At 29.3% G+C, this 72089-nt stretch overlaps 2 protein-coding genes across 2 annotated transcripts; one reads left to right on the plus strand and one right to left on the minus strand.

Moving 5' to 3' along the window:
- Positions 1-5109: 5109 nt before the first annotated feature.
- On the minus strand, positions 5110-11813 carry LOC102809919 (uncharacterized). Its single transcript, XM_006819861.3, has 5 exons — positions 10379-11813; positions 9474-9611; positions 7497-7595; positions 6549-6640; positions 5110-5169 (listed from the first exon to the last, which is right to left on the minus strand). Exons 1-5 carry the CDS (start codon positions 11811-11813, stop codon positions 5110-5112), a joined length of 1824 nt encoding a protein of 607 aa, XP_006819924.2.
- A 43866-nt stretch (positions 11814-55679) lies between these two features.
- Positions 55680-62908, plus strand: LOC100375330 (uncharacterized). Its single transcript, XM_002737492.2, has 5 exons — positions 55680-57120; positions 57794-57931; positions 60478-60576; positions 61787-61878; positions 62803-62908. Exons 1-5 carry the CDS (start codon positions 55680-55682, stop codon positions 62884-62886), a joined length of 1854 nt encoding a protein of 617 aa, XP_002737538.1. The 3' UTR covers positions 62887-62908.
- The last annotated feature ends 9181 nt before the right edge of the window (positions 62909-72089 follow it).

Consider the following 72089-nt stretch of genomic DNA (forward strand, 5'->3'; position numbering starts at 1 on the left):
TTTAAAAACAGCATCTCATTGCCGATTTTTCGGTAATTTTTTTATTTTTAATTAACCAAGCATTTTATGTTTGTGTATTTTGACACTGAAAAGTTAGCGATGACAGAAACAGCAGTGTTGTTTGTCAATTTCATCACAATTCTATCAGCACGATAATCCCTACAGCGAAACGAAAAATGTTTACTTCAGTGTAAAAATGCCGTTGGAGGAAAAATGTGTGGAAACAATTTGCGAAAAAGCTTGAAATCTATGCACCAAGAAAACAAAAGAAATTGTGGCCTTGTTTTGCGCGAAAATTAAATCGCCCTATCGACGCTACCTCGTACATGAAAATAAATGAAAAATCAATTTATTTAAGGGTGAAAAAAAAATACTTATCAGTTACTAGTGTATGTTTTGTTTCATTCCGCTTGCATGCTGGAAGCGTCTACGTCTTGTCTGTTTTTGTAGTTTGCTAGTTGATCGCGCTTGAGGTAAATAAACAGAGAGCCAAGACAGGAAGTCGCACACCGGCTGCTCCGTAACTGAGGCCAGCAACATTTACATATAACATCAACAGTGACTTGTCAATCAAAGAGCATCGCAAACAAACTTTCAGGACTTGTAATCACATACGCGTGCCTGGGTTCCCTATATTTTAAAATTGATTTTTGAGTATGTTCCAACAATGACAACACTCCGAAATTTTAACACTATCTAGCCAAGACGGTCTGGGTAAGAAAAAGCAAAAAAAAAAAAAAAAAAAAAAATCACTCTGAGTGCCCACGAACCTGCATCTCTACCTTAAGACTTCCAAAACTAAATTTGGAATCGGAATGGCAAATGTGCAAGTCACAGTAGGTTACCGTGTCGTGTGTTATTAAACGTGTATTTCGTCACAGTTACACAAATATAAAGGCAATATTCGAATCACATGTGTACATGTGAAATGATTTCATTTTATAAATACCCATTTGTTTATTTTTCAATGGGGCCTTGAATACATGTCAAACAATTGATCAAGGGCTATTAGCAATAAACACGTACGATGTTTTGCAATCTGCTCCCTACAACATAATATCGAATATATATGTGAAACCATAGACCTTAAAAGTCTTTTAAGGTCTATGGTGAAACTCTATCCGTTTAATCTTTGAATATTTGAAATAAAATAACAGTTTAGGAGGTTGCAGAAAATACGCGTCAGGATACACACATAGTCCTATTTTTATGCGTCCCGATTTAGTGTGCGTAACATGTGGTGGTGGGATTATAGATATTTGCATATTGTCAAACTACATCCGGTATACGTCAATACAGTCTGTTGTTATCTGTACCACGGCGCTTTTCTGGGCGTTACGTGATGGCTAATACCGGACAGAATGGATGGACATTACTACTGAGATATCAGGCCAATAATGTCAGTGTGTTTTTATTTGAATTGATGTACCATGTGACTGGCTGACTGATGTGTGATGAAGTTCAGGGTCAAAAGAATGCCATTTTTGCGATCGTTATTTTATGCCATTATTGCCTACATGGTATTGTGTATCGTTTACCTGCACTATGCGACACAGGAAAACACCCAACGACTCCGCCGAGTCCGATTAGAGGCCGGTACATTCGATAACCACGAATCTGGAGGACGTGATGTGGCTGCTTATAATGACAGGGGTAATAATTTTGTGACTAAACATTTAAGAAATGCTGTTAAATTTCATGAAGAGTCGCCCAATTATGAAGCTCGATTGAATATTAGGAAATTAGATAACATTGCCCATGGCGGTATTGCTACAGTATCGTCACCGAGAACACGTGAAAAAGGTTACCAATCGAACAACAGTAACACACAAACTGTCACAGATGGTAAAGCATCTTCAGCAATACTTTCCGATGAAGAGTTGAATAATAAACTAGTTACGACGAAACCTGAAGAAGCCGCTGTCGGCACGACGAAATCAGAAGATGTCGATATCGGTAAGACCACCTCCGATGATGCCACTCAGACTGTCGATGCAGTCTTCTCCAAAGACGCAACATTGCCCACAAATCAGGATTTGTCCATGGTACCAAAAGGAATATCTCCCGTATGTATGGATGTTTTTCGGGGGGAAATATCAAACGCGACTTTTCAAACAGAAAAAGAAAATCGATTAAAAACAGCTATTCGCGATTTTGAATTTCATAATCTGACAACGAATTGCACGGCCTTTAAATCATCTCGGGGCTACTACACTGATCCCTCTCCAGCAGATGAATCGGATTTCCCATTAGCGTACGCCATTTTGATGTACAAATCTGCCAATCAGGTGGAACAGCTGTTACGCGCCATTTACAGACCGCAGAATTTCTATTGCATTCATGTTGACCAGAAGTCGCCATGGGAACTGCACCAGGCGATGAACGACATCGCTCGCTGCTTCAACAATGTGTTTATTTCATCCGAAAACGTGCGTGTAACCTATCAATCCATTGACCAGGTAACTGCTGAGCTAATTTGCATGCGCGACCTGTTGAAGACAGGTAGAGAATGGAAGTATTATTTGAACTTGGCCGGGCAAGAGTTCCCCCTTAAAACAAACCGGGAAATTGTGCAAATATTGAAGCTTTACAACGGTAGTAATGACGTCACAAGCATACCCAATATGCAGTACTATAGGCTGGACTTAGTACACCTTATACGTAACGACAAATTGCTGAGAACGGCCTACCGGAAAGACCCCCCGCCAAGAGATATAACCTTTTACAAGGGTGAATTTCACTCGGTTTTGAGCCGACAATTTGTCGAATACATATTCACTGACGGGATGGATCTGTATGAGTGGCTAAAGGATACGCAAAGTCCAAGTGAATATTTTTACCCAACTTTGAATAGACTCGCGGACGCCCCCGGAGGATTCCCCAAGAGCTCTCTATATTTAGCACGTGCCAAATTCTGGGACCATATGCACAAAGGCAATTTTTTTTGTCGCGGTAGACACGTCCATGGAGTGTGTATCATGACGCACAGAGACCTACCTGTTATGTTACAGCAGCCGCATCTGTTTGCGAATAAATTCTACTATGATGAAGACCCATTGACCGTTGACTGCCTAGGTGAACTCGTACGCATGCGTACCCAATACCCAATCAAATTGAATATGGCGTATTACACCAATTTTATTGAAAACAGAACTTTCCCGGAATGCCGACGCGACATGGCTACTAAGTTATGGCACAGAATGTTCATGTGTATGATGCGTTTATCTTTGGAATCAGACCAACACAAATGGTATACGAACGAATAAGGTGTATTTGTTGAATACATGGATGTTCAAATTGTTAAAGGGCGGTTGTCATCGCGCCACGCATGCGCGAGATATATGGGTCTCATATAAACAGAGATGGCGACTTTGACCGTTGCGCAGATGAACGAGTACAAACTGGGACGTTACCAAGCTTTAATTAGGTATTTTTTAGATGATTGGAAGGTATCGAAGGAGTCACCGGCGTTAATTAGTGCAAGTCGCGCTCGGGTCAAACCTCGTACTTGTGATTTCCATTGAAAGAGCGCATTGGATTGTGGGAAAATCAAATGTTATCAACACAAATGACGCACATACGCAGCGCGACGACCATCGCCCTTTAATAAACATATAGGTAACCTAGCCTTCTACTTCTGGAAATTCAAAATGTGCGACAACTTGTAGTCGTGATGAATACACCTAAAGCAAGTTGCGTTGTTAAAAATGATGGTCTCTTCGTCTAGGTGCCTCCATTATCATTGCATAAATTACAATACTCTTCGAAGAAAAACTTATATACAAGACTTTAATTCACACTGATTGCTTATACTGGCTAACAGTTATACGTACAATCTTACACAAAGTACGAGTCGGATAAGTCAATCAAGTAGTACATAGTACGTAGTACAATATAGAAATCTATCTACAAATTCCAATAAACTTATTTATAGGTGTATATATTTATGATATGGTAATGTTTGATAATATGACCAATAATTTGTTAATTCGATTTTCTGAATGATACAATGAACAAGGTATTTACATATTTAAATATCGTCGGCGCGTGACGACTACACGTGCACACAGTGGCAATATACTGTATGTGTTAATATGATTTGCGTTGTTTTAGTCGTCATTATCATTGAGTTAATAATGATACATGGTATATTAATTACAATATATATTAATTATAATTTATGTAAATAAACCACAATATTTGAGTAACAAATCATGTCGTATACATTTGTATTCAAATATTTCTAAATGTCAAGTTTAATTTGCTTCATTAAATTATTTTGTGTGTGCACGTAATATGAATAGTTCTTGCAATTGACTTGAGGTGCAAATGGTCGCCAAGATCTCGTTGAGAGAGCGAGATGATCGCGAGATTTTGGCGGCCCTTTTCAGTCTATGGTATATTCATCAATATATTTGCCATCAAACATGTCACATGACAATCCAAAAACACAATACACCTTTAAAACTTGCACTGCTAAACAGTGGATAATAGAGAGCTTTGACTCAATTTGATGATATTTTTCATCAATATAGTATGAAAAAAAAACCCTGAACTTTCACTGTTATAAGTATGGCCGACAAATTTTCATTGTTAGTTTTGTGAGAGTCATGAAGTGATTACAACAACACATTACATTAACATTTTGTACTCGTTCATAGATTTGTTAACTGAACATAGCTGTGATATATTTTTTTTCAAATAAGACATTCTTATTCTCGGTATTTTGGTTTCAAAAACCGTATTCAGCGACTGTGCTGAAACCCCATCTATCAGAAATTGATTAATATACGACCTTTTAACATACTCATCTACGAATTTCTTATACTATAGGCACACCAAGACGGAAGTTGGCACAACTGAATGCTCTTTTCACTATAGTACGCATGTATGCCATGCCACGCTTTGATGGGTCTTATAGTATCATAAACACCAGATCCAAAAAATAAGTTCACGTGACAGTTATTACAGAATTGAATCATGAAATCGATCATTGTCATTGCACAACCACAATTACTAATCAGTTTTTCAAACTATTAAACAGCAGGAACTGTTTTTCAATGTTAAACAACGTCTCTAGATAAGGGTACAATTTATAACATTATTAAATTAATAATGCGTCGAGTTCTTCTTCCCCAATAACCAATATGTCATCATTGTTCCTTTCCCCTGTAACAAAGCGAAATATGTGTTATGAAATGGACAAGACATGTGAACGCGAAATCAAGTGAAGTCATATAAACCACGGTTACTAAAAAAGACGGTTAGGAAACGATTTTGTTAAAAGGTGTGAATCTGCCTAATCCCTCAAGGATGCGTGTCGCGCTGTGTACGCCCTCTATTGCTTGAGATTTCAAGGTCCACCATTTTGTTTCATTTTTGTGTCGATAACATGATGCCCCGCGAATTTGAAATTTTCAGTTCGTTTTCGATAGAATATCCACGTTTATTACGAAGAACTAAATTTACATTTCGGATGAGTACTCTTTGTGACTGTGATAACATTCAGAATAGAGAATCGTCATTTATCGTTTTCACTGTTATCCTGAAAGTAAGCTTGAGTCCCGGAAGAAAAAGTGACGAAAATTCTAACCCGTAAGTCATTATTTCAAAATACATTATATTATAAAAAATACTACCAAATGAATTTTTAGTATACTACTGTGCGTACTTATGACGGTTTTATGTGATTTGGGGGCTTATTAGAGTACATTTTATCGTTTTGCTTTCGCGTCACTGCCATTTTGTTTAAAGTCTTACCATTTTTTTTGTAGACGCCGTAGAAATCGTTGAAAATGTATTCAACATTTTCCGCCAGTTTCATAAAATGCCTGTTTAATTGTTCTTGTCTGTCCTTTTTTAGTAACCGTGTATAAACAAAGATGGCGACTTTGTTGCGCAGATCAACGAGTATAAACTGAGACGTTACTAAGCTAGGTTAGGTATTTTATAAGATGTTTAGAAATTATTGAAGGAGTCATGAGCGGTAATTAGTGCAAGTCGCGCCCAGGTCGAACCTCATACTTGTGATTCCATTAGAAGAGCGCATTGGATTGTGGGAAAATCAATGTTTATGAACACAGATGTCGCACATGCGCAGCGCGACTACCGCCCTTTAAATACAGGGCAGTACACTTTGACATAACCGGGACCACAGCGTCATGCCGTATAGCGGGCTACAGTTGGACACCACAGAACATAATGTAATATAGTGGTCCACTACAACAGGTCACATAGTATAGTCACATATGTATAGTACGTTTCTCCACCGTACTAAATTGTGTGTTGAAGGCGGTCCTATTCCCAGACCGAAGACTGAATGAGTCAACCTCTTAGGAGTTAGGAGAGAAAAAAAGGTATGACATCTTCTTCTACAACATCGACGTGGTCGAATAGAATCACTTAGACGAACTCGCTAGGTTGCGCTTGAATTGGATCCGTCGGCGAGGGCGCAAGAACTCATAACTCTCATATATCGTGGAACAAAGTAATATGGTTAATGCGCGGATCAGTGTAATTACACACATAACAAGGTAAATCATTCTTACCTTTATTTCCATTTGACCACGTGGGCTTAAATTAAACTTCCCCAATATATTCAGTATTCTACACGTGCTCTGACTGACTTGAATTCGCCCCGCTGAAATATGAGAGGTTACCCGAATGCGTATCAGGGAAAAAATAACTAAAAGAAGTAAGTAGCGTGGTGCATAGTTTCATGATTCGATTCAGACAGTGCATTTATTTTTTATGTTTTTTGAATAATTATATTAATCGCCATCTTCGTATTACTAACTTGACGTATTGAACTCGTACGGTGCTTCCCTTTAGTGGAGCTAGAGCGAGTGACATGGCAGCCATTGTATTTGCAAATGGCTGCCAAAATCTCGTTGATAACGAGAAAGCCACGAGACTTTGTTTTTCTCGCTCCTTCTAGTGTCTTATGTCCACCGCTTTACATAGGTCAGGCGAACAGTGAACACTGCGATAAAGACTTCCCGTTTTCGACATCGTGAAATTTTTTCGTTTTTATGCAGAAAAATACAGTATTTTTACCAAGTAAAATCATATTTATTCAAGTTATTGTTCATACATGAGTTGTTGAACACACTACATAGTTTGTAATTTCATTCATAATTCAAGACAAAAAAAGCCAAAAATATAGAGAATATAGCGAATTATATTTTTGTGTAATATTCTTGTGTAGTCGGTAATTATTAAAATTGTTTATAGGTTCATACCATGTCGTTATGAATTATTCTTAATATTTTTCTGAATTTTCTTGTCAAAATCATTTTTTTTTTCAGTTTTTTTTTCACCAAAAAACGAAAGAAATTCACAATGTCGACGTTAGTGGACGTGAACGCGGTAGAAACACTATTTGTAAGGAGCGGGCATAACATTTTGCGTGGCCACGTGATTTAACGTGATCTCAACTGTCATATGCAAATAAGGTGTATTCATAGCATATGAGATGAGAGTTGGTGATTACTTACGCAAAGAGCTGGATTCCATTCGCGATGCTGTATTCACAGTGTCGCCAAATAAACAATATCTTGGTGTTGCTATGCCAACCACTCCAGCAACACATGAGCCTGGAAACCGAATGGATGATGCAGCAATATTAACCAAACATGTATACTTTTTTTGCTCTCAACGAAATCTCGACGGCGGTTAATATATCTTCGACGCAAATGACCGCTCACATCTCGTCGAAAGCGAGACTTATTGTTCCAAATACCACACTTCATGGGCAGTGATAGATAAAACATATGTATCCTTTACGTTTGAGTTCAATTTTCATATCACGTGAACAGGCAGATGGAGCAATGTGTCCTATTAAGTAGCCTAAACTGATTTATAACACATCACTCGTTAATACTGTACTGTAATTGGTCAAAACAGGATCACGTGTTATCGGCTAAATTACCATAGTAACGCCAGGCAAATTACTAGTTCCTTAGGAAGACTAGTACATCAACAAGTGCCCGAGGATGACGTCACTCGTCACCTGATCGTGTGATTTCCAATATGTCGTCTGCTAGTTCGGTCGCTGATATCGATGGTCCGCCTCGAAAGACTGGACGATTTAGCGTCAGTTCAGAAGAAGAACTTGACACACTAGTAGAAAATAAAGATGCACCGAAGACGAAGAACGCAGTTAGGTTTTCTAGATGCGTCTTTACATCATTTTGTGAGGAAATCGGGGGACCGCTAGCAGACGTCGAGAAGAAGACATGCAGTGTGTTTACTAATAATGGTACACTATGAACGTGTAATGTGTTATGTTATATGTGCTTAAAGGCGTTCCAGGACATCGCAAAAATGAAATGAAAGTGTTAACAATGAAAGTGTGAACGAAAAATATAATAACGAAGTGGGCATAGATTTTGTTGTCAACTGTCCTCTGTATATTATGTAAATTATAATATTTCCAGGAATACTAGGTCCGTCGACGTCACTGGATAGAAACCTAATCTGTTCCGCCGAGGGAGCATGGAAGATACAACAATTGGGCAGATAACGAAATCAAGCAAGCCAATGACAGTGACCATGACCAGTTACTCCCTGTTAATTTTCCTATCTATATTAGAGATCGAAGGTCTGGCCAACTTTTTATGCATTTCTGACTGCTAACAATTTTGATCAATCTTTTTAACCAGATTGAAAAAACAGGACTTCTAAACTGCACATGCGCACGATGGGTGAGCTTTGATCTGATTTCACGTTACAAAACCAATCGAATGCATTACCGAGAACTTGGAAGGGAATTCCGTGTCATCGTTTATCTTGACCGATCAACAACTGAATCGACGATGATTATAGCAGCCACTAGAGCGTTTGAAATGCAGTCTTCTTGCACGGCACTACCTTGACAACCTATCGTCTCGCTAGTATCATGCCTTTCTTTTTTCCAGTGTGTTGACAAGTGTGCCCTCTTTGGCAAGTTGATATCCTGCCTTTTGTTTGATTTCCATTGCCATTAAAGGAAACATCAAGCCAAACAACATAATGACCCTCAAGGAAAAGCTCCACAAATGTAAGAGAATGCAATTTACAGTTTTTTTATATCACTTTTCATTCTCTAGATATTCAACTTTTCATCAGTATTATGTAGTCAGCCTTCTTGATTCTCAAGCAAAGGATCATGAGTAAAGTATGACATCATAGAATCTGTTGTCAGAAATTGAGAAAATGATTTCATCGAGTTTGCGAGTCCGTGTGATTCTTACGATGGTTACCCATAAAAACGGATCAATTTTTAGTGTAACATTCCTATATGAAAGTACCCCATGCAATGTAACCGACCTCGGAAATCATCTAATTAACTTAAATCTGTGGATTGTCTCCTTCAACGACAATGCCACAATCAGTTGCCAATTAAGATCACATTTCTGGCTGATTAGGTGACATATATGCTCCCGTAACTGAATTCCACTTATTTGACGACTGAATGACGTCAAACGCCTTACCGGAATTAAGTCCGCATCTTAGTTCTAGCTTCAGATTGTCATATCCGGGTACCTTTATTTCTCCCATACTGCGTTGCATATGCAGTGCCATCATAGCGACCTCACCGGCGTGTCGATTTCCATTCCGGTTAGGCAAACCTACAAAGGATGAGTATTATTATTCGCATATACGTCAGACCACGTTCATTGCCTCGATTTTTTTTATAGAAAATGTTGGACAAAATTCCTCAAATTTCTCATTTAGAATAAACTACAATTACTTGTAATTGTAAATAAGTTTTCTAAAACTATTCGTAAAATAAATATAAAGCGATATAGATCAAACTCATAGAGTTCGCAGAAGCTATATGCTAAACCCCGCACCTTCACTTTCACGTAAATTTAGCTCCTAACATGATTTTTTATAAAACAAATAATTTATCATTTTAAGACGTACACTTGAGTGGCTATTAAAACAATTCCAAACAAATGGATATATTTTGAAAATTTTATTGTTTTTAATCGTCCGTTCACCATACAGAGAAGCCATTTTACAGACATACATTGGAGCCTTAATTATGGGGGCATATAAGGGTGCAATCAAATCATCACGCGGAAATCCGCAACTCTGTGCGTTTAAGTTTGGGTTAGTTACCGTGCTCGAAGACAAGGGCAGTACAAGAATTATCGTTCACATCCGATCTGACACTATGTTATTCTAACAAACCCAGTACCGCGTGTTTGACAGTTTACTCGCAATGTACTCTGGTGAGTACAGTCAGCTGGGGGGGGGGGTCTAACCATGAACTTCTCTGTGCGGGTGATCACACAGCCAATGCATATATACATATACTGTATGTACAAGAATATGACAAATCACAACTATTGTATGAATAATTAAAAAAAATATTTTCAGCTGCTTTTACCTGATACACACATGTAGACTTCGCCGATTGTCTCCACTTTGTAAACATCATATAGCTTAATTCGAGCATCAAAACATGAATATAGACTATTCAACATACGTATAACATTCACTGGGTTCATCATGGTTACATATTTCATGAAGTCTACTACATCAGAAAAGAACACGGTTACCTCCTCGAATGTTTCCGCCTTGTTGTGCTTATTGTTCTTGAGGTCTTCGGCCACTTTCGCCGGTAACATCTGAGTTAACAGCCCGTCTGCTTTTCTTTTCTCGGTGTTTAACATGGAGGTTTGTCCTGCAATTTTTTCAACTGATTCCCGTAGTTGCTTAGTGATATTAAGGATGATTCCTAGTGTAACGGGGGCTACAATAGCGCTTACTAACAAAGCAAGCACGTCCAAGAACAGGTTCATTTTCGTCGATGTGCTCATGCTGTCCAAGTCGGCGATGCTCAAATTCTCGATTCGATGTACTGAATCAGTTACCGCAAGAGATAGTGTATACAAGTTATCCACATACTCCCTCCATTGCCCTACTGTTGTCTCGTTGTCGCCGTCTAGGTAGTCCATTCTCAGGTTTCTACGTGTGGTTTCTATGGAATACTGGGAATCCGAGCTCAGAACAGCAACATTCTCCGTGAACGTGTCCTTAACATCAGGCGAATACGCCATAGCGGCGTTAATGGTCATGCTCCCAACACTAACGGCTCGGCAATACATCAGGAAATACTCGTATGTTGGGAATGTGAAATTAAAAAAATAAAGCTGCCCAACCATTCTCTCAACCTCTATATTTTCTTGAGTTTTTATCAACATTAAATAAGACATCAAGTTCTGCCAGATATCGCCTTCATCGATGGTTTGTATGGCTAATAAGATTTGCGTAGTCAGGTAAGCGATGTCGTCTTGGTACTTAACCACTGTCTCAAACAGGCCAGTGTAGTCGGTTATTATTGTATTTTCATAAAAGCGAACCACATCTTCCCCTGATTCAAATGTATTGTTATTTATTATCAATGACCTGCTTGACCAAGGGAATTTAGCCAATGACTTATTGCAGCACGTATATGGTGGAGGGACACGCGAGTTCGATACAGTTCTGTTAACGATAAACGAGTTAACCAAGCTGCAGCGCTCTGCCTCAATATACGTTATCACATCGTACAAATGTGTGCTTGAAATCAGGACGTCTTCATCGGTGGCAATTGACTTGCTCTTATGCGCGTGATCATGTATTCCTACACTTATCACAGAGAACAAAATAACAACTGGCGTCACAAACAACACTATGAGCTTCAACATAGGCCCCTTTTTCAGCCTGGATGAAAGCTCTGACTTATTTACAAACCACGCTCGTTTTCTCAGCGTCGTCTGCGACGCCTTTAAGTCCACCGTCCGAACATCGTCCACTTTGTTGCGCTTTTTCGAAGGCATTGCTAGCATTGGGAGAAACAACGCAGGTTTCTCTCTTCGCTGGGTTCAATTCAATTCAAGGATTCCGTGATACCTACAGAAAAAATAGACAAGGTACTAGTATGCTATTGTATCTCGAAATTAAACAAGCGAAATGACATGATATCTGTTCGTTGCAATCATTTTTCAGTGGATAGACGATTTATGTATGAAATGCTACCCTTACACGTAACGTGGAAATAGAGAACACTCATGTCATTATATTTTGATTATATCTAGTTTTGTTGAATGACCTTCGTTTTAGCGAATTGAATGGAAGGTGAAACATCTACGATCTTATACCGATATACATTAGCGTTTAACACCAAACCACAGTGTTACGCCAAATCGTGTTGTACTAGTATATGGATGATTGCAACTGTACCTTAAGAGTAGACGCCCTGTCTCACGTTCCAAACCCGTGATCGAGGCTGTCGCGCCGACGATGTGCTTCTGGTCCACGCGTTTAGCATGTGATCGAAACGACGAGCTCTTGTCTCGAACTTCATGCCCGTACTCGATGCTGTCGCCGCCAATGGGTTGTGGTCATTCGACGTAGGAGAAGCTCAATGACGAGCGATTACATGTGATTGGATAGCCGTCGTGTATAATAATTTGCGTAGTCTCGGGGAAATTAGGATACCGTGATTTTACAAGGTCGGTGTCATTTGACGATCCATACACGCCGGTATATGCGACAACAAGACAGGCTACCAGAGATGTACCCAAGTGACATGCAATAGACAAGTATATGATTTTCCGGTAAGTTTATGTTTAATGTTCGAAGTGACACTGCGCTTATAGAACTAGGCTAAGCTTAGATTCAGGTTTCATTTGGATGTATTTGCTGTGTTTAGTTTCCATGGCAGCCAGGTGATCAAAACGGAAACAGTTCGATCATATAATTTCAACGTAAAATTTAGACGCAGCAAAGAAGCACTTATAGGATTCCAAACCATAGATACGGTTTCCAGTCATAAATCAAGGTCAGAATACCGGCCGCCCAGTAAGTTCACATCGTGCAAATCTATTTCCGTAAATTGAACAAGAACTACAAAAGTTATAAGAATTTAATGAGTGCCAGGCAGGTTATTTATTTATTTATTTATTTATTTATTTATTTATTTATTTATTTATTTATTTATTTATTTATTTATTTATTTATTTATTTATTTATTTATTTATTTATTTATTTATTTATTTATTTATTACAATGGCAATGGTGTAAAATGTATTTAGGTGAAAATGTATAAGAAGCGAAGCTCTCTCTCAATTTAAACATCTACTTTTTTGCCTCGCATTCTAGGAGATTTGCTGAACAACTGTTTATATGTGTTTTCCTTGACATATTGGAAGCATTTCAACTCCAATGTAAGATATATGTTCGGTTTCATAACTATATCTCTACTGAACGTCCTTATTTCCTTGAGTATATCTTTAAAAACGTACACTAGCTGTCCGGGGATTATATGGTCTGGCAAATCGTTTATATAAAACAGAAATATAAGCTACCCCATAATAGAACACAAGATAAGGTGCGCCAGTTATAGAGCGGTGCATTCAGTAGTCGCTGGGTGTTTGTTACTGGGATAAGAAGCTTCCCATTTGTGTAAGGTTACCATGCAAACATTACGTTTGCAATTTATTCGAGTGAAGAGTGTGGGGAACGAAATCAAACGCGTAGAGAAGGCGAGTTCATTTCAACCTAGGAAAAACCTGAGCAAAATGAGTTGTACCTTCAAACAATATCCTGATGGTCTTGACAGTTTGAAATGGTCTTCACAGACGACATTATTTGCCCTGAAATCCGTACCAATATTTGCCTCCCATATAACATAAAGCGATCTTCTTTTTTTAGGACATGGGAAAGTAAAAAAAAAAAGAAGATTTTTCTTTGCCGTGTCGGTCCTTGTCGTTTGCGCACCCATAATATTTGCAGGTCGGCATCATTCTAGAACACAGCTTTCCGCGGGATCCGCAAATACAACCAATGGTTTCAACACAGTTTGCTAGCAACGAGCATAAATTTTGACTCCCCAAAAAGTTTTTGAACGAATGCCCCCTATGTTGCTATTAATTAATCAGACGATATTACGTCACAGTTACAATTTAATAGACAGTCATAACTGCATGAAGGCGTTTTTATTTAGAACAATGGCGGTGTATGTAACCTTTGGGAGACATGTATTAAAACCCCCAGAATGTGACACACATTCAATTTCAAACAACAACAAATGCATTTGAATTAACAAAATATAGACACGTGATGAGCCAACTATAAAATTCGCAACTTTGACTTCCCCTTTAATATTGGAACAAATAGAATCATTCATTTGGTATTTTATCAGCACATAACAAATGTGCAAAGGTATGGTGGTCAGTTGGTATGTGCAGGCTACATAGTCTGTTCCGCGCACTTTGTTTATATTTGAATGACTTAGAACGTTGATGACCTCTTTACCACTTATATGTACATTTCCAGAATTTTGGTAAGTTGCATACTATCTAGGTCAACAAACTATAGCCAATCAAATTAGAGCATTACAGGTAAACATATTCCGTTGCCGTCTTTATCATTTTATTGGGCTACATATTGGACGAGCTGTCGTCACGAGGTGTAAAGCATTTTGATGATGTCTTGCCAAGTTGTCAAGCCAGACAACATAGCAAAACTGACCATGTCAAAATTATCGCACGTTTTCCAAATTATTGCCAACATGAAGTGCACAAATATATTACCCACCAGATGCAAAGAAACGGAATGAAAATCTGCATGCTAAAGTATGCAGCCTGTTAATTTGACATTTTGTGTTCATGTTTGTCGAGATAGGACATGACAAATAAAATAATAGCCACAATTTTCTGAGAATATAAATATTATTTTTGTTTTCCTTGCGCCTCGGTGAATAATTATCACCATCTCTGGAAGGTAAATTTGTATGTTCCTTCACTCAAATTGACAAACCAGATCTCAAAGGGCATCAATGTTATTAGATTGGTGTACTAGAGCCCCATATTGATTAGACGCCTAGAGCAGGATTTGCCCACTCTTTCCGAAACACCTGGCTGGCAGCACCCTACTGGCTATACACCTAGGGTCCGTTCATTAATCTTTCATGTTTTTTTAAGCTTTGAATACGTTATTTGGTTGTAGTTGATTTACGCTCATGAACCTGTATTTATCTATGTTTGATTGCGCGTAATGACATGGTTGCGCCATTTTCATCACCGATGATTTTCATGTTTTTTTTGAACTGAGCACTCCCGCCATATCCTGGTACGCTAATTCTTCAAATATTTCTTTCATCTCGTCAGAATTTCATTCGTCTCACCCGGAAATAAGGTATTGTTAAAATAAAACATTAGTCTCTCTAATAACCCAGTACTGCCTACATCTTTTTATCAAAACTATGATGCTCCTAACTACTCTTTTCTTTCGAATGTTCGAATTACACTCATGGATCGGCAACTTGTTTATTAGACGGATTCATCTAGGTTGTTAAGCAGTATACATTTTTGGATTGTTCGTACACTCTCACAATAATCACTCTAACCATATATTTGCAGACCAACATTTCATTCATTCACATGACGAAAAAACAAACAAACATGAGTTGCCATGACCTTGTTCACGTGGTTTAGGTGAATAGCGGAAGAAGTGGATTAACAAGCATACTAACTTAATGCATACCGCTGCAGTGTTATGGCACACTGTGGATATCATTAGCGACACGGATTCTATTCAATTCGTCCCATGATACGATTACGGCACTCATCTTCCTTTAATTTCCCGCAGAGCCAGTTTTATTGTAATAGCTTCATTTTTTTCCATAGCTCCCTCGTTTGAGATATAAGTTGATTGATGGATTTTTTAAAGTCGAGAGCAATTCACACAAATTGACAAATTTGAACAAACGCTGAAAACGTCTCTTTGTCAGATTCTTAATTCCGCCGTAATTTAGTGAATAATCTGAGCAAATTAAAAAATCTTCTTTCCAACTCAAAATCTTTCTTTTCAAATCCCGTTAATTGTGATTGCGTCTACAAACAGCGTACAAGAAATTAAAATGGCATACTCATGTAATAGAATGAAATACTAGGAAGAATAATATTACGCTTTATCACTAAATTTACGTAAAAACCCGAACCGTCACGTTATATCACTTAATATGACACTTAGTGGTAAACTGAAGAAATGTCAGAACCACTGACAATACAAAACGATCCCGGAGCCATTCGTAAAAAAATACTATGTAACATGTATAATCACTTTGATTTGGCTATAATAAATGTTATTCATCTAATAGGTAAATATTGTGCAAAGAGAATACAATGTTGTTAATTGAATTGGCTCTCGAATTTTTAATATTCAAAAAAGTAATGTTACTTTGGCATATGATGATAAGTCTGTACTTTGAATTCAGGCGGGAATTTTAGAACATAAATGATGTAATCGTAGGGAGATAATAATAACGCGATGCATTGAATTTATGAGGTGATTTAAACCGTAAAATATATAATCATATGAAGATAATGAAACGAGTCATTCAATTAGTTTAAATATTGCATATACAAAATGTGTAATCATATGAAGATAATAATGAAACGAGTTATTCAATTAGTTTAAATATTGCAAAAACAAAATGTGTAATCATATGAAGATAATAATGAAACGAGTCATTCAATTAGTTTAAATATTGTAAATACAAAATGTGTAATCATATGAAGATAATAATGAAACGAGTCATTCAATTAGTTTAAATATTGCAAATACAAAATGTGTAATCATATAAAGATAATAATGAAACGAGTTATTCAATTAGTTTAAATATTGCAAATACAAAATGTGTAATCATATGAAGATAATAATGAAACGAGTTATTCAATTAGTCTAGATAATTGCAAATACAAAATATGTAATTATATGAAGATAATAATGAAACGAGTCATTCAATTAGTTTAGATATTGCAAATTCAAAATGTGTAATCATATGAAGATAGTAATGAAATGAGTCATTCAATTAGTTTAAATATTGCAAATTCAAAATGTGTAATCATATGAAGATAATAATGAAACGAGTCATTCAATTAGTTTAGATATTGCAAATTCAAAATGTGTAATCATATGAAGATAATAATGAAACGAGTCATTCAATTAGTTTAAATATTGCAAATACAAAATATGTAATCATATGAAGATAATAATGAAACGAGTCATTCAATTAGTTTAAATATTGCATATACAAAATGTGTAATCATATGAAGATAATAATGAAACGAGTTATTCAATTAGTTTAGATAATTACAAATACAAAATATGTAATCATATAAAGATAATAATAAAACGAGTCATTCAATTAGTTTAAATATTGCATATACAAAATGTATAATCATATGAAGATAATAATGAAACGAGTTATTCAATTAGTCTAGATAATTGCAACTACAAAATATGTAATTATATGAAGATAATAATGAAACGAGTCATTCAATTAGTTTAGATATTGCAAATTCAAAATGTGTAATCATATGAAGATAGTAATGAAATGAGTCATTCAATTAGTTTAAATATTGCAAATTCAAAATGTGTAATCATATGAAGATAATAATGAAACGAGTCATTCAATTAGTTTAGATATTGCAAATTCAAAATGTGTAATCATATGAAGATAATAATGAAACGAGTTATTCAATTAGTTTAAATATTGCAAATTCAAAATGTGTAATCATATGAAGATAATAATGATACGAGTTGTTCAATTAGTTTAAATATTGCAAAAACAAAATGTGCAATCATATGAAGATAATAATGAAACGAGTCATTCAATTAGTTTAAATATTGCAAATACAAAATATGTAATCATATGAAGATAATAATGAAACGAGTCATTCAATTAGTTTAAATATTGCATATACAAAATGTGTAATCATATGAAGATAATAATGAAACGAGTTATTCAATTAGTTTAGATAATTACAAATACAAAATATGTAATCATATGAAGATAATAATAAAACGAGTCATTCAATTAGTTTAAATATTGCAAATTCAAAATGTGTAATCATATGAAGATGATAATAAAACGAGTCATTCAATTAGTTTAGATATTGCAAATTCAAAATGTGTAATCATATGAAGATAATAATAAAACGAGTCATTCAATTAGATTAGATATTGCAAATTCAAAATGTGTAATCATATGAAGATAATAATGAAATGAGTCATTCAATTAGTTTAAATATTGCAAATTCAAAACGTGTAATTATATGAAGATAATAATGAAACGAGTTATTCAATTAGTTTAGATAATTGCAAATACAAAATGTGTAATCATATGAAGATAATAATAAAACGAGTCATTCAATTAGTTTAAATATTGCAAATTCAAAATGTATAATTATATGAAGATAATAATGAAACGAGTTATTCAATTAGTTTAGATAATTGCAAATACAAAATGTGTAATCATATGAAGATAATAATGAAACGAGTTATTCAATTAGTTTAAATATTGTAAATACAAAATGTGTAATCATATGAAGATAATAATGAAACGAGTCATTCAATTAGTTTAAATATTGCAAATACAAAATGTGTAATCATATAAAGATAATAATGAAACGAGTTATTCAATTAGTTTAAATATTGCAAATACAAAATGTGTAATCATATGAAGATAATTATGAAACGAGTCATTCAATTAGTTTAAATATTGCATATACAAAATGTGTAATCATATGAAGATAATAATGAAACGAGTTATTCAATTAGTCTAGATAATTGCAAATACAAAATATGTAATTATATGAAGATAATAATGAAACGAGCCATTCAATTAGTTTAGATATTGCAAATTCAAAATGTGTAATCATATGAAGATAATAATGATACGAGTTGTTCAATTAGTTTAAATATTGCAAAAACAAAATGTGCAATCATATGAAGATAATAATGAAACGAGTCATTCAATTAGTTTAAATATTGCAAATACAAAATATGTAATCATATGAAGATAATAATGAAACGAGTCATTCAATTAGTTTAAATATTGCATATACAAAATGTGTAATCATATGAAGATAATAATGAAACGAGTCATTCAATTAGTTTAAATATTGCAAATACAAAATATGTAATCATATGAAGATAATAATGAAACGAGTCATTCAATTAGTTTAAATATTGCATATACAAAATGTGTAATCATATGAAGATAATAATGAAACGAGTTATTCAATTCGTTTAGATAATTACAAATACAAAATATGTAATCATATGAAGATAATAATAAAACGAGTCATTCAATTAGTTTAAATATTGCAAATTCAAAATGTGTAATCATATGAAGATGATAATAAAACGAGTCATTCAATTAGTTTAGATATTGCAAATTCAAAATGTGTAATCATATGAAGATAATAATAAAACGAGTCATTCAATTAGATTAGATATTGCAAATTCAAAATGTGTAATCATATGAAGATAATAATGAAATGAGTCATTCAATTAGTTTAAATATTGCAAATTCAAAACGTGTAATTATATGAAGATAATAATGAAACGAGTTATTCAATTAGTTTAGATAATTGCAAATACAAAATGTGTAATCATATGAAGATAATAATAAAACGAGTCATTCAATTAGTTTAAATATTGCAAATTCAAAATGTATAATTATATGAAGATAATAATGAAACGAGTTATTCAATTAGTTTAGATAATTGCAAATACAAAATGTGTAATCATATGAAGATAATAATGAAACGAGTTATTCAATTAGTTTAAATATTGTAAATACAAAATGTGTAATCATATGAAGATAATAATGAAACGAGTCATTCAATTAGTTTAAATATTGCAAATACAAAATGTGTAATCATATAAAGATAATAATGAAACGAGTTATTCAATTAGTTTAAATATTGCAAATACAAAATGTGTAATCATATGAAGATAATTATGAAACGAGTCATTCAATTAGTTTAAATATTGCATATACAAAATGTGTAATCATATGAAGATAATAATGAAACGAGTTATTCAATTAGTCTAGATAATTGCAAATACAAAATATGTAATTATATGAAGATAATAATGAAACGAGCCATTCAATTAGTTTAGATATTGCAAATTCAAAATGTGTAATCATATGAAGATAATAATAAAACGAGTCATTCAATTAGTTTAGATATTGCAAATTCAAAATGTGTAATCAAATGAAGATAATAATGAAATGAGTCATTCAATTAGTTTAAATATTGCAAATTCAAAACGTGTAATTATATGAAGATAATAATGAAACGAGTTATTCAATTAGTTTAGATAATTGCAAATACAAAATGTGTAATCATATGAAGATAATAATAAAACGAGTCATTCAATTAGTTTAAATATTGCAAATTCAAAATGTGTAATTATATGAAGATAATAATGAAACGAGTCATTCAATTAGTTTAAATATTGCAAATACAAAATGTGTAATCATATGAAGATAATAATGAAACGAGTCATTCTATTAGTTTAAATATTGTAAATACAAAATGTGTAATCATATGAAGATAATAATGAAACGAGTCATTCAATTAGTTTAAATATTGCAAATACAAAGTGTGTAATCATATGAAGATAATAATGAAACGAGTCATTCAATTAGTTTAAATATTGCATATACAAAATGTGTAATCATATGAAGATAATAATGAAACGAGTTATTCAATTAGTTTAGATAATTGCAAATACAAAATATGTAATCATATGAAGATAATAATAAAACGAGTCATTCAATTAGTTTAGATATTGCAAATTCAAAATGTGTAATCATATGAAGATAATAATAAAACGAGTCATTCAATTAGTTTAGATATTGCAAATTCAAAATGTGTAATCATATGAAGATAATAATGAAACGAGTTATTCAATTAGTTTAGATAATTGCAAATACAAAATATGTAATTATATGAAGATAATAATGAAACGAGCCATTCAATTAGTTTAGATATTGCAAATTCAAAATGTGTAATCATATGAAGATAATAATGAAACGAGCCATTCAATTAGTTTAGATATTGCAAATTCAAAATGTGTAATCATATGAAGATTATAATAAAACGAGTCATTCTATTAGTCTAGATAATTGCAAATACAAAATATGTAATTATATGAAGATAATAATGAAACGAGTCATTCAATTAGTTTAGATATTGCAAATTCAATTTGTGTAATCATATGAAGATAGTAATGAAATGAGTCATTCAATTAGTTTAAATATTGCAAATTCAAAATGTGTAATCATATGAAGATAATAATGAAACGAGTCATTCAATTAGTTTAGATATTGCAAATTCAAAATGTGTAATCATATGAAGATAATAATGAAACGAGTCATTCAATTAGTTTAAATATTGCAAATACAAAATATGTAATCATATGAAGATAATAATGAAACGAGTCATTCAATTAGTTTAAATATTGCATATACGAAATGTGTAATCATATGAAGATAATAATGAAACGAGTTATTCAATTAGTTTAGATAATTACAAATACAAAATATGTAATCATATGAAGATAATAATAAAACGAGTCATTCAATTAGTTTAAATATTGCATATACAAAATTTGTAATCATATGAAGATAATAATGAAACGAGTTATTCAATTAGTCTAGATAATTGCAAATACAAAATATGTAATTATATGAAGATAATAATGAAACGAGTCATTCAATTAGTTTAGATATTGCAAATTCAAAATGTGTAATCATATGAAGATAGTAATGAAATGAGTCATTCAATTAGTTTAAATATTGCAAATTCAAAATGTGTAATCATATGAAGATAATAATGAAACGAGTCATTCAATTAGTTTAGATATTGCAAATTCAAAATGTGTAATCATATGAAGATAATGAAACGAGTCATTCAATTAGTTTAAATATTGCAAATTCAAAATGTGTAATCATATGAAGATAATAATGATACAAGTTGTTCAATTAGTTTAAATATTGCAAAAACAAAATGTGCAATCATATGAAGATAATAATGAAACGAGTCATTCAATTAGTTTAAATATTGCAAATACAAAATATGTAATCATATGAAGATAATAATGAAACGAGTCATTCAATTAGTTTAAATATTGCATATACAAAATGTGTAATCATATGAAGATAATAATGAAACGAGTTATTCAATTAGTTTAGATAATTACAAATACAAAATATGTAATCATATGAAGATAATAATAAAACGAGTCATTCAATTAGTTTAAATATTGCAAATTCAAAATGTGTAATCATATGAAGATGATAATAAAACGAGTCATTCAATTAGTTTAGATATTGCAAATTCAAAATGTGTAATCATATGAAGATAATAATAAAACGAGTCATTCAATTAGATTAGATATTGCAAATTCAAAATGTGTAATCATATGAAGATAATAATGAAATGAGTCATTCAATTAGTTTAAATATTGCAAATTCAAAACGTGTAATTATATGAAGATAATAATGAAACGAGTTATTCAATTAGTTTAGATAATTGCAAATACAAAATGTGTAATCATATGAAGATAATAATAAAACGAGTCATTCAATTAGTTTAAATATTGCAAATTCAAAATGTGTAATTATATGAAGATAATAATGAAACGAGCCATTCAATTAGTTTAAATATTGCAAATACAAAATATGTAATCATACGAAGATAATAATGAAACGAGTTTAAATATTGTAAATACAAAATATGTAATCATATGAATATAATAATGAAACGAGCCATTCAATTAGTTTAGATATTGCAAATTCAAAATGTGTAATCATATGAAGATAATAATAAAACGAGTCATTCAATTAGTTTAAATATTGCAAATTCAAAATGTATAATTATATGAAGATAATAATGAAACGAGTTATTCAATTAGTTTAGATAATTGCAAATACAAAATGTGTAATCATATGAAGATAATAATGAAACGAGTTATTCAATTAGTCTAGATAATTGCAAATACAAAATATGTAATTATATGAAGATAATAATGAAACGAGTCATTCAATTAGTTTAGATATTGCAAATTCAAAATGTGTAATCATATGAAGATAATAATGAAACGAGTTATTCAATTAGTCTAGATAATTGCAAATACAAAATATGTAATTATATGAAGATAATAATGAAACGAGCCATTCGATTAGTTTAGATATTGCAAATTCAAAATGTGTAATCATATGAAGACAATAATAAAACGAGTCATTCAATTAGTTTAGATATTACGAATTCAAAATGTGTAATCATATGAAGATAATAATGAAATGAGTCATTCAATTAGTTTAAATATTGCAAATTCAAAACGTGTAATTATATGAAGATAATAATGAAACGAGTTATTCAATTAGTTTAGATAATTGCAAATACAAAATGTGTAATCATATGAAGATAATAATAAAACGAGTCATTCAATTAGTTCAAATATTGCAAATTCAAAATGTGTAATTATATGAAGATAATAATGAAACGAGTCATTCAATTAGTTTAAATATTGCAAATACAAAATGTGTAATCATATGAAGATAATAATGAAACGAGTCATTCTATTAGTTTAAATATTGTAAATACAAAATGTGTAATCATATGAAGATAATAATGAAACGAGTCATTCAATTAGTTTAAATATTGCAAATACAAAGTGTGTAATCATATGAAGATAATAATGAAACGAGTCATTCAATTAGTTTAAATATTGCAAATTCAAAATGTGTAATCATATGAAGATAATAATGAAACGAGTCATTCAATTAGTTTAGATATTGCAAATTCAAAATGTGTAATCATATGAAGATAATAATGAAACGAGTCATTCAATTAGTTTAAATATTGCAAATTCAAAATGTGTAATCATATGAAGATAATAATGATACGAGTTGTTCAATTAGTTTAAATATTGCAAAAACAAAATGTGCAATAATATGAAGATAATAATGAAACGAGTCATTCAATTAGTTTAAATATTGCAAATACAAAATATGTAATCATATGAAGATAATAATGAAACGAGTCATTCAATTAGTTTAAATATTGCATATACAAAATGTGTAATCATATGAAGATAATAATGAAACGAGTTATTCAATTAGTTTAGATAATTACAAATACAAAATATGTAATCATATGAAGATAATAATAAAACGAGTCATTCAATTAGTTTAAATATTGCAAATTCAAAATATGTAATCATATGAAGATGATAATAAAACGAGTCATTCAATTAGTTTAGATATTGCAAATTCAAAATGTGTAATCATATGAAGATAATAATAAAACGAGTCATTCAATTAGATTAGATATTGCAAATTCAAAATGTGTAATCATATGACGATAATAATGAAATGAGTCATTCAATTAGTTTAAATATTGCAAATTCAAAACGTGTAATTATATGAAGATAATAATGAAACGAGTTATTCAATTAGTTTAGATAATTGCAAATACAAAATGTGTAATCATATGAAGATAATAATAAAACGAGTCATTCAATTAGTTTAAATATTGCAAATTCAAAATGTGTAATTATATGAAGATAATAATGAAACGAGCCATTCAATTAGTTTAAATATTGCAAATACAAAATATGTAATCATACGAAGATAATAATGAAACGAGTTTAAATATTGTAAATACAAAATATGTAATCATATGAATATAATAATGAAACGAGCCATTCAATTAGTTTAGATATTGCAAATTCAAAATGTGTAATCATATGAAGATAATAATAAAACGAGTCATTCAATTAGTTTAAATATTGCAAATTCAAAATGTATAATTATATGAAGATAATAATGAAACGAGTTATTCAATCAGTTTAGATAATTGCAAATACAAAATGTGTAATCCTATGAAGATAATAATGAAACGAGTTATTCAATTAGTCTAGATAATTGCAAATACAAAATATGTAATTATATGAAGATAATAATGAAACGAGTCATTCAATTAGTTTAGATATTGCAAATTCAAAATGTGTAATCATATGAAGATAATAATGAAACGAGTTATTCAATTAGTCTAGATAATTGCAAATACAAAATATGTAATTATATGAAGATAATAATGAAACGAGCCATTCAATTAGTTTAGATATTGCAAATTCAAAATGTGTAATCATATGAAGATAATAATAAAACGAGTCATTCAATTAGTTTAGATATTGCAAATTCAAAATGTGTAATCATATGAAGATAATAATGAAATGAGTCATTCAATTAGTTTAAATATTGCAAATTCAAAACGTGTAATTATATGAAGATAATAATGAAACGAGTTATTCAATTAGTTTAGATAATTGCAAATACAAAATGTGTAATCATATGAAGATAATAATAAAACGAGTCATTCAATTAGTTTAAATATTGCAAATTCAAAATGTGTAATTATATGAAGATAATAATGAAACGAGTCATTCAATTAGTTTAAATATTGCAAATACAAAATGTGTAATCATATGAAGATAATAATGAAACGAGTCATTCTATTAGTTTAAATATTGTAAATACAAAATGTGTAATCATATGAAGATAATAATGAAACGAGTCATTCAATTAGTTTAAATATTGCAAATACAAAGTGTGTAATCATATGAAGATAATAATGAAACGAGTCATTCAATTAGTTTAAATATTGCAAATTCAAAATGTGTAATCATATGAAGATAATAATGATACGAGTTGTTCAATTAGTTTAAATATTGCAAAAACAAAATGTGCAATCATATGAAGATAATAATGAAACGAGTCATTCAATTAGTTTAAATATTGCAAATACAAAATATGTAATCATATGAAGATAATAATGAAACGAGTCATTCAATTAGTTTAAATATTGCATATACAAAATGTGTAATCATATGAAGATAATAATGAAACGAGTTATTCAATTAGTTTAGATAATTACAAATACAAAATATGTAATCATATGAAGATAATAATAAAACGAGTCATTCAATTAGTTTAAATATTGCAAATTCAAAATGTGTAATCATATGAAGATGATAATAAAACGAGTCATTCAATTAGTTTAGATATTGCAAATTCAAAATGTGTAATCAAATGAAGATAATAATAAAACGAGTCATTCAATTAGATTAGATATTGCAAATTCAAAATGTGTAATCATATGAAGATAATAATGAAACGAGTCATTCAATTAGTTTAAATATTGCAAATTCAAAACGTGTAATTATATGAAGATAATAATGAAACGAGTTATTCAATTAGTTTAGATAATTGCAAATACAAAATGTGTAATCATATGAAGATAATAATAAAACGAGTCATTCAATTAGTTTAAATATTGCAAATTCAAAATGTGTAATTATATGAAGATAATAATGAAACGAGCCATTCAATTAGTTTAAATATTGCAAATACAAAATATGTAATCATACGAAGATAATAATGAAACGAGTTTAAATATTGTAAATACAAAATATGTAATCATATGAATATAATAATAAAACGAGTCATTCAATTAGTTTAAATATTGCAAATTCAAAATGTATAATTATATGAAGATAATAATGAAACGAGTTATTCAATTAGTTTAGATAATTGCAAATACAAAATGTGTAATCATATGAAGATAATAATGAAACGAGTTATTCAATTAGTTTAAATATTGCAAATACAAAATATGTAATCATATGAAGATAATAATGAAACGAGTTATTCAATTAGTTTAAATATTGTAAATACAAAATGTGTAATCATATGAAGATAATAATGAAACGAGTCATTCAATTAGTTTAAATATTGCAAATACAAAATGTGTAATCATATAAAGATAATAATGAAACGAGTTATTCAATTAGTTTAAATATTGCAAATACAAAATGTGTAATCATATGAAGATAATTATGAAACGAGTCATTCAATTAGTTTAAATATTGCATATACAAAATGTGTAATCATATGAAGATAATAATGAAACGAGTTATTCAATTAGTCTAGATAATTGCAAATACAAAATATGTAATTATATGAAGATAATAATGAAACGAGCCATTCAATTAGTTTAGATATTGCAAATTCAAAATGTGTAATCATATGAAGATAATAATAAAACGAGTCATTCAATTAGTTTAAATATTGCAAATACAAAATATGTAATCATATGAAGATAATAATGAAACGAGTCATTCAATTAGTTTAAATATTGCATATACAAAATGTGTAATCATATGAAGATAATAATGAAACGAGTTATTCAATTAGTTTAGATAATTACAAATACAAAATATGTAATCATATGAAGATAATAATAAAACGAGTCATTCAATTAGTTTAAATATTGCAAATTCAAAATGTGTAATCATATGAAGATGATAATAAAACGAGTCATTCAATTAGTTTAGATATTGCAAATTCAAAATGTGTAATCAAATGAAGATAATAATAAAACGAGTCATTCAATTAGATTAGATATTGCAAATTCAAAATGTGTAATCATATGAAGATAATAATGAAACGAGTCATTCAATTAGTTTAAATATTGCAAATTCAAAACGTGTAATTATATGAAGATAATAATGAAACGAGTTATTCAATTAGTTTAGATAATTGCAAATACAAAATGTGTAATCATATGAAGATAATAATAAAACGAGTCATTCAATTAGTTTAAATATTGCAAATTCAAAATGTGTAATTATATGAAGATAATAATGAAACGAGCCATTCAATTAGTTTAAATATTGCAAATACAAAATATGTAATCATACGAAGATAATAATGAAACGAGTTTAAATATTGTAAATACAAAATATGTAATCATATGAATATAATAATGAAACGAGCCATTCAATTAGTTTAGATATTGCAAATTCAAAATGTGTAATCATATGAAGATAATAATAAAACGAGTCATTCAATTAGTTTAAATATTGCAAATTCAAAATGTATAATTATATGAAGATAATAATGAAACGAGTTATTCAATTAGTTTAGATAATTGCAAATACAAAATGTGTAATCATATGAAGATAATAATGAAACGAGTTATTCAATTAGTTTAAATATTGCAAATACAAAATATGTAATCATATGAAGATAATAATGAAACGAGTTATTCAATTAGTTTAAATATTGTAAATACAAAATGTGTAATCATATGAAGATAATAATGAAACGAGTCATTCAATTAGTTTAAATATTGCAAATACAAAATGTGTAATCATATAAAGATAATAATGAAACGAGTTATTCAATTAGTTTAAATATTGCAAATACAAAATGTGTAATCATATGAAGATAATTATGAAACGAGTCATTCAATTAGTTTAAATATTGCATATACAAAATGTGTAATCATATGAAGATAATAATGAAACGAGTTATTCAATTAGTCTAGATAATTGCAAATACAAAATATGTAATTATATGAAGATAATAATGAAACGAGCCATTCAATTAGTTTAGATATTGCAAATTCAAAATGTGTAATCATATGAAGATAATAATAAAACGAGTCATTCAATTAGTTTAGATATTGCAAATTCAAAATGTGTAATCATATGAAGATAATAATGAAATGAGTCATTCAATTAGTTTAAATATTGCAAATTCAAAACATGTAATTATATGAAGATAATAATGAAACGAGTTATTCAATTAGTTTAGATAATTGCAAATACAAAATGTGTAATCATATGAAGATAATAATAAAACGAGTCATTCAATTAGTTTAAATATTGCAAATTCAAAATGTGTAATTATATGAAGATAATAATGAAACGAGTCATTCAATTAGTTTAAATATTGCAAATACAAAATGTGTAATCATATGAAGATAATAATGAAACGAGTCATTCTATTAGTTTAAATATTGTAAATACAAAATGTGTAAACATATGAAGATAATAATGAAACGAGTCATTCAATTAGTTTAAATATTGCAAATACAAAGTGTGTAATCATATGAAGATAATAATGAAACGAGTCATTCAATTAGTTTAAATATTGCATATACAAAATGTGTAATCATATGAAGATAATAATGAAACGAGTTATTCAATTAGTTTAGATAATTGCAAATACAAAATATGTAATCATATGAAGATAATAATAAAACGAGTCATTCAATTAGTTTAGATATTGCAAATTCAAAATGTGTAATCATATGAAGATAATAATAAAACGAGTCATTCAATTAGTTTAGATATTGCAAATTCAAAATGTGTAATCATATGAAGATAATAATGAAACGAGTTATTCAATTAGTTTAGATAATTGCAAATACAAAATATGTAATTATATGAAGATAATAATGAAACGAGCCATTCAATTAGTTTAGATATTGCAAATTCAAAATGTGTAATCATATGAAGATAATAATGAAACGAGCCATTCAATTAGTTTAGATATTGCAAATTCAAAATGTGTAATCATATGAAGATAATAATAAAACGAGTTATTCAATTAGTTTAGATAATTGCAAATTCAAAATGTGTAATCAAATGAAGATAATAATAAAACGAGTCATTCAATTAGATTAGATATTGCAAATTCAAAATGTGTAATCATATGAAGATAATAATGAAACGAGTCATTCAATTAGTTTAAATATTGCAAATTCAAAACGTGTAATTATATGAAGATAATAATGAAACGAGTTATTCAATTAGTTTAGATAATTGCAAATACAAAATGTGTAATCATATGAAGATAATAATAAAACGAGTCATTCAATTAGTTTAAATATTGCAAATTCAAAATGTGTAATTATATGAAGATAATAATGAAACGAGCCATTCAATTAGTTTAAATATTGCAAATACAAAATATGTAATCATACGAAGATAATAATGAAACGAGTTTAAATATTGTAAATACAAAATATGTAATCATATGAATATAATAATGAAACGAGCCATTCAATTAGTTTAGATATTGCAAATTCAAAATGTGTAATCATATGAAGATAATAATAAAACGAGTCATTCAATTAGTTTAAATATTGCAAATTCAAAATGTATAATTATATGAAGATAATAATGGAACGAGTTATTCAATTAGTTTAGATAATTGCAAATACAAAATGTGTAATCATATGAAGATAATAATGAAACGAGTTATTCAATTAGTTTAAATATTGCAAATACAAAATATGTAATCATATGAAGATAATAATGAAACGAGTTATTCAATTAGTTTAAATATTGTAAATACAAAATGTGTAATCATATGAAGATAATAATGAAACGAGTCATTCAATTAGTTTAAATATTGCAAATACAAAATGTGTAATCATATAAAGATAATAATGAAACGAGTTATTCAATTAGTTTAAATATTGCAAATACAAAATGTGTAATCATATGAAGATAATTATGAAACGAGTCATTCAATTAGTTTAAATATTGCATATACAAAATGTGTAATCATATGAAGATAATAATGAAACGAGTTATTCAATTAGTCTAGATAATTGCAAATACAAAATATGTAATTATATGAAGATAATAATGAAACGAGCCATTCAATTAGTTTAGATATTGCAAATTCAAAATGTGTAATCATATGAAGATAATAATAAAACGAGTCATTCAATTAGTTTAGATATTGCAAATTCAAAATGTGTAATCATATGAAGATAATAATGAAATGAGTCATTCAATTAGTTTAAATATTGCAAATTCAAAACATGTAATTATATGAAGATAATAATGAAACGAGTTATTCAATTAGTTTAGATAATTGCAAATACAAAATGTGTAATCATATGAAGATAATAATAAAACGAGTCATTCAATTAGTTTAAATATTGCAAATTCAAAATGTGTAATTATATGAAGATAATAATGAAACGAGTCATTCAATTAGTTTAAATATTGCAAATACAAAATGTGTAATCATATGAAGATAATAATGAAACGAGTCATTCTATTAGTTTAAATATTGTAAATACAAAATGTGTAATCATATGAAGATAATAATGAAACGAGTCATTCAATTAGTTTAAATATTGCAAATACAAAGTGTGTAATCATATGAAGATAATAATGAAACGAGTCATTCAATTAGTTTAAATATTGCATATACAAAATGTGTAATCATATGAAGATAATAATGAAACGAGTTATTCAATTAGTTTAGATAATTGCAAATACAAAATATGTAATCATATGAAGATAATAATAAAACGAGTCATTCAATTAGTTTAGATATTGCAAATTCAAAATGTGTAATCATATGAAGATAATAATAAAACGAGTCATTCAATTAGTTTAGATATTGCAAATTCAAAATGTGTAATCATATGAAGATAATAATGAAACGAGTTATTCAATTAGTTTAGATAATTGCAAATACAAAATATGTAATTATATGAAGATAATAATGAAACGAGCCATTCAATTAGTTTAGATATTGCAAATTCAAAATGTGTAATCATATGAAGATAATAATGAAACGAGCCATTCAATTAGTTTAGATATTGCAAATTCAAAATGTGTAATCATATGAAGATAATAATAAAACGAGTCATTCTGTTAGTCTAGATAATTGCAAATACAAAATATGTAATTATATGAAGATAATAATGAAACGAGTCATTCAATTAGTTTAGATATTGCAAATTCAATTTGTGTAATCATATGAAGATAGTAATGAAATGAGTCATTCAATTAGTTTAAATATTGCAAATTCAAAATGTGTAATCATATGAAGATAATAATGAAACGAGTCATTCAATTAGTTTAGATATTGCAAATTCAAAATGTGTAATCATATGAAGATAATAATGAAACGAGTCATTCAATTAGTTTAAATATTGCAAATACAAAATATGTAATCATATGAAGATAATAATGAAACGAGTCATTCAATTAGTTTAAATATTGCATATACGAAATGTGTAATCATATGAAGATAATAATGAAACGAGTTATTCAATTAGTTTAGATAATTACAAATACAAAATATGTAATCATATGAAGATAATAATAAAACGAGTCATTCAATTAGTTTAAATATTGCATATACAAAATGTGTAATCATATGAAGATAATAATGAAACGAGTTATTCAATTAGTCTAGATAATTGCAAATACAAAATATGTAATTATATGAAGATAATAATGAAACGAGTCATTCAATTAGTTTAAATATTGCAAATACAAAATATGTAATCATATGAAGATAATAATGAAACGAGTCATTCAATTAGTTTAAATATTGCATATACAAAATGTGTAATCATATGAAGATAATAATGAAACGAGTTATTCAATTAGTTTAGATAATTACAAATACAAAATATGTAATCATATGAAGATAATAATAAAACGAGTCATTCAATTAGTTTAAATATTGCAAATTCAAAATGTGTAATCATATGAAGATGATAATAAAACGAGTCATTCAATTAGTTTAGATATTGCAAATTCAAAATGTGTAATCATATGAAGATAATAATAAAACGAGTCATTCAATTAGATTAGATATTGCAAATTCAAAATGTGTAATCATATGACGATAATAATGAAATGAGTCATTCAATTTGTTTAAATATTGCAAATTCAAAACGTGTAATCATACGAAGATAATGATGAAACGAGTTTAAATATTGTAAATACAAAATATGTAATCATATGAATATAATAATGAAACGAGCCATTCAATTAGTTTAGATATTGCAAATTCAAAATGTGTAATCATATGAAGATAATAATAAAACGAGTCATTCAATTAGTTTAAATATTGCAAATTCAAAATGTATAATTATATGAAGATAATAATGAAACGAGTTATTCAATCAGTTTAGATAATTGCAAATACAAAATGTGTAATCATATGAAGATAATAATGAAACGAGTTATTCAATTAGTCTAGATAATTGCAAATACAAAATATGTAATTATATGAAGATAATAATGAAACGAGTCATTCAATTAGTTTAGATATTGCAAATTCAAAATGTGTAATCATATGAAGATAATAATGAAACGAGTTATTCAATTAGTCTAGATAATTGCAAATACAAAATATGTAATTATATGAAGATAATAATGAAACGAGCCATTCAATTAGTTTAGATATTGCAAATTCAAAATGTGTAATCATATGAAGATAATAATAAAACGAGTCATTCAATTAGTTTAGATATTGCAAATTCAAAATGTGTAATCATATGAAGATAATAATGAAATGAGTCATTCAATTAGTTTAAATATTGCAAATTCAAAATGTGTAATCATATGAAGATGATAATAAAACGAGTCATTCAATTAGTTTAGATATTGCAAATTCAAAATGTGTAATCATATGAAGATAATAATAAAACGAGTCATTCAATTAGATTAGATATTGCAAATTCAAAATGTGTAATCATATGAAGATAATAATGAAATGAGTCATTCAATTAGTTTAAATATTGCAAATTCAAAACGTGTAATTATATGAAGATAATAATGAAACGAGTTATTCAATTAGTTTAGATAATTGCAAATACAAAATGTGTAATCATATGAAGATAATAATAAAACGAGTCATTCAATTAGTTTAAATATTGCAAATTCAAAATGTATAATTATATGAAGATAATAATGAAACGAGTTATTCAATTAGTTTAGATAATTGCAAATACAAAATGTGTAATCATATGAAGATAATAATGAAACGAGTTATTCAATTAGTTTAAATATTGTAAATACAAAATGTGTAATCATATGAAGATAATAATGAAACGAGTCATTCAATTAGTTTAAATATTGCAAATACAAAATGTGTAATCATATAAAGATAATAATGAAACGAGTTATTCAATTAGTTTAAATATTGCAAATACAAAATGTGTAATCATATGAAGATAATTATGAAACGAGTCATTCAATTAGTTTAAATATTGCATATACAAAATGTGTAATCATATGAAGATAATAATGAAACGAGTTATTCAATTAGTCTAGATAATTGCAAATACAAAATATGTAATTATATGAAGATAATAATGAAACGAGCCATTCAATTAGTTTAGATATTGCAAATTCAAAATGTGTAATCATATGAAGATAATAATAAAACGAGTCATTCAATTAGTTTAGATATTGCAAATTCAAAATGTGTAATCAAATGAAGATAATAATGAAATGAGTCATTCAATTAGTTTAAATATTGCAAATTCAAAACGTGTAATTATATGAAGATAATAATGAAACGAGTTATTCAATTAGTTTAGATAATTGCAAATACAAAATGTGTAATCATATGAAGATAATAATAAAACGAGTCATTCAATTAGTTTAAATATTGCAAATTCAAAATGTGTAATTATATGAAGATAATAATGAAACGAGTCATTCAATTAGTTTAAATATTGCAAATACAAAATGTGTAATCATATGAAGATAATAATGAAACGAGTCATTCTATTAGTTTAAATATTGTAAATACAAAATGTGTAATCATATGAAGATAATAATGAAACGAGTCATTCAATTAGTTTAAATATTGCAAATACAAAGTGTGTAATCATATGAAGATAATAATGAAACGAGTCATTCAATTAGTTTAAATATTGCATATACAAAATGTGTAATCATATGAAGATAATAATGAAACGAGTTATTCAATTAGTTTAGATAATTGCAAATACAAAATATGTAATCATATGAAGATAATAATAAAACGAGTCATTCAATTAGTTTAGATATTGCAAATTCAAAATGTGTAATCATATGAAGATAATAATAAAACGAGTCATTCAATTAGTTTAGATATTGCAAATTCAAAATGTGTAATCATATGAAGATAATAATGAAACGAGTTATTCAATTAGTTTAGATAATTGCAAATACAAAATATGTAATTATATGAAGATAATAATGAAACGAGCCATTCAATTAGTTTAGATATTGCAAATTCAAAATGTGTAATCATATGAAGATAATAATGAAACGAGCCATTCAATTAGTTTAGATATTGCAAATTCAAAATGTGTAATCATATGAAGATTATAATAAAACGAGTCATTCTATTAGTCTAGATAATTGCAAATACAAAATATGTAATTATATGAAGATAATAATGAAACGAGTCATTCAATTAGTTTAGATATTGCAAATTCAATTTGTGTAATCATATGAAGATAGTAATGAAATGAGTCATTCAATTAGTTTAAATATTGCAAATTCAAAATGTGTAATCATATGAAGATAATAATGAAACGAGTCATTCAATTAGTTTAGATATTGCAAATTCAAAATGTGTAATCATATGAAGATAATAATGAAACGAGTCATTCAATTAGTTTAAATATTGCAAATACAAAATATGTAATCATATGAAGATAATAATGAAACGAGTCATTCAATTAGTTTAAATATTGCATATACGAAATGTGTAATCATATGAAGATAATAATGAAACGAGTTATTCAATTAGTTTAGATAATTACAAATACAAAATATGTAATCATATGAAGATAATAATAAAACGAGTCATTCAATTAGTTTAAATATTGCATATACAAAATTTGTAATCATATGAAGATAATAATGAAACGAGTTATTCAATTAGTCTAGATAATTGCAAATACAAAATATGTAATTATATGAAGATAATAATGAAACGAGTCATTCAATTAGTTTAGATATTGCAAATTCAAAATGTGTAATCATATGAAGATAGTAATGAAATGAGTCATTCAATTAGTTTAAATATTGCAAATTCAAAATGTGTAATCATATGAAGATAATAATGAAACGAGTCATTCAATTAGTTTAGATATTGCAAATTCAAAATGTGTAATCATATGAAGATAATGAAACGAGTCATTCAATTAGTTTAAATATTGCAAATTCAAAATGTGTAATCATATGAAGATAATAATGATACTAGTTGTTCAATTAGTTTAAATATTGCAAAAACAAAATGTGCAATCATATGAAGATAATAATGAAACGAGTCATTCAATTAGTTTAAATATTGCAAATACAAAATATGTAATCATATGAAGATAATAATGAAACGAGTCATTCAATTAGTTTAAATATTGCATATACAAAATGTGTAATCATATGAAGATAATAATGAAACGAGTTATTCAATTAGTTTAGATAATTACAAATACAAAATATGTAATCATATGAAGATAATAATAAAACGAGTCATTCAATTAGTTTAAATATTGCAAATTCAAAATGTGTAATCATATGAAGATGATAATAAAACGAGTCATTCAATTAGTTTAGATATTGCAAATTCAAAATGTGTAATCATATGAAGATAATAATAAAACGAGTCATTCAATTAGATTAGATATTGCAAATTCAAAATGTGTAATCATATGAAGATAATAATGAAATGAGTCATTCAATTAGTTTAAATATTGCAAATTCAAAACGTGTAATTATATGAAGATAATAATGAAACGAGTTATTCAATTAGTTTAGATAATTGCAAATACAAAATGTGTAATCATATGAAGATAATAATAAAACGAGTCATTCAATTAGTTTAAATATTGCAAATTCAAAATGTGTAATTATATGAAGATAATAATGAAACGAGCCATTCAATTAGTTTAAATATTGCAAATACAAAATATGTAATCATACGAAGATAATAATGAAACGAGTTTAAATATTGTAAATACAAAATATGTAATCATATGAATATAATAATGAAACGAGCCATTCAATTAGTTTAGATATTGCAAATTCAAAATGTGTAATCATATGAAGATAATAATAAAACGAGTCATTCAATTAGTTTAAATATTGCAAATTCAAAATGTATAATTATATGAAGATAATAATGAAACGAGTTATTCAATTAGTTTAGATAATTGCAAATACAAAATGTGTAATCATATGAAGATAATAATGAAACGAGTTATTCAATTAGTCTAGATAATTGCAAATACAAAATATGTAATTATATGAAGATAATAATGAAACGAGTCATTCAATTAGTTTAGATATTGCAAATTCAAAATGTGTAATCATATGAAGATAATAATGAAACGAGTTATTCAATTAGTCTAGATAATTGCAAATACAAAATATGTAATTATATGAAGATAATAATGAAACGAGCCATTCAATTAGTTTAGATATTGCAAATTCAAAATGTGTAATCATATGAAGACAATAATAAAACGAGTCATTCAATTAGTTTAGATATTACGAATTCAAAATGTGTAATCATATGAAGATAATAATGAAATGAGTCATTCAATTAGTTTAAATATTGCAAATTCAAAACGTGTAATTATATGAAGATAATAATGAAACGAGTTATTCAATTAGTTTAGATAATTGCAAATACAAAATGTGTAATCATATGAAGATAATAATAAAACGAGTCATTCAATTAGTTCAAATATTGCAAATTCAAAATGTGTAATTATATGAAGATAATAATGAAACGAGTCATTCAATTAGTTTAAATATTGCAAATACAAAATGTGTAATCATATGAAGATAATAATGAAACGAGTCATTCTATTAGTTTAAATATTGTAAATACAAAATGTGTAATCATATGAAGATAATAATGAAACGAGTCATTCAATTAGTTTAAATATTGCAAATACAAAGTGTGTAATCATATGAAGATAATAATGAAACGAGTCATTCAATTAGTTTAAATATTGCAAATTCAAAATGTGTAATCATATGAAGATAATAATGAAACGAGTCATTCAATTAGTTTAGATATTGCAAATTCAAAATGTGTAATCATATGAAGATAATAATGAAACGAGTCATTCAATTAGTTTAAATATTGCAAATTCAAAATGTGTAATCATATGAAGATAATAATGATACGAGTTGTTCAATTAGTTTAAATATTGCAAAAACAAAATGTGCAATAATATGAAGATAATAATGAAACGAGTCATTCAATTAGTTTAAATATTGCAAATACAAAATATGTAATCATATGAAGATAATAATGAAACGAGTCATTCAATTAGTTTAAATATTGCATATACAAAATGTGTAATCATATGAAGATAATAATGAAACGAGTTATTCAATTAGTTTAGATAATTACAAATACAAAATATGTAATCATATGAAGATAATAATAAAACGAGTCATTCAATTAGTTTAAATATTGCAAATTCAAAATATGTAATCATATGAAGATGATAATAAAACGAGTCATTCAATTAGTTTAGATATTGCAAATTCAAAATGTGTAATCATATGAAGATAATAATAAAACGAGTCATTCAATTAGATTAGATATTGCAAATTCAAAATGTGTAATCATATGACGATAATAATGAAATGAGTCATTCAATTAGTTTAAATATTGCAAATTCAAAACGTGTAATTATATGAAGATAATAATGAAACGAGTTATTCAATTAGTTTAGATAATTGCAAATACAAAATGTGTAATCATATGAAGATAATAATAAAACGAGTCATTCAATTAGTTTAAATATTGCAAATTCAAAATGTGTAATTATATGAAGATAATAATGAAACGAGCCATTCAATTAGTTTAAATATTGCAAATACAAAATATGTAATCATACGAAGATAATAATGAAACGAGTTTAAATATTGTAAATACAAAATATGTAATCATATGAATATAATAATGAAACGAGCCATTCAATTAGTTTAGATATTGCAAATTCAAAATGTGTAATCATATGAAGATAATAATAAAACGAGTCATTCAATTAGTTTAAATATTGCAAATTCAAAATGTATAATTATATGAAGATAATAATGAAACGAGTTATTCAATCAGTTTAGATAATTGCAAATACAAAATGTGTAATCCTATGAAGATAATAATGAAACGAGTTATTCAATTAGTCTAGATAATTGCAAATACAAAATATGTAATTATATGAAGATAATAATGAAACGAGTCATTCAATTAGTTTAGATATTGCAAATTCAAAATGTGTAATCATATGAAGATAATAATGAAACGAGTTATTCAATTAGTCTAGATAATTGCAAATACAAAATATGTAATTATATGAAGATAATAATGAAACGAGCCATTCAATTAGTTTAGATATTGCAAATTCAAAATGTGTAATCATATGAAGATAATAATAAAACGAGTCATTCAATTAGTTTAGATATTGCAAATTCAAAATGTGTAATCATATGAAGATAATAATGAAATGAGTCATTCAATTAGTTTAAATATTGCAAATTCAAAACGTGTAATTATATGAAGATAATAATGAAACGAGTTATTCAATTAGTTTAGATAATTGCAAATACAAAATGTGTAATCATATGAAGATAATAATAAAACGAGTCATTCAATTAGTTTAAATATTGCAAATTCAAAATGTGTAATTATATGAAGATAATAATGAAACGAGTCATTCAATTAGTTTAAATATTGCAAATACAAAATGTGTAATCATATGAAGATAATAATGAAACGAGTCATTCTATTAGTTTAAATATTGTAAATACAAAATGTGTAATCATATGAAGATAATAATGAAACGAGTCATTCAATTAGTTTAAATATTGCAAATACAAAGTGTGTAATCATATGAAGATAATAATGAAACGAGTCATTCAATTAGTTTAAATATTGCAAATTCAAAATGTGTAATCATATGAAGATAATAATGATACGAGTTGTTCAATTAGTTTAAATATTGCAAAAACAAAATGTGCAATCATATGAAGATAATAATGAAACGAGTCATTCAATTAGTTTAAATATTGCAAATACAAAATATGTAATCATATGAAGATAATAATGAAACGAGTCATTCAATTAGTTTAAATATTGCATATACAAAATGTGTAATCATATGAAGATAATAATGAAACGAGTTATTCAATTAGTTTAGATAATTACAAATACAAAATATGTAATCATATGAAGATAATAATAAAACGAGTCATTCAATTAGTTTAAATATTGCAAATTCAAAATGTGTAATCATATGAAGATGATAATAAAACGAGTCATTCAATTAGTTTAGATATTGCAAATTCAAAATGTGTAATCAAATGAAGATAATAATAAAACGAGTCATTCAATTAGATTAGATATTGCAAATTCAAAATGTGTAATCATATGAAGATAATAATGAAACGAGTCATTCAATTAGTTTAAATATTGCAAATTCAAAACGTGTAATTATATGAAGATAATAATGAAACGAGTTATTCAATTAGTTTAGATAATTGCAAATACAAAATGTGTAATCATATGAAGATAATAATAAAACGAGTCATTCAATTAGTTTAAATATTGCAAATTCAAAATGTGTAATTATATGAAGATAATAATGAAACGAGCCATTCAATTAGTTTAAATATTGCAAATACAAAATATGTAATCATACGAAGATAATAATGAAACGAGTTTAAATATTGTAAATACAAAATATGTAATCATATGAATATAATAATGAAACGAGCCATTCAATTAGTTTAGATATTGCAAATTCAAAATGTGTAATCATATGAAGATAATAATAAAACGAGTCATTCAATTAGTTTAAATATTGCAAATTCAAAATGTATAATTATATGAAGATAATAATGAAACGAGTTATTCAATTAGTTTAGATAATTGCAAATACAAAATGTGTAATCATATGAAGATAATAATGAAACGAGTTATTCAATTAGTTTAAATATTGCAAATACAAAATATGTAATCATATGAAGATAATAATGAAACGAGTTATTCAATTAGTTTAAATATTGTAAATACAAAATGTGTAATCATATGAAGATAATAATGAAACGAGTCATTCAATTAGTTTAAATATTGCAAATACAAAATGTGTAATCATATAAAGATAATAATGAAACGAGTTATTCAATTAGTTTAAATATTGCAAATACAAAATGTGTAATCATATGAAGATAATTATGAAACGAGTCATTCAATTAGTTTAAATATTGCATATACAAAATGTGTAATCATATGAAGATAATAATGAAACGAGTTATTCAATTAGTCTAGATAATTGCAAATACAAAATATGTAATTATATGAAGATAATAATGAAACGAGCCATTCAATTAGTTTAGATATTGCAAATTCAAAATGTGTAATCATATGAAGATAATAATAAAACGAGTCATTCAATTAGTTTAGATATTGCAAATTCAAAATGTGTAATCATATGAAGATAATAATGAAATGAGTCATTCAATTAGTTTAAATATTGCAAATTCAAAACATGTAATTATATGAAGATAATAATGAAACGAGTTATTCAATTAGTTTAGATAATTGCAAATACAAAATGTGTAATCATATGAAGATAATAATAAAACGAGTCATTCAATTAGTTTAAATATTGCAAATTCAAAATGTGTAATTATATGAAGATAATAATGAAACGAGTCATTCAATTAGTTTAAATATTGCAAATACAAAATGTGTAATCATATGAAGATAATAATGAAACGAGTCATTCTATTAGTTTAAATATTGTAAATACAAAATGTGTAATCATATGAAGATAATAATGAAACGAGTCATTCAATTAGTTTAAATATTGCAAATACAAAGTGTGTAATCATATGAAGATAATAATGAAACGAGTCATTCAATTAGTTTAAATATTGCATATACAAAATGTGTAATCATATGAAGATAATAATGAAACGAGTTATTCAATTAGTTTAGATAATTGCAAATACAAAATATGTAATCATATGAAGATAATAATAAAACGAGTCATTCAATTAGTTTAGATATTGCAAATTCAAAATGTGTAATCATATGAAGATAATAATAAAACGAGTCATTCAATTAGTTTAGATATTGCAAATTCAAAATGTGTAATCATATGAAGATAATAATGAAACGAGTTATTCAATTAGTTTAGATAATTGCAAATACAAAATATGTAATTATATGAAGATAATAATGAAACGAGCCATTCAATTAGTTTAGATATTGCAAATTCAAAATGTGTAATCATATGAAGATAATAATGAAACGAGCCATTCAATTAGTTTAGATATTGCAAATTCAAAATGTGTAATCATATGAAGATAATAATAAAACGAGTTATTCAATTAGTTTAGATAATTGCAAATTCAAAATGTGTAATCAAATGAAGATAATAATAAAACGAGTCATTCAATTAGATTAGATATTGCAAATTCAAAATGTGTAATCATATGAAGATAATAATGAAACGAGTCATTCAATTAGTTTAAATATTGCAAATTCAAAACGTGTAATTATATGAAGATAATAATGAAACGAGTTATTCAATTAGTTTAGATAATTGCAAATACAAAATGTGTAATCATATGAAGATAATAATAAAACGAGTCATTCAATTAGTTTAAATATTGCAAATTCAAAATGTGTAATTATATGAAGATAATAATGAAACGAGCCATTCAATTAGTTTAAATATTGCAAATACAAAATATGTAATCATACGAAGATAATAATGAAACGAGTTTAAATATTGTAAATACAAAATATGTAATCATATGAATATAATAATGAAACGAGCCATTCAATTAGTTTAGATATTGCAAATTCAAAATGTGTAATCATATGAAGATAATAATAAAACGAGTCATTCAATTAGTTTAAATATTGCAAATTCAAAATGTATAATTATATGAAGATAATAATGGAACGAGTTATTCAATTAGTTTAGATAATTGCAAATACAAAATGTGTAATCATATGAAGATAATAATGAAACGAGTTATTCAATTAGTTTAAATATTGCAAATACAAAATATGTAATCATATGAAGATAATAATGAAACGAGTTATTCAATTAGTTTAAATATTGTAAATACAAAATGTGTAATCATATGAAGATAATAATGAAACGAGTCATTCAATTAGTTTAAATATTGCAAATACAAAATGTGTAATCATATAAAGATAATAATGAAACGAGTTATTCAATTAGTTTAAATATTGCAAATACAAAATGTGTAATCATATGAAGATAATTATGAAACGAGTCATTCAATTAGTTTAAATATTGCATATACAAAATGTGTAATCATATGAAGATAATAATGAAACGAGTTATTCAATTAGTCTAGATAATTGCAAATACAAAATATGTAATTATATGAAGATAATAATGAAACGAGCCATTCAATTAGTTTAGATATTGCAAATTCAAAATGTGTAATCATATGAAGATAATAATAAAACGAGTCATTCAATTAGTTTAGATATTGCAAATTCAAAATGTGTAATCATATGAAGATAATAATGAAATGAGTCATTCAATTAGTTTAAATATTGCAAATTCAAAACATGTAATTATATGAAGATAATAATGAAACGAGTTATTCAATTAGTTTAGATAATTGCAAATACAAAATGTGTAATCATATGAAGATAATAATAAAACGAGTCATTCAATTAGTTTAAATATTGCAAATTCAAAATGTGTAATTATATGAAGATAATAATGAAACGAGTCATTCAATTAGTTTAAATATTGCAAATACAAAATGTGTAATCATATGAAGATAATAATGAAACGAGTCATTCTATTAGTTTAAATATTGTAAATACAAAATGTGTAATCATATGAAGATAATAATGAAACGAGTCATTCAATTAGTTTAAATATTGCAAATACAAAGTGTGTAATCATATGAAGATAATAATGAAACGAGTCATTCAATTAGTTTAAATATTGCATATACAAAATGTGTAATCATATGAAGATAATAATGAAACGAGTTATTCAATTAGTTTAGATAATTGCAAATACAAAATATGTAATCATATGAAGATAATAATAAAACGAGTCATTCAATTAGTTTAGATATTGCAAATTCAAAATGTGTAATCATATGAAGATAATAATAAAACGAGTCATTCAATTAGTTTAGATATTGCAAATTCAAAATGTGTAATCATATGAAGATAATAATGAAACGAGTTATTCAATTAGTTTAGATAATTGCAAATACAAAATATGTAATTATATGAAGATAATAATGAAACGAGCCATTCAATTAGTTTAGATATTGCAAATTCAAAATGTGTAATCATATGAAGATAATAATGAAACGAGCCATTCAATTAGTTTAGATATTGCAAATTCAAAATGTGTAATCATATGAAGATAATAATAAAACGAGTCATTCTGTTAGTCTAGATAATTGCAAATACAAAATATGTAATTATATGAAGATAATAATGAAACGAGTCATTCAATTAGTTTAGATATTGCAAATTCAATTTGTGTAATCATATGAAGATAGTAATGAAATGAGTCATTCAATTAGTTTAAATATTGCAAATTCAAAATGTGTAATCATATGAAGATAATAATGAAACGAGTCATTCAATTAGTTTAGATATTGCAAATTCAAAATGTGTAATCATATGAAGATAATAATGAAACGAGTCATTCAATTAGTTTAAATATTGCAAATACAAAATATGTAATCATATGAAGATAATAATGAAACGAGTCATTCAATTAGTTTAAATATTGCATATACGAAATGTGTAATCATATGAAGATAATAATGAAACGAGTTATTCAATTAGTTTAGATAATTACAAATACAAAATATGTAATCATATGAAGATAATAATAAAACGAGTCATTCAATTAGTTTAAATATTGCATATACAAAATGTGTAATCATATGAAGATAATAATGAAACGAGTTATTCAATTAGTCTAGATAATTGCAAATACAAAATATGTAATTATATGAAGATAATAATGAAACGAGTCATTCAATTAGTTTAAATATTGCAAATACAAAATATGTAATCATATGAAGATAATAATGAAACGAGTCATTCAATTAGTTTAAATATTGCATATACAAAATGTGTAATCATATGAAGATAATAATGAAACGAGTTATTCAATTAGTTTAGATAATTACAAATACAAAATATGTAATCATATGAAGATAATAATAAAACGAGTCATTCAATTAGTTTAAATATTGCAAATTCAAAATGTGTAATCATATGAAGATGATAATAAAACGAGTCATTCAATTAGTTTAGATATTGCAAATTCAAAATGTGTAATCATATGAAGATAATAATAAAACGAGTCATTCAATTAGATTAGATATTGCAAATTCAAAATGTGTAATCATATGACGATAATAATGAAATGAGTCATTCAATTTGTTTAAATATTGCAAATTCAAAACGTGTAATCATACGAAGATAATGATGAAACGAGTTTAAATATTGTAAATACAAAATATGTAATCATATGAATATAATAATGAAACGAGCCATTCAATTAGTTTAGATATTGCAAATTCAAAATGTGTAATCATATGAAGATAATAATAAAACGAGTCATTCAATTAGTTTAAATATTGCAAATTCAAAATGTATAATTATATGAAGATAATAATGAAACGAGTTATTCAATCAGTTTAGATAATTGCAAATACAAAATGTGTAATCATATGAAGATAATAATGAAACGAGTTATTCAATTAGTCTAGATAATTGCAAATACAAAATATGTAATTATATGAAGATAATAATGAAACGAGTCATTCAATTAGTTTAGATATTGCAAATTCAAAATGTGTAATCATATGAAGATAATAATGAAACGAGTTATTCAATTAGTCTAGATAATTGCAAATACAAAATATGTAATTATATGAAGATAATAATGAAACGAGCCATTCAATTAGTTTAGATATTGCAAATTCAAAATGTGTAATCATATGAAGATAATAATAAAACGAGTCATTCAATTAGTTTAGATATTGCAAATTCAAAATGTGTAATCATATGAAGATAATAATGAAATGAGTCATTCAATTAGTTTAAATATTGCAAATTCAAAACGTGTAATTATATGAAGATAATAATGAAACGAGTTATTCAATTAGTTTAGATAATTGCAAATACAAAATGTGTAATCATATGAAGATAATAATAAAACGAGTCATTCAATTAGTTTAAATATTGCAAATTCAAAATGTGTAATTATATGAAGATAATAATGAAACGAGTCATTCAATTAGTTTAAATATTGCAAATACAAAATGTGTAATCATATGAAGATAATAATGAAACGAGTCATTCTATTAGTTTAAATATTGTAAATACAAAATGTGTAATCATATGAAGATAATAATGAAACGAGTCATTCAATTAGTTTAAATATTGCAAATACAAAGTGTGTAATCATATGAGGATAATAATGAAACGAGTCATTCAATTAGTTTAAATATTGCAAATTCAAAATGTGTAATCATATGAAGATAATAATGATACGAGTTGTTCAATTAGTTTAAATATTGCAAAAACAAAATGTGCAATCATATGAAGATAATAATGAAACGAGTCATTCAATTAGTTTAAATATTGCAAATACAAAATATGTAATCATATGAAGATAATAATGAAACGAGTCATTCAATTAGTTTAAATATTGCATATACAAAATGTGTAATCATATGAAGATGATAATAAAACGAGTCATTCAATTAGTTTAGATATTGCAAATTCAAAATGTGTAATCAAATGAAGATAATAATAAAACGAGTCATTCAATTAGATTAGATATTGCAAATTCAAAATGTGTAATCATATGAAGATAATAATGAAACGAGTCATTCAATTAGTTTAAATATTGCAAATTCAAAACGTGTAATTATATGAAGATAATAATGAAACGAGTTATTCAATTAGTTTAGATAATTGCAAATACAAAATGTGTAATCATATGAAGATAATAATAAAACGAGTCATTCAATTAGTTTAAATTTTGCAAATTCAAAATGTGTAATTATATGAAGATAATAATGAAACGAGCCATTCAATTAGTTTAAATATTGCAAATACAAAATATGTAATCATACGAAGATAATAATGAAACGAGTTTAAATATTGTAAATACAAAATATGTAATAATATGAATATAATAATGAAACGAGCCATTCAATTAGTTTAGATATTGCAAATTCAAAATGTGTAATCATATGAAGATAATAATGAAACGAGTCATTCAATTAGTTTAAATATTGCAAATTCAAAATGTATAATTATATGAAGATAATAATGAAACGAGTTATTCAATTAGTTTAGATAATTGCAAATACAAAATGTGTAATCATATGAAGATAATAATGAAACGAGTTATTCAATTAGTTTAAATATTGCAAATACAAAATATGTAATCATATGAAGATAATAATGAAACGAGTTATTCAATTAGTTTAAATATTGTAAATACAAAATGTGTAATCATATGAAGATAATAATGAAACGAGTCATTCAATTAGTTTAAATATTGCAAATACAAAATGTGTAATCATATAAAGATAATAATGAAACGAGTTATTCAATTAGTTTAAATATTGCAAATACAAAATGTGTAATCATATGAAGATAATTATGAAACGAGTCATTCAATTAGTTTAAATATTGCATATACAAAATGTGTAATCATATGAAGATAATAATGAAACGAGTTGTTCAATTAGTCTAGATAATTGCAAATACAAAATATGTAATTATATGAAGATAATAATGAAACGAGCCATTCAATTAGTTTAGATATTGCAAATTCAAAATGTGTAATCATATGAAGATAATAATAAAACGAGTCATTCAATTAGTTTAGATATTGCAAATTCAAAATGTGTAATCATATGAAGATAATAATGAAATGAGTCATTCAATTAGTTTAAATATTGCAAATTCAAAACATGTAATTATATGAAGATAATAATGAAACGAGTTATTCAATTAGTTTAGATAATTGCAAATACAAAATGTGTAATCATATGAAGATAATAATAAAACGAGTCATTCAATTAGTTTAAATATTGCAAATTCAAAATGTGTAATTATATGAAGATAATAATGAAACGAGTCATTCAATTAGTTTAAATATTGCAAATACAAAATGTGTAATCATATGAAGATAATAATGAAACGAGTCATTCTATTAGTTTAAATATTGTAAATACAAAATGTGTAATCATATGAAGATAATAATGAAACGAGTCATTCAATTAGTTTAAATGTTGCAAATACAAAGTGTGTAATCATATGAAGATAATAATGAAACGAGTCATTCAATTAGTTTAAATATTGCATATACAAAATGTGTAATCATATGAAGATAATAATGAAACGAGTTATTCAATTAGTTTAGATAATTGCAAATACAAAATATGTAATCATATGAAGATAATAATAAAACGAGTCATTCAATTAGTTTAGATATTGCAAATTCAAAATGTGTAATCATATGAAGATAATAATAAAACGAGTCATTCAATTAGTTTAGATATTGCAAATTCAAAATGTGTAATCATATGAAGATAATAATGAAACGAGTTATTCAATTAGTTTAGATAATTGCAAATACAAAATATGTAATTATATGAAGATAATAATGAAACGAGCCATTCAATTAGTTTAGATATTGCAAATTCAAAATGTGTAATCATATGAAGATAATAATGAAACGAGCCATTCAATTAGTTTAGATATTGCAAATTCAAAATGTGTAATCATATGAAGATAATAATAAAACGAGTCATTCTATTAGTCTAGATAATTGCAAATACAAAATATGTAATTATATGAAGATAATAATGAAACGAGTCATTCAATTAGTTTAGATATTGCAAATTCAATTTGTGTAATCATATGAAGATAGTAATGAAATGAGTCATTCAATTAGTTTAAATATTGCAAATTCAAAATGTGTAATCATATGAAGATAATAATGAAACGAGTCATTCAATTAGTTTAGATATTGCAAATTCAAAATGTGTAATCATATGAAGATAATAATGAAACGAGTCATTCAATTAGTTTAGATAATTACAAATACAAAATATGTAATCATATGAAGATAATAATAAAACGAGTCATTCAATTAGTTTAAATATTGCATATACAAAATGTGTAATCATATGAAGATAATAATGAAACGAGTTATTCAATTAGTCTAGATAATTGCAAATACAAAATATGTAATTATATGAAGATAATAATGAAACGAGTCATTCAATTATTTTAGATATTGCAAATTCAAAATGTGTAATCATATGAAGATAGTAATGAAATGAGTCATTCAATTAGTTTAAATATTGCAAATTCAAAATGTGTAATCATATGAAGATAATAATGAAACGAGTCATTCAATTAGTTTAGATATTGCAAATTCAAAATGTGTAATCATATGAAGATAATAATGAAACGAGTCATTCAATTAATTTAAATATTGCAAATTCAAAATGTGTAATCATATGAAGATAATAATGATACGAGTTGTTCAATTAGTTTAAATATTGCAAAAATAAAATGTGCAATCATATGAAGATAATAATGAAATGAGTCATTCAATTAGTTTAAATATTGCAAATACAAAATATGTAATCATATGAAGATAATAATGAAACGAGTCATTCAATTAGTTTAAATATTGCATATACAAAATGTGTAATCAAATGAAGATAATAATGAAACGAGTTATTCAATTAGTTTAGATAATTACAAATACAAAATATGTAATCATATGAAGATAATAATAAAACGAGTCATTCAATTAGTTTAAATATTGCAAATTCAAAATGTGTAATCATATGAAGATGATAATAAAACGAGTCATTCAATTAGTTTAGATATTGCAAATTCAAAATGTGTAATCATATGAAGATAATAATAAAACGAGTCATTCTATTAGTCTAGATAATTGCAAATACAAAATATGTAATGATATGAAGATAATAATGAAACGAGTCATTCAATTAGTTTAGATATTGCAAATTCAATTTGTGTAATCATATGAAGATAGTAATGAAATGAGTCATTCAATTAGTTTAAATATTGCAAATTCAAAATGTGTAATCATATGAAGATAATAATGAAACGAGTCATTCAATTAGTTTAGATATTGCAAATTCAAAATGTGTAATCATATGAAGATAATAATGAAACGAGTCATTCAATTAGTTTAAATATTGCAAATACAAAATATGTAATCATATGAAGATAATAATGAAACGAGTCATTCAATTAGTTTAAATATTGCATATGCGAAATGTGTAATCATATGAAGATAATAATGAAACGAGTTATTCAATTAGTTTAGATAATTACAAATACAAAATATGTAATCATATGAAGATAATAATAAAACGAGTCATTCAATTAGTTTAAATATTGCATATACAAAATGTGTAATCATATGAAGATAATAATGAAACGAGTTATTCAATTAGTCTAGATAATTGCAAATACAAAATATGTAATTATATGAAGATAATAATGAAACGAGTCATTCGATTAGTTTAGATATTGCAAATTCAAAATGTGTAATCATATGAAGATAGTAATGAAATGAGTCATTCAATTAGTTTAAATATTGCAAATTCAAAATGTGTAATCATATGAAGATAATAATGAAACGAGTCATTCAATTAGTTTAGATATTGCAAATTCAAAATGTGTAATCATATGAAGATAATAATGAAACGAGTCATTCAATTAGTTTAAATATTGCAAATTCAAAATGTGTAATCATATGAAGATAATAATGATACGAGTTGTTCAATTAGTTTAAATATTGCAAAAACAAAATGTGCAATCATATGAGGATAATAATGAAACGAGTCATTCAATTAGTTTAAATATTGCAAATACAAAATATGTAATCATATGAAGATAATAATGAAACGAGTCATTCAATTAGTTTAAATATTGCATATACAAAATGTGTAATCATATGAAGATAATAATGAAACGAGTTATTCAATTAGTTTAGATAATTACAAATACAAAATATGTAATCATATGAAGATAATAATAAAACGAGTCATTCAATTAGTTTAAATATTGCAAATTCAAAATGTGTAATCATATGAAGATGATAATAAAACGAGTCATTCAATTAGTTTAGATATTGCAAATTCAAAATGTGTAATCATATGAAGATAATAATAAAACGAGTCATTCAATTAGATTAGATATTGCAAATTCAAAATGTGTAATCATATGAAGATAATAATGAAATGAGTCATTCAATTAGTTTAAATATTGCAAATTCAAAACGTGTAATCATATGAAGATAATAATAAAACGAGCCATTCAATTAGTTTAAATATTGCAAATTCAAAATGTGTAATTATATGAAGATAATAATGAAACGAGTCATTCAATTAGTTTAAATATTGTAAATACATAATGTGTTATAATATGAAGATAACAATGAAACGAGTCATTCAATTAGTTTAACTATTGTAATTACAAAATGTGTAATCATATAAAGAAACGATGCATTGAGTTAATATAGTAGCGTTAAACCGGAAATAGAATATATATTGATTTGGATTCACGAGGAGGGAATTTCCGCGAAATTAAACACTTCACCCCTGCAGAAATAACAAACTTGAGACAAGTTTGAATATATGAGCACTGCTTGTGATCATTATAAAACTAGGTCTAGTAGAGTGTTTGTTGTTTGGTTTAATGGGTTGTAATATGACACAGCTGCTTGATTAACTTGAAATGGAAATACATGAGTTGGTACTTCACAGGTCATCAAACTGTGATGCCCTTCCGTGGTAGAAGTAGATGGTGCATTTTGTATTGATCTAACCGAAAGCTGTTTCTTCAATTGGGGATTATATTAAAAGGGCTACAGTGTCCCAATCTCGTCGTTACTAAGGCTAAACATTGACACTGCCTTTGCTATTTTGTTGATAAAGTTATGTAATCATTTTCCACTGAATATATTAGATACAAGTTGCAAGATTGAATCTCATGTTCCATGTATATATTTTCGTACATGTGCTTGCAATTTTAGTTACTTCCACTCAGGTGTTCGTCACTGCTGGTGAACAGATTTGTGTCTGAGTCAGTCGTTCTGAACGTGATCATACTAGGCTTTATATATGTTATATTCTCCATGTTGTTTCTGACGCCAGAGTTTCGAAACGTGCTTGTCCATCTAGTCATTATAAATGCACATTCACTACACGCTATTTCAAGCTGTCTTTTGTTGGAGACACTGTTTTGAAACGCAACAGGGAACATGTGTGCTTACAGTGGCGAGTTCGAATTTTCTGTTTCATGTTTATATATGTACCTGTTACTTTGAATACAAGGAAATACGAGAGTATTTGACTTTGAATATCAGCGTTACATTGAATTGCAGCACATATTTGTGTTAATGCATATGACTAATTTTAATCAGTTGCACACTTTTAGATTTTATTTTCTGAATATTTGATTGATAGTAATCTTTATTGATATATATATACCTCATTTCATGTTCCAATAAACAGAATTTTTTACTAACATCTCAATCATGGTAGTATTGTCACGATTTTCAAAATCGAAATTTATTATTTGATGAAGAGTGATTGAGAGAGAATTATCTTGTTGCCATAGAAACAATTAAGAGTTATACCGCCATGATTATTAAATTCCACAAGTTCTTCCAAAAAGAAAGTATGTGATTAATTATACGATTTTTGCCAGCTGCTCACCTATTGACCATAATAAGCTGAGAGATGTGACTTAGTTACCATAGAAACAAAAATACACATTTTATCATTGAATTTCTTAATATGAACCAGCCTTCATTTGATTTCGCTGTGGATTATAAACTGCTTTTAGTTTGACGAGTGACATAGACGTTTGTCAAATCACATATTTCTGAAAAAAACTATTGAGCACAAAATGCAATTTACCACTGGGGAATATGTCATACACGTCACGGAAATTAATAATGGTATAATAATAGTTTTCATCATCACATCTATCGGTGTGCTTGAGGACCTTCAATGTAAGGTTTCTTTGAAAGAAACAAGACATCGCACCTTAAATAAAAAAAGTGAGCAATCTGGTAGGTCTTAATTACAAACTAGATCACAGCAGGCTTCATTTGTCTGATGAACACTGTGAATTATTACCAGGAGGTTATTGATAAAAGGGCAAGGCTGCGAATTTCACCGCTTTTTATATGTGTGCAATAGCTAGGAAATTTATTTACCATTTATCTAATAGCTATTTGCAAACGTTTAACCTGAACATTTTGTTCATTGTGTGCTCATTTAGTTATATGGACTAAAAAAAATTAAAAGTCGTTTGCATACTGGGGTTTTAGAAATTAACATCGTATAATCGCAAAACGGATTTCAACTGTAACATTTATTGAAATAAGTCATCGTTATTCTGTGTTGATTACGTAATTATTTTTGTATGATATGATGCGACGTAATATGAGTAACTGAAAAAAGTGAGTATATGTTGAGCTTAGAAAGAGTACTTTATCATAATATCTACCTAGTGTTACACTAAGCCTTAACCGTGTGTAAAACATTTCACGTTGTATACTTGTTTTTTTAATTAGCGTCGTATAATATGAGGTCATTACGAGGATACCTCAAAGTATGCACGAAAACAGTGCAGCGGAAATATCGACCGACGCGCAGCGGAGGTCGATGCGACGGTGTACTGTATGAGTGAATACTTTGAGGTATTCTCGTAATAACCTTATTATTATACATCTTTTTTGTCCAAGGATACATCATGGAAATGCCGAAACGTTTAGAACAAAATCAGCGAACTTCTTTGTGTGGTGTTCGGTCAAACCCTGGTAGCAGCCATGTTTGTTTTTCTTATTAGAGGACGCTTACGCGCGTAATCATTCCATATTTGGAATTCACATTTCCTAATATGGTAGGATGAAAATACCACGTAAAATACCACGAAATTAAACAAAATTATTGACAAATGTACAATAATAATAATAATAATAATAATAATAATAATAATAATAATAATAATAATAATAATAATAATAATAATAATAATAATAATAATAATTACTTTTACGTAACTACGTTGATATGATATGACGTAATACATGTAACTAACTAGAAAAAAAAGTGAGTATATGTGACAGGGAGTGTACTTCATCATAATATATATCTCGTGCTGCCCTAAGCCGTAACCTGGTGTAAAAAGCACGTTGTACATTTGAAGTGATACTGTTATTGCACAGCGTCGTGTATGATATGCGTCTAATACGAAGTACATAACTCGTGTGAAATGCAATGTATGTTTTACATATTTGGCTTACATTTTCCGAATAAATCGGTGAATGTTTATAACAAATTAAACCCTTCAATATTGTGATAGGGCATTTTCCGCGGCGATCGCATTGGGATCACAGCTACACGAGCTTTGTAACTTTCATATTTCTGAAATTTCGGCTTTGTTGAAAACGAACTCTATGCAGACCGATAGGTAACCCCCCTAAAAAAACATTATATATAATATTTAACAAGACAAGTGTAATTGCATTAACCGTATGTGATGACACTATCAGAAAAGCCAAATTAGGTCATATTAAACTTCAAAATAAATTAATGTTAACATAAGCACATGGAACTCAACTCATTATTTGTATCTTACAGCACAGCACAAAAAATGAATCCAGATACCAGTAGGAGCATGGCTTTCGATATCACGCATCGAAGTAACTGCCCTTGGGGTATAAAGACGTTTGTAGACTAGAAAGTAATAATAAAGATTCCCCCCTGCGCTATGTTCGGCGGACTCCCGCTAATCGATAATGAATAATTATAATGAAGATGGTAACGTTTCCTTATTAGATTCTTATCTTGTTAAATTACAACTTTAAAATTTAATCATTCTGTAAAACCCCGCTAATAGATGTAACTTGGTTCCAATTATTTGTTTCAATCCATCGGATATGATTAGTGATTTGATTCCGGTAATCCCAAGGTCTAACAATAGTGGATAAGCGCTGGCCTCCACGAGCAGTAGCATAATTGAGAGACTACTCCAATGTCATTATCACATCCGAATCCTGTGTGTTGAATTGTTTACAACTTATCTTGTGTATAATATTAACACTTCCCACAATACCGTCTAACAAAAACAGCACACACACACACACAGCGACATTGGTATTATACTAACGTTGACATTTTGAACTAACACTACCATAAAAACATTTACGACATTGTAAAATTCTTTGGAGAAGAAAATTTATATTAAGAATAATTCATAACGAAATGTATTCTATATGCACACAATTGATAATTTTCGTAATTATCGATTACAAGTTTAGTAAAAGAAAAAAAAGCATATTTGCTATATTCTCTACAATTCATACATGAACAATCATTTAATAGAAATAATTTTACTTTGTAAAAATACTGTACTTTCTGCGTAAAAACGAAAGAATTGCACAATGTCGAAAACGGAGTATTTATCGTAGTGTTACCTACAGCCAAGTCTGTCAACGTCGTGACATGAATCCTTCTTGATTTGTCAAACAATTTTCTTGCTAGTACAGTATTAGCCTAGACTGGAACATTATAAAGTTAGCCCGATATCAAATTTACATAAAATATTATAATCTTACCCATTTAAACTAAGCGATATAATAAAGGTAGGTAGACTCGTGACTGTACCTGCCCTGTAACACGATTAACCTATTTTACAATGACAATGCCAGCAAAATATTTACAATGGTTGCCATGGCTACACTTGTAGTTGTTATTGAAGAAATGAGATACTGTAATTCATACAACGAAGCTGAAACTACGTGTGTATAGAGCGGAAGTGGCGTCATGAGAAGGGCGAGATAGACAGAATAACTCACACCTTAAATGTGTTTATTTCTGTACACTCATGTCTGTAGGTATATGCCCTAGGATATGTTATGACTGTTTGTTCACAGAGTCGATGTGTGTATGTCTTGATTGGTGGCCAATGTGATTGAGGCGGTTACATGTTCTCAGGAAGTACTACGAAGACCGATTCATCGTACAACCATAAAACTGCGATAGATTGTATATTGTAATTCGTCAGAAGGATGTCGAGTGCTTTGCGACGATTAAATAGATCTATAGCCTCGAAGCAGCCCGAACAAAGTAGTGTGTCCATGCCTAGTTACGACACTGCCAGCAGTGCGGTGACTACTGTTTCCACCATGCTAGCCGGCAAGTGCTGTTTCCGTAACAGCTCGCCATCCCAGCTAGAACATAGGTGTCAGCTTTTCAAAGTGATTTTATGCTACATGATTCCGATTTTCATATTCATCGTGTACAGCTGCTTTCAGTTATCGGAGCGTCTCACTTTGCAGCAAGAACTCACATTTGTTAAAGAACACATGGGAAAAAGCACGAAAACTAGGCAGCTCGTGGCCAATGTTCAGATAGAAAGGGGTCTGACAGTCATGTACCTGTATAGTCGTGAAGATAATGTATACGAACTTTTGCAAGACATTTATAACCGAACTGACGCCATTGTGTTGTCCGACAACGGTGCGAACGAGGTAAGTCGGCATCATATATGGGCGAACCTTACAGAGTTCAGGCAAGATGTATTGGTTACAAATGTAACCACGTATGACGTTCTAAATTTTTATACTTATAGTATTAATGAGAATTTTGGGACGATATTTGGGAGAATCTTCGAAAATATGGTTTTCATATCAAACTTTTGGACGCGAGTTGCATTCTACTGGTACGGTCTGTTGTCAACTGATTCATATGGTATACAGCGAGCGCTGGGAAGCGCATATTTCTTACAAGGACACATTTTGTCTACCGAGGAATTTATGTATTTTCATGATAATTACTTCCGCGGGCAAGAACAATTTGAAACTGCTCAGAGTCTCCACGCCACCCTAGGCATGGAAGCAACAATGTCGGCGTCTTGGAATATAAGCAGTATTGTACGTCAAAAGATTGCAAACCGGGAACCTATAAGTGGAACATTAAATGAAAATATGTGGTTCGAAAATATGTCCATTGTCATTTCACATATTTTTAGCACCGTTGAAGAAGAATCAAATAATGTTATAAACATTCTAGATGCAAACATTGAGACGGCAGAATTATCAATTATTGTAATCAGTTCACTTATCTGCATCATGCTAATTCTGACAGTGGTACTGGTAGCCGTGGTCAATTCGTCAATGAAAGAAATACAGGGACTACTATCCTTGTTACGACGACAGTCTAGAGTACTGAACAAAGAGAAGAAACGAACAGACATGTTATTAAACTCTATGCTACCGAGAGCAGTTAGCGAAGAACTCAAACGCACCGGGAGAGTTGCTGCCGAAACATTTGATGATTGTTCCATTTATTTCTCTGACATCGTGGGATTCACTACTATTTGTTCAACCCTGAATCCGATGGAAGTTGTCGCAATGTTGAATGCCCTGTATTCTTTGTTTGATGCGCGTATTGCAATATATGACTGTTACAAAGTGGAAACAATCGGCGATGCATACATGGTGACTTCGGGTAAGTGACGAATACGTATATTTAGTTTTAGTATGGGTATCGCGGTGAGTAGAATATCGTTAACATATAGCAGATATTCTGATATTTCAATCTCATCAATTAAATTATTTTTCTTGACATTTACCGGTGACCAAAGATGTTCATGCGGGTTTTTCCAAAAAGATCATAAAATAAAACCAGATTATAAGATCAAAGAAATCTGATCTGTTTTAATAATATCCATCTTACCTTGCAGTATGGGAACAATGAGTATTAGTTTAGACCAAGTATTATTGATTCAATAAGTGACATACCCATTGAATTACATTGACAAAACTGCGAACGTATTCACAATTCTTGTTATGGTATGCATATTTGAGATTATCCTAGTTTATAGTCGATTGTCCTCTAAGGACTTGGGAAAGCGTTAAACATAATCTCAGTGTTTGCTCTGAGAAATTTCGAACTATCGTATGACAGGAAAATAACTGTATGTTATTTTTTCCCAGGCATCAGGTAATTGATTCCTACGTATCTGTTTACATATTGTGAACTTTTTATGAAGTATATAATCATGTAACTACAAACTATGTTTAATTACGTTTTAAATCAAACAACCTCTGGCGACAAATGTCACTATACCAATGCAGCTATCCAATTTGTAACCATACTTTTATTTCCGTGTCGTTCCCAGGAGTTCCTGTACCTAATGGTAATAAACACGTCTCAGAAATTGCTTCATTGGCACTAGATCTGCAGACACAGGTGTCCATGCTATCAGTTCCACATAAACCACAGGAGAAAATGAAAATGCGAATCGGAATTCATTCAGGTAGATCCATTGTTCTTAGTATTTCAACGAGGATTCATTAGACCCCGAGTTAAAACCACGTTACATTCACCAACATCTCGCGTGATATTTGATTGAGACAGATCTAATTTTTGTTGTCTCGTCAGTTTTCTAGATGTACTGATGCAAAAAATATTAGAAAAAAATGAAACATTTTTATGATTATAAACAAAAATATGCAACTGGGTATAGATCTTTGTTTCATGTTACTAAATGATCACAAAGACTAATGTAATAGTAGAGAAAGCGCAGAGAGTTGCGACAATTTCAATCCAAATTGTCCTTCAACTTTACAACACTATAAGTACGTATTTCGCTAGTCTTGTTTCCGTTTACCTATTTGTTCATCCGATTCGTAAGTCTTCATTACAATAACATAGTTCTTAGTGACGTCATTTGTGAACTATATGATATAGACATACGTCATCTTGGCAGAGACTTTATTAAATACAACGTTCGTTGACATGAGAAGTCACGATTAAACTTACGATTACATATTAATGCTACTTAGTCGTCAACAGTTTTGATCATGATCATTTTGATCACCTGCATTTCTTTTTCACGGAATATAAATAATTATTTTAGTGTCTTTAAATGAGGAATTTACCATGCAGCGTATGCCAACAAAAAGTTCTATGAACGTGTGAACTGAATGACGACCACATTTAGCGAGTGATAGAATGACTTATTGATTAAGTGATTGAGTGCTTAAGCGAGTGAGTGAGTAGTCGCATAATATATAGTGATTCCAGTTACAAAGATAATGCATATATCTAACTAGTTGATGAGAATGCCCTCATTCTTGACATGTTACCAGTGGGTTCGTTTTACGAATTTCCAATAGTTTACAAATGGTCATCGCGTCCACTGCAGTGATTACCCTATTTCGGAGAATAACAAGTCTCGTGACACACTCTCGTGCCCAGCAAGACCTCGGCGGCCATTAACAAATGAGGTCTGTTAAGTTAGGATTGTTGATATTAGTTTAATCACAGTATTAGATATATGGTAGCCATATATATCGCTTTTGACATATTGAAATACTTTTGTTAAGGGGAAAAGTAATTTAAATTTTTAGCGATTACACATGAATACTATAAAAACGCTATTTTTTATATTCTATATATGTTTGCATTTTATTTGTCTTGTATTAAGACTGAAATAAGGTGAATGAAATTACAGACTATGTAGTGTCTTCAACAACAATGGGCAATATTTAATAACTATGATTTCACTTGCCATGGTAAAAATATATTTTTCTGCATAAAAACGTTAGTGTTAAAGCGCGGTGGTCGTCGCGCAGCGCGTGTTCGAATTTCATGTAAATAAACAATGTATTTTACACGCGTTGTGTACGTCGCTAAGAGTCCCATATCGAACAGGACGCGGCACGACGACTGCCGCCCTTTAACATTGTGTGTCTGCAAAATAATCAGTACTTGTGGGAATTTTTGTTTTAATCTAGCAATTGATGTTTTTATGTTTTCTGATGTAAGACAAGTATTAAATATGTTTTATTAATTCGTGGTAGAATATTAATGATTGTATGTGTCGTGAACTCAATGGAATTAATAGAAAGTGAAACATTACACAATTGTAATTTATTGACACTTAAATCCCGTGTAAAATAAAGAACGGCACATAAGTTTATATTCTTGCTACCATAATTGGACACATAATAATTGTATTATACGACTGAAGCAGACATCAAGGCCTTAGAAATCATTACTTCTTCCTATCGTACCTCAACATACAGTTCGAACTTACACTAAGGACACAGTTTTTAATTTTTCATGATTTAGACTATTAAAATGGCAGTGATTAGTATAGCAAGTTAGACTTAATGTTCACACTATATGCGCGATGTTATTCGTGTGATATGTTGGCATATGTCTGTATAGATGAATACCAATCTTCGTGATGATGGATTGTCAAGCTGAGGTCAAAGCAACTCATTATGTAGTTATACGTACAAACTATTTCATATTACATATTTCGTTACTAAATAAATGTAATCATGTCTCTTAATTGGTTGGAATATTCCACTCATAGAGTTGATGTCATAAATTCTAAACTCAGTAGTGATTCCGGTGCCTTTGCTTTAAATTGTGTTGTATCTTGTGATGATTATCTTTCCGTCATCTGTCAGTGGATACATACTGAAGACTTTGTAATTGTTTGCTGAAAACACAGTGGTGAACGTGCAACTGATAGAATTAGATCTCTTGGTCAGATGGAAGCCATCTAAACCACAAACCATCAAATAGTGATAATAGTGTTCGTGAAGTGTAATGGGTGGCGCAGTGAGTGTTATGTGACAAGTAACACGTGAGCCTGCAGTGGAGACGCGATTGTCGTGATCTTGAGTTGGAATTCTGTATTCTACATTGTATTACTTGTCTGTGTGTTAGAATGTACAATTTCTTAAATACACTGTTCTTTAAAGCTCATTGTTGATCATGGGCGATCAATGAGTGTACGCTGCCTACAAGTACTTTCACTAATGTAATATATGATTCATTTTTAAGGTTCTTGTGTGGCTGGCGTAGTAGGGACAACCATGCCTAGGTATTGCATGCTGGGAATTACCGTCAGCATAGCGTCTAAAATGGAATCACACGGGCAAGGTGAGTTCACTTACAGACACAGACACATTAGTTGAGTCTGCAATAACCTACGATGTTACGGATAAGGATTAGTTTATCATTATCTTAGATATCAAGATGATTCATACAAAGTGATTTCAGTTTAAAACTTGGCGATGTAAATCTCTTTTCGAATCGACTCTAGAATCTATAATGCTTAAGCCACGCGTGCATTCGTGGTGTAGACGCCATGCATAATCCCGTACTCTACCGCTCCAATAACTAGTTAATATCGATGTTTGTACGAGAATTGAAGCATCGATGTGAATCATAGAAATGACAACTCTGATTACAATTAATAAAGTGTATATTAGTTTTATAACAGTACACATGTAACTCGGTGAATGATTTTCCATTGCGTTTTATCACGGTTTAATCTATATTTAGAATCCCACTAGCGGAAAAGATGATTTCATGATGAATTGAGAAATTCTTCTTGTCTCGTCGAGTCTTCACTTCCTGGAAATAAACGGATTAATTTCAGTGTCACCACCTGCTGCCCTTAGTGAAATATCCCGGATGTAACTCACCTCGGGGGGTTTCTATCAGCAACGAATTATGATGTGGATTTAGACAGTAGTAGTTCAATCTGTAGCTCCTGCTAAATTTTGTCACGCTACTGTAAACACAGCGAATACATAACTGGTCGTTTCACGAAAACATGTTTTTGTCCAATCTAATCAGTTTCTACTTAAAATTGACTTCCACCGAGAGAATTGTCAAAGTAAATGGATAAAGTAAAAGGTTACTTCATTTTGAAATCAACATCATTAAATTTATACCGCGATTAGAATATTCATAATACTAAGCTCCACGAATAAGATTGTATAAAATTGTATACCAAACACTGCGATCGGGTGGATATTCTATAGCTTTTAATCAAGTTCGAAATTTGGTCACAACGAACATTACGCTGACAAATGTGTAAAGTGTATTGTAATCAATTAAACTACGTCAGTTGTATAGCTTGTAATCTCGATAAACCAATGAGATGCCATCCTCTGTGTAATGTCGAATATTGTACTCCGTCTCGCAGATGTAAATAGTTTGACATCACGTGTATGGACAAGACTATTGGCACAGTGTGCAAAACATCACTCGAATGGTTTAATCCATTGCTTTTCTTCAAAAAACAATAATCAACAATATATCATTATAAAATGTCATCGAGAATGTATTAATTTGTTTACAGCCGGGAAGATTCACGTTAGTCAAGAGGCCTACAGAAGGCTGAACGACTTTGGTGGTTTTGAACTTGAGGAAAGGGGAATAATAGACGTGAAGGTGAGTATATGTACTTTTTTGACAGTTAGTTGCATTTCATTTTCTTTTCAAATAAGGAGCTAAGCTTCAAATAACTCACTTTCAATTTTACAAAATTTAGGAAATAAAAAGCAATGTTCTGTCTTATGTTTACGTGATAACAAAACATGGACAAGGATGTATACAAATAATGGACGACGCATGGAAAAAGTTGTCAGATAACAACAGTTCCCTAATATGGGGTTATGTGGTTCGTAATATTACTCATAATATTGTATGATATAATTAATAATATTGAATATACTATAGTATATGATAATATTGTATAAATATAATTTCCTTTCCGAAATCAATATGAATAGTGAAAATACATACAAACCCGTATGTTCGAGAAGACGGACAGAATAGAATAAAACACGATAGAGTATTTACTGATTGAGTGTTGTCGGCGCTGAATCTGTATTATGTCGTTCATGTCGGTTACTGGCCAAGGCATCGTGTGCGCCACATTGAATCGTGTTCATGAGGCCCACTTTGTTCGCCGATTTGCTCATTTACTGTTTTATGAATGCCAATCGTGTGCATGTTGTCTAATATGTGATGTGCTCGACTAAAGGTTGAGCAAAACAGTATCAATAAAATATTGAAAAATGTTTGATAATTTCCGAAAAGATTGGTATTGCTGTATGCAAAATAAAAACACATAGTAATGAACCACATTTTCGAGAGAAAAAACGTGCGTGTATTTTAGCCTTGTTATAGGGTCAATACGCTGGACTTTACGAAGAAAAGCAAAACACGGGTACGCCCTTTCAGTTACAAGTAGAAATTACTTTTATAAAACATAGCACCTGTATTGACAAACCTCAATGACTCAGATTTCGATTTTGCGTATAAAGTTTTCCAAGTCATTCTCAACAAATATTATGATGTGTTATTTTTTAGGATGCAGGACTTATGAAAACGTACTGGCTGTTACGTAAAAAGGGAATATCATCCAAGCACCTAAACACACTCAGCGTTGCGTGAGTTATGCTTCTGTTAATCATCGGGGCTGCCAACCTGATATTGATCGAGGAAGGGAGTGGTTGCTTTTTTACTATTAATGCGGAGTGACATCTGGTCTGGAGGAATAATCAGACAATGTCATTTTGATACGGAAATACACAAAGAAAATTTGGCGCTAATATTATATAGTAAATTGAAGTATACTGAAAACATGTAACATGTTTTTGGTTTATTCGAAGAAATGATGATGACAAGAACAATACAGTATCATTATGCTGATAACATTCAGTAGTATATGGTGTAAACGATGTGACACGAATTTGTATTCCACCATGGTAAAATATCAAATATAATATAAAGTTAAAGCGCGGTGGTCGTCGCGCAGCGCGTATTCGAAATTTATGTAAATGAACAATGTATTTTACAGGCGTTGTATACGTCGCTATGAGTCCCATATCGAACAGGACGCGGCCCTTTAAATGTTAATTAACGACTTGGAGATGAGGTCAATGATATGGCAAATATATAGTTAGTTATGATTACTTATTAAAGGGGAATGGTCGCCACCTGCGCGCGCGTGGGAGTTGAGTCCCAGGCGATGATAACAACACGCGCTAAGAACGCAAAGGCTCATGGGTAGGCGCTTGTTTGTAAACAATGACACGCTATGGCCATCTGGCGCATACGTAGGTGGCGACTCCCCCGCTATAACATTTTGTTGAGGACTACATTTGTGTAACAGATATGATCAATGTAAAACAAATTGAATATGCTTTTCAAGAGATCGTACGTGACATACATAAACAGTTGTGTCGAAGCATATGTACAAGGCAAATTTGACACATCCAAAAAACATGTCAACAAGCTGCTCTCTGATTGGTCTAACTGTGGAGCGTTGAGGTTGGGTAGCCAATCAGGCACGCTCTTGAATGTAACTTCACATTGACATTCAGATGTAGTCACGTGTCATAACCTTCATATTACAGAGAAAATTAACGAGAGTTGTAATTTATTCAATTATGATATACAGTCGGTTGAGTAATATCTTAATTAATCGTCTCTGTTGATGATAAAAGTCGACAGTGACTTTGAATGTATATTTTAAAATCACTCTCTGTTCTATAGTTACACGTTTTGTTGCTTAGCGTTAAGAAATTCATACACAGTGACGATGATTGAAAAGACCATTTGGAAAATGTATTTGTCACGTGGTATTTTTGTCGAGCATTCTTGTCATAATTTATCTGCCACTTCATCGTCTTTGTTAAAACATAAATCACAAAGTATTCATTTGACATGACACCAAGTATTTGCAGAGAAACGTTCAAATTTTAGTAAGGTAAACTTTTGGAAATGCGTAGCTGTGTTGTATGACGTCATAGGACAAAACAGCGCCCACATCCCTGCAAGTGGTCTATTTTTAGCGGATATACGTTGCTTTATTTTTTAGAGTTATAGTCGTCGCGCAGCGCGCTTGAATTCCGCATGTATTTTTGTATCTCATTATCATGAAATACGACAAGCTTAGTAAATCAATAGCATATATTAAGGCATATTTTATTATACAGTGCATTTCAAGGTTTCGTCGTAGCTGTAAATAAATAGCCAGTACTAGCACGTGTATCATGCCTGTTTGCTCTATCTGTGCCTATAAGCAAGTCCTGTGCTTTACCCTGATTGTAACATTCGACCTCACTAGTGTTGTTGTTTTATTCATTATCTTAGACCGAAATGAAATGAGTTGTTTACTTTACATCTGCTTGCCAGCTGTTATTGTATTATTAATCTCAATATTGTATATACCTGGGGTCAATACAATATGGGTAGTGTTGCCCTGGGTGACAGGCAGTTATTTATGCGAAAGGCCATCTATACAACGGAGGACGTAACAGCGTTGGGTGCGAGTAATATTGTCTTTATGGGCTCTTAATTAATTTCATTTAAATCTGATTTAAATGATATCTATTGCTGGCTTCTGAGCTGTATTTACGTTTTCTGTCAATTTATTTTAAATATGAACGCTACATATTGAACTGAGCAACTTCTGTCACAGTGGAAGTCTCTCGTTTGAATCTCGAAATTCGTCAACCTTCAGAATAGGTGTTTTAAGTGTCAGGTTTTGCGCGTGCGTGACAAATGTTACAACAGTCAGTCATGTACAAAAATGACTACTTCTAAATTCTCTATACAAATTCCATAACCTAAGCCATCGTAAATGACAAACTAGAAGATTTGAATAATGATATGAAACAGTGTAATGCTGATACAGTGAAATGCTATGCGATGAGACTGCATGATTGCTAAATAATAGAACACTTAAACTGTTTCACACCAGAACGAGCTAACATTGGAATCGTATTAACAAGCTTGGTTAATTTATTTATTTCAATTGATTGCGTTCTGTCCTAATCTTTCATGCACGTTTTTACCTATCTTATATTATGCTCCTCCATGGCTCTGTAGTAGTATACAAATTCTCTCAATCCTGCATGATGACTGTTGTTGGGGGTATGAATTGAAGTAGGCGAAAAAATAAATGAAATTCAGAAAGTTTGAAGTCGGTCTTAAAATGACATGTCCTTTCTACATGGTTTTGAAATCAGGCACGCGACTCGAAGCGCTCATGACTTCGACACCATGGACACTGAGTGTGTTATTTCATTACCTCCATGTGCCATCGTTAGCGCTTGTGCGTGACAAGCGTTCGTACAGTCACCTCATCTCATCGTTACGTTAATATGTCCTCCGTTGTAGCAGACCGGTAATAATAAACTCAGGAAAAAAAACAGTGTAATGTTTACAATATATAAATAGTATACGAATGTGTGCATTTAACATTTTCTGAATTATATATTGTTTTATTCATTGATGTTAACTTCAAGTTTTATTATTATGAAATAAACAGTATATATATAGATCTGTTTTTTGATACGTTTGTTTCAGCATATTTTATAACCAGTATATAAAGAGATATACCAAACAGAGCATCATTCACTGTTATCCTGTATAATACAGTTATATTATTAGATTTACAAAACATTCGCAAACACACATATAAACACACAAGCACATTGTTAGTGTAGTATGTGTATTGATGATGCACAGTCATCTATAGTCCAATGTGTGACGAACCATGATTGCGGTAAACTGATTTTCGGTTTCGTGATATTTAAAACGAAAAAAGCAATTCATGCCTTGGATTAATGTTTGTAGGTACTTGCATCCATGAAAATCGTTTATGTTTTGTTTTTAATATGTAGACGGTCTTTACTTCACATATAATTATTGAGGTCTGCCACAGGTGCAATACGCAATACATTGGCATATTCGGCTTCGAATCGGCGGCATAATTTTTTACGATTTGGATAACCTCAAAAAGTATAACACGGTTTTAAAAGACGATGCCAAAATTTCCATTTAATTTACTATAAACAGTCAGTCTGTTTATGTGAGAATTATAACCATTGTATTATAGTGTCTGTGAAATATACAGTGAGTAAATGGTTATGCAAATTAATCATTCTCTTAACCTTGTTGCGTTTCATATAAACGTTTCTCACTATATTGGTCAGCAAAAGAGCGTCTGCAAATGTGTTTTGTTTCTTCTGTAATAATCTGTTGCACAATATTTTAGCCACATAATTGACTTACCTTAATTAAGTAAGTACAACCTCTGTTAAAACGCAACACTATATCAAACACCTGGACTCTCTTTTCTAGATAAACACACCACATGCATAGTGTGAACATTTCCAATTAGATGAACACTGAGAGCTCCACGGAGCTATTTCAATTAAACTCTTCTTTAATTAAAAAAATCAAACTCAGATAATGCGTATTTGAAAGCATAAACAATCATTTACATCTTCATCTAGTGTTTTGATTTATTCCATTTTGTTTATTTGTTACTTGTATTAGAACTACAATATTTCCGCAGTGTAAAAAATATAAAAAAAGCAAAAAAAAAAAAAAAAAATTTCAGGGATTCAAGTTCAAATAAACGTGCATATGTATCTTGGTATAAGGTTCTTCAAGATTGTTTCATTGTGTAAGGTTCTAACAAACACAGTATCGATACGCATCTTTTGAAAGCATCTTTCAATTCCCTTGGGGATAAAGTATCGAATCTAACACCCCATGACAAATCAGTAACCATGCTGTTCAATTGCAAAATATTCAATGGTGATTCATTAATCTCCGTCGTCATAGTAACCTCACTAGAAACAAATGATGATCTATCAATCAATATATATGCACCAGGGGTGATTCTTAGTTCAAATTGCCCACTTTTAGGTTTTGAATTATTCAGTGTTTGCACAACTCGTAGTAAAGACTTAATTTAAAACCTCTTTGCCACTCTCTAATGAAAAGTGCAACTTTTGGGAAATATTCCCGGAAATGTAACTATTTCCCAATGATATATGCATTTCAATCCCCCCCCCTTTTTTTTACAAACATTGAAACCTTTCAGAAATATTTCTGAGTTTTTCTCCATTGCTTCTATAGCTGCGTTTTTTTGTAAATGAACGATGCGTGACATGTATAAGATTTAGTTTGACATCAGTTTCACAAAACATGTTTTCTGGTACACCTTGTAAAAAAACCGAATGATTCAGTAATATCACCTAAACCTTGAGATCATCGTTGTATAGTATCTGTAGTTGGATTCTATTACAACTTAGTCACCATCTCATATTCTATATGATTCACGGGATCTTGGCTTCTAGAACTAATACACATAGATAGTGAATTGAATCGAAACATGAACACATTCGTATTTATGTTTTAAGAATACAGACTCTTTCCACCGACACACATACACTCAGTAAAGAAACATTCTGACAAATCTGCCCGTTTCATGTAAGTCATAAACAGATCACGAATGTAAATTCCTATCAATGTTGATAATTTACGAGATAGAACGTGAATCAGGGCAGCATCATGCACGTCAGTGTGCATGGGATATATTAATTATTAATGTCCGGTTATGCGTCCCTGCAAATTAACTGGTTGATGGCTTATAGCGAGAACTGTTTCAAAAAAGACATGATATGTTTACTAGAAATACACGTCCTTATAGAAGTTTGGGTGATTAGATACCTCTTTATAGCAATTAATAAATCTGTCAATTATTCTTGACTGTCGAGTTCATTAGATTAAGGGAAGTTAATCTCCTTCACAAATCCCCGCACTGATTTAGGAATAAGAATCGGAAAGACTTACTCTTATATTGAAAGTGGCAAAACTGTCTTTTCTTTCAATAAAAATGAATGGTCATAGTAAATTGACGCTGATTGACGTCATATTGGAATTAATTCGTTCCTCTGACGACGATTATCATTTGTAGGAATTCAGGTCATCCACAATACTGAGAGCAATAAACAAAATGATGAATATTTCACAAATGATATATAGAAACGTACTATAGCACATACAACCATAAAATGATGACGTATAATTGAACATTACACACAGACGGTGCATAGTGGCATCTTGCAAATCTTCGCGTATATTTCTACAATTTCTATCGTGCGTATTGTAGCTTAGCAACTAAAGCATGTGCAACTCAACTATTAAAAAGCAATTATTTGTCCTAACAGAAAAACGATAGACAATTGGACACTTGGGGGGGGGGGGGGTTGTATCTACTTATCTATGTCATTGGTTTCCCTGGGCTGGTTGAAATTACACCAGTGGCGATACAAACTTTCATGCATTTCTCTGCAAGTACATCTCCTGGCCTATCTGCTGATATTGTTTTCTAATCTTCCCGGCGATTTGTTGCCCACCACCCGACGTAAAAGACAGTCGATATTAAAAGATTAATCAAAAAATGTCAAATCAAAATCAATGCATAGCAAAAAATATATATATAATGTTTCTTTAAGTCCCGTTAATTTAATCTGTTTGAGTGGATTGGTGGGAATATTCATCCTCTAAAACTCCTCCTGAAATCATCGTCTGCAATAGTCGAAGAAAATGTCACCATAGCAACAATACACGTTATAATCCTCTAATAAAATGTGAACAGAACAAATAAACGCCAATCGGTCTCTCTCATACTGTAATCTCAACTGGAATCAGCTTATCATAATTCCATAAAATACTATAACCATCATTTTCTTACATGTTTAATGACGATAATCATTTATATATTTCATTCCTTTACTGCGTCATTCATTTATCAGTGTAAACCACGCTGTTTACCAAATTTGGTAAGATGTATCATAATTCATAAGAGATGTGTATTGTATTATTCTTTTTCAGTGGCATTGGTAGTGTTAATTTAATTAAGTCAGAACTATTGATGATCAGGAATGCAAAGAAACATCGCAATTACTAATAAAAGCTTATTTTGGAAATGTGATAGAATTAGTTGTTGCGTACATAATCGACGGTAATTTCCTATACTAAAAGAGAAACAGACAATACATACTGAATGTCGAATTAGTAGATAAATGAAACGTGTAATATGAAAATCGAATGCAAATACAAAATATAAAGATGTAACTCGACCAGCGGCACTGCAAACCCCTACAAAAATATCCCATAAGATCCCCATAAAAAATGTATTTATGGAATTCTTAACATTGTCCATTAGGTATTTTACCCAAATCCCATCGTTATTTGAATGGAATTCCTAAAAGAATCCTATACAAATCCTACTTGGGATCTTATAGGAACACACATTATATAGAACAAAGTTCCAAGATCTTATTCCCATAAATGACACGTGTAAGAAAAATACACAGACAATATGACATATAAACATTTGTCTTTTTACACAGCAAAATTCTGGCATGTGAAAGCACTCACTGAAAGCAACGTAACGTTATAACCACGAGCCTTGGCAGATTTAGATGAAATTATCTTTAATACCCGCGTTTATTATATACGATTTAATCTGATACACTTTTATATTAATCCAACTCGGAGCCAGATCAATCAAGTTCATGAGTGTATTATATGACTTCTCTAACTTATTAATGGTATTTATGTGGTTCTTCACATGTCACAAATGATTTCCATCCAAACACATTTGAACTTCTCCAATCTTGCAATGCTTGATTTTTTTTATGTATCGGTGTACGACAAGTTTGCTTATTTGTCTTTCACGGCTCAGTAGTTATTACATTTGGATGTAAACTATGCATTTCCACCAATTTAATTAAATTTAATTTAATTTAATTTAATTTAATTTAATTCTAAATTTGAGCTGAATCATTTTATTTTAAATTTACTACTGTGCATATCATACATCTATTTAATTTTTAGATTTAAGGTGCATTAATATAATTTAATTTAATTTTATACTTAATTTAAGCTGCTTCAATTAAATTAAATTTAATTTAATTTCATAGTGAATTTAAACTGTTTTATATAATTTAATTTAATACTGAATTTAAGCTGCTTTAATTTAATTCAATACTAGATTTAATACTGAATTCAAGGTATATTTATTTAATTTAATCTGTTAATATAATATATTTTTTAATTTAATTTAATTTAATTTAATTTAATTTAATTTAATTTAATTTAATAAAGTTTGTGGGAAATAAACTTATTGAAACCCTATGTCAGGCACATAATTATTTCTCGGGCGGACATCCGGGCATTGTCACGGTGAAAACAAACGCCGAAAACTCTCAGAAAACGGTACTTTGGGATTGTTGTTGAGACTCCCCTGAGCAGTGTAACAAGATTACCCCTGCGTTTGTAACATATATGAATTCGGTTATTCAGAATAACTTCGAAGTAGAGTTTTCTGGAATTTAGCTATTTTCACCGGCTCTTCGCTCGGCGTTCCACAGCAGCGCTCAGAGCCCTTAGAAATACATGGTACAGTGGTGCGCGTCTTAGCAACGTTGAACGTCTGGTGACGTAGCTCCGCCCGAGAACAATTCAAACACTAATGGTAAGCTTAATTTGAAAGCGCCTTGGAGTAGTAGACAGATTATTAAGTCTTATTGGTTGTAATAAGTATACACGCGTTTTATCTTTACGAATAATGAAAATAACAAGAGATTCTACATACACCTTCGAGAAACTGCTAAAAATAGAGATAGTTCGTGGTGTCACTTTGTGCATTTTATATCCTTGCATATGGACTGTAAAATGTAGATTACTTCTAAGTATAATCTATAAATACGTTGAATAAAGTCATTGAACGCAATAAACGACGTGTATATCTGAAGGCGAAAAACTAGTGCTAAACGGACATCCACATGGGCTACCAATTTGCAATAACTTGTGAGTGTTTTCCAGGGATATGTTGTTTTCTGTCAACAATATGATCATTTTGGGTGCAACATTTTACACACTTTTATGTCTTCATTATTGTTTTTAGAAATTGGACATCATTTTCTTTGGGCTACAAGGCTTGATGACCATATTTTTGAAATAAATACTAAGGTCAATTTTGAGAAAGGTGGCAAAAGATGACCCTGGAGTTCAAAGGGTTATAACGATTCGTCCAATCACGGGGAAGGGAAAGATGAATATATTTACTACTACCAAAGTACGTGTAAACTTTAATGTATAGAAAAATCGATCGATTCAAATTGCTCACAATGTATGTTGTTAGAATTTGTAAAAACCGTTATTCATATATCTGTCAGTTTTTATCGCTTTCTAATCAGTTTGTCTCCAGAGTAATTTGTTGTGGGAAGCCCGGATCCACTCAAATATTCGTTCCGTGCATATATTTCTTATCTATATCCTTTTTATCTGAAACACTTTGCTACTATCAGTCTGACGTCTAGTCCCCGTTGACGTGTACTACTTCCAATTGCATGTTAGTTTTAATACTTACCCTTTCCGATTCTCCGGACTTTTGTGTGCAATATCCAATTGAGTCGTTATCTGGGTTTTTTCTGCAGTTCTCTGCTAACGACAACAGTATATTTCACAGTATTTTCTTTTTAATTTCATGTCCTTTAAATTGTTGTGTTTCTGAAAACAATGTATAACGCGCAGCTTGGTTGAAGTGTTCAGGCTCCGGCTGGCGCTGTTTGTAAAATTGCATTTAACGAAAACAGTCCCAATAGTATGATCATGCGATACATATCTCTACTATACAAATGTACTTGTATGATTTTACAGTATTTTTGTATTCAATTTTTCTTTTAAAATATGTTAAAACATCTAGTCCATCTAGTAACTGTTAGTCCATGTTCTTTACACTTTATTTGTAGCCGTCTTCTCGAGACGGTTATTGTGACATA

Source organism: Saccoglossus kowalevskii, chromosome 15, assembly GCF_978046115.1.
Source record: "Saccoglossus kowalevskii chromosome 15, keSacKowa6.1, whole genome shotgun sequence".
In the NCBI taxonomy this organism is placed as follows: Eukaryota; Metazoa; Hemichordata; class Enteropneusta; family Harrimaniidae; genus Saccoglossus; species Saccoglossus kowalevskii.

Coding starts and splice junctions, on each gene's coding strand:
- LOC102809919 (XM_006819861.3), bottom strand. CDS start 11,813: ATGCCTTCGAAAAAGCGCAACAAAGTGGACGATGTTCGGACGGTGGAC. Junction 7,596..9,473: donor AAGATGCGGACTTAATTCCG/GTAAGGCGTTTG, acceptor TTCGGTTTCCAG/GCTCATGTGTTGCTGGAGTG. Junction 5,170..6,548: donor GTGGTCAAATGGAAATAAAG/GTAAGAATGATT, acceptor GCTTTGTTACAG/GGGAAAGGAACAATGATGAC.
- LOC100375330 (XM_002737492.2), top strand. CDS start 55,680: ATGTCGAGTGCTTTGCGACGATTAAATAGATCTATAGCCTCGAAGCAG. Junction 57,932..60,477: donor GCGAATCGGAATTCATTCAG/GTAGATCCATTG, acceptor TTCATTTTTAAG/GTTCTTGTGTGGCTGGCGTA. Junction 60,577..61,786: donor AATGGAATCACACGGGCAAG/GTGAGTTCACTT, acceptor ATTTGTTTACAG/CCGGGAAGATTCACGTTAGT.